The sequence below is a fragment of the Anopheles coustani genome, chromosome 3 (assembly GCF_943734705.1).
Source record: "Anopheles coustani chromosome 3, idAnoCousDA_361_x.2, whole genome shotgun sequence".
Taxonomy (NCBI): Eukaryota; Metazoa; Arthropoda; class Insecta; order Diptera; family Culicidae; genus Anopheles; species Anopheles coustani.
Window position 1 is genome coordinate 51,523,880 of NC_071288.1, and position 69,904 is coordinate 51,593,783.

The window sequence follows — 69,904 nt, forward strand, 5'->3', positions numbered from 1 at the left end:
TAGAGATTTTTTTTATTTATGTGATTGTTTTCCCATAAATTCGCCATTAAAGCTCGATTCAAATGATTTATTATGCTAAGGAAAAGAAAAAGTTAGCACAAGGTATGGTTGCACAATCAATTTTTTTTTTTGGTTCATTATTTGATCCCATTAAAAGATAATCCTTGTATGTCTATCGACTGCATCTCAATAGAGTCGAAATAAAGCATATAATTCAACAGAAATTGCACAATCTAAAAATAATTTTGATGTTCTATAAATTATTGGCTTACTCCCATAAAATCAAGAACGAGCGGCCGCTCAGTTGTTACTGTTAGTATCCCATCTTAAGCAATCGATCGTTAGCACAGATCGTACAAAATCGGTACGATCAAAATTACTTAATTCCCACGCATGCTGGCCTAACGTTATCTGTCGGCGATGGCGTCGATTTAGTGCAGCAAGTACGTGATGGGTGAGTACAAATAAAAACGTTTCGAGACCGCCCAAACCCCGAAGACCCATGGGATTTTTGCATGCGACCGCCGATCGGAGCAAAATACGGTGCAAGTGGTGGAACGTCGGACGAAAATGTTCCCGTTAAAATTCCCGGCACAACACCCAAGGGGGTGTCCGGGTTTTCGGAGCGGCACGACCGACGCCCTAATCAATCTTCAGCCTTGAGCCAACACTAAGCAAATGGGCCGACGAACGCCATTGTCGTTGGCAAAGTAAGTTTTCAGTTTGCTGTGAACTGTTCGTGAGAGAAAAGGCAAGAAAGCTTCATTGAAGAAGTTAGCACCGCGGTGGCAAAAAGGTACTTACAAAATGCAAATTCTGCCATCCCTTCAATGCCCCCTTCCCCCGACCGGTGTTGTAGCGCCAACACTTGGCCACCCTTTTGGCTTGGTTTCGCGAACCAGTTGACGACATTTCGCAGCAACACGACGCGATGTCAGCGCAATGTCGCACGCGTACCGCAACCGTGCGCCCATGACGTTATGAAACGGTGGAAAAGGGAAACAAAACACTTCTGCGACGGAGAGGGCGGCAGTGATAGAAAGAGCAAGAGAAGGCAATAAATGATGGGAAACGAGGCAAAAAAGTTCCGATTACCTGACAATCCAACGGCGTAAGAGTGTCATTGTAGAATCTTGTACGACTTCACCGGGCCCAAACCCAGGAAGCACGATGCAGAGATGGTTGTTGGGCTTTTTCTCTCCCCAAGCGCCGTGGAGCTCACGATCGTCAGCTCGGCTGCGCTTTACCGTCGGCTGAAGACGGTTCGGGCCACATTTCCTGTTTCTTCTTCGGTGGCACTGGGAGATTGCGACGGTACTGGGCCGCATGGATGCCGTTGGATAACTACTTTATGGCCAGCTATAGAGGTTCAATGGTGTAGAGTGCCATTAGTCGTATTATCGCATCGCATGTCCGGTTAATCCGTTCGTACGGGGTAAAGCATTGCGAGCGAAAGTCACGTGGGCTTGCACAAAATTATCTGGACCTCTTAGTTTAATAGCACATTTTCCATATTCAAGAAAGAAACTTCTTCTTCCGTTTCTAAAATGAATTTCGATTACATGCTATCGATGATATGTCTAATAAATTTTAAAAAGATTTAATATGTTTTCTAATAATAATCTAAAAATTACTAAGCAGTATTTTATATCACTTGCCAACAAGTGAAGTTCCTGTATGATAGTTGATTCTCTGCACATCGTCAAAAACACCGCTCCCAAGTATTACCATCTTCGCAAGCGTATCGAAAGATTTGCGCACAACGGCAAGCGATGAACCTCGGCGCTCGCCAAAAGATTAGTTCATCACGCTCCGAACCGTGTGTTTGTCGTGCACGGGTTCGTGCATCGTGTGGTCGGTCGTGCAGCGAGTTTTCGGCAATTTATGCCCGGGGGAGGTAGCCGTGTTGATGTAAATGTTAGTGCTCTCACCGAACCACGCTTTCCACCTACGAAACATGTTGATTTATTGTATGAATGTTTTGGGAAATGGTAAAAAAAACTATGCGAAGGTGAGCTGAGATCTTTTTTCTCACATTTATTATATCCAAAACCGATCCATCCGCTAGAGTTTTCCTTGCGACGACATGTGCACGAGTTCGTCACGAGTGAAAATCCCTTTCACGAACGGTGGGTTGGGCTTGGAAAAAGGTTAATTTGTCGCAAATGGTAATTTTGACTTTGATCGATTCGTGATGCTTCGGGCTGCTGCAGCCCATTGGGGATCCGGTTGTCGGCTGGGGAATCTAATTGTTTTTGACAGCCATGCTCCGTGACCTTACGGCCCATCGATCAATCGAAAATTATTGTACCACCACCATTCCACCACCTAGAGATCAAGATCGTACGAAACCGAGTACGAAGATGTGCACACAGTGAACTTCCAACAAGACAACACGGAGCTCGCACGGAGCATTGAAAACGATCGAGCCTATTACCGAGCTGGTACTTATTTCGCGACCCCAGCCGAACGCACAATGTATGCGAGGGCTCAACATAAACGACATCAAAGTGGATAGCGATTTACATAGATCGCTTCCTTCCTTTCTTCCTTCCTTCCTTCCTTCCTTCCTTCCTTCAACCTGTATCATTTCCGGAACGGACACGAAGACGAACCAACGGAGATTGTCTAGAGACGCACAAAGGCAAACAAAAAACTAAATAGATTATTCATTAAGCCGTTGGGCTTAATTGCTTGCATTTCGCCTTGATTTTAAATGGGTGCCTCTGTTTTTTTGGTATTTGTTAGCGACTCAGACGGATCTGTTTTTTTGCTGCAGCATGAGGTAAGGAAAAAAAAAATGTTTCACGGTGATCATGCGAGAGCTGCTGCACGTTCCGCCGAGCGCGAAAAGCTCTTCAATTTTGTCTGCCGTCTTTGACGTGATTAGGAGTCTCCAGGGAAGAGCCTTTCAAAGCGCTGAGCAAAGTAGATCATGATATGAAGGAAGAGCAGTGGCGTAACTAGACAGTGGCGTTGTAGCGCGGTGCCGGTCGCTTTTGAACGATCAAAGCGGTACCAAAATAATGTCTTTGAAAGCACTAATTGTAAAGTCGGTGGAAGACGCAAAGACTCGAAATGAAAATAATTATTTTTGTGATTGAATAGATGTGTATATGGACTTGCTACAACTTGGGGACGTGTAAGTAATGTACTTCTTTAGTTGTAAACTGTAAAAAGCAGCCAAGCTTGTAGTGCAAATTAACGAGAGAAACGATTATTCATTTTCCATTTCATTAGCAAGAGTAAACTTCGGCACCGTTGCTCAAATATGTACGCGACCCATTAACACCGTAAAAAAACATGACTTCACCAACAATGTGTTAATGTCAACAAAGTGCATCGAAAGGGTCACACTTACTCGGTAAACATTCATTTGGATCTGACGAAAGTGCTCTCCACCCCGTCGCGACACGGACAGTTCCACTGCTTCCGCCCGAGGTGGTAAACGGTTGGCGTCCGGGATGAATGATGCTCGGGTTTTGCTTGTTGGTTTCGCTACCCGACCGCCGCTGGTGGCACGTGCCTCGTGCCCGCTAACCCGTTTGCTAAATGATCAGATAAACAAACATCCGAAAACGGAAAAGCATGCGGTAGTGGCCTATGGAAGCGTTGCTACCGGAACCGGAACAGGGTAATTTGGGGCATCCATCCAACGCGCGTTTTTGGGGAGGGGGGGCACACAAAAATGCATTCAGCGTATCTTTGGTAAAATTTCGCGCCATTAACCGTTTGTCAATGCCAGTGCTTTTAATTTAATTAATTTTGGGTCATGTTTAACACTTTTGATTTTGTTTCTTTCGATGAAAGTGTTTACCTTTCATGTATATCTAGGTTTTGTTTTTATTTTTATTTTTATCATTTTAATTACAAAATACAACCTTTCTTGCGTCTTTTTTTGTTGATGAATATAGTGAATGTTTATTATTGATAGCGACCAGGAGTCATTCCGAATGAACAGGATGTTTGTCCAACTGACTAAACCAGCACTTTCTATCCGATGGATCTTCCAGATGAGATAACCACTAATTGGATGGACCCGCTGATGATCCTTGGAGCCGAAGAGGTTAACTGGGAAAATGATATGAAGGTGTCAGATTGGAGAAGGATGAATAAAAATACGAATTTGAACGCACATAATTGCAAACGTCACTGCACATGACCATCCATTACTGCGTCTTAAGACCTCTGACCTCGGTGAAGGTCAAGCTAATAGGCTTCGATGGTCACTTCAATGGTAGAAGCACTCCAACGGCGGACCCCCCCTCGATATCTTTCGGAGGCCACGAAGTGCGCGAACAGTGCATCAGCACCGGCAGGGTGTATTGCGGCCCGAAAACGCAACGATCTGTGCCAAACCGAGTCGCACAAGTGATGACGCTTGACACACTGCGGCGTTTGAAAAAGTAGGAGAATAGGTTGACCGGCGATCATCGTCGTCGGTTAGGCGGTTCATAGCCGTAAATCATCGTAGCCGTTTCCCTCCACCGTCCACAGAACAATACGTTCATCGCGTATCTGGCAAGGGAAAGGGAAAACCCAGACACACATTTCGGCACATTCGGACGCCAACGGTGCCAATTTGTGCATTACCCGGTGTGCCTATCGAAAAATCCAACGTCCTCACCGAGGCCTTTGCTAATTCGATAGTTTTGATGGCGGTTTCCAGCGTCGAAAAGGAGAAAAACAATCGCGCAATGGCGATGCTGGGGAAGGGGGAAAAAAAGCGTCCCTGCGGTGAATCGACCTATGGCTTAGCACAAGGCTCGCCGGTGGCCGCCATCTGGACGTGGGGCATCATCTGGCCGGTTCGGTTTTACGGTAGCCGAAACCTTCACCTGTCTTCTTCCTGCCGGCGATGCTCCTAGTCCCCGTCTTGTGCGCAACACATCGGATTTTCGATCCGCCGGTGCAGGGGGGGTAGGAGAGGCAGGCAACATGGAAAAACAATCGCACGAACTGAACGGTATGGTTGAAATTAATTCGTCTGCCGCGGCACTACCGGGCCATGTATGGCATCGGCGATCGCCGACATCTTCGCAATTCGGAAGAGGATCTCGTCTCTTTCCCGCCCGCGTGGTCACGGCGCTGGTGACGCGCCTCCGAAGCCGGAGCTCCCCGGCGCAGGTTCTTGGTAGCACACAACAATTAGCCGCTCGCTCTCGTAGATTTAACGGCCGCTCGTTTGCAGCTAAGTAGCAATACGTGCCATCCGAGGCGCACACGTATCTAGCGGCTAGATCGATCGCCGTGCGCCGGTTGGGATCCGATGGGCACACACATTATTTCTCAAGGATACACCGGATCCGCCGGTTGGCAACATTGTGGTATAAATCGGCAGGAACCACCGACCGTCCAGCACATTCTGCCGAGTGGCGTTCGGTTGTGAGGAAGAGGTTCCCTAGTTTCTAGTTTCTAGCAGCAGCAGCAGCAGTAGCACTGAAACGATGCGAGGTTTTGGAGTAGCGATAGTGGTAAGTTGGCCAAGCGTTCCCGCAAGCTGGAATTCCCATTCGTGGTGCAGTGAAACGGTTGTCCACAACAACCCCTTAGTGTGATTAAATCAGTGTGCAAAACAGAGTGTAGCTTTGAATAAGTGCTTTCCGTGTTCTAATGAAGTATTCTCTCCATTCTGGGATGCTTTCTGTAGTGCGTAGCGCTCGTGGCTACGGCTCTGGCCGAAGCACCCCTGCCGGGCGGTGGCTACCCCGGTGGAAATGGATACAGTAATGGAAACGGTAACGGAAATGGCGGCCACAGCTTCGGCGGTGGTAACGGTGGTGGTGGATTTGGGGGCAACGGAGGTGGTGGCGCTGGACCGCTGCTACAGAAACCGACCGGGCCGCAGACCACCGAGGGACTGATGATCGATCCGCAGCTGCTGGAGCAGGTGAAGATGGTGCTGCTGCAGCACGAAAGTGAATCGGCCGCGGCCAACGGTGGTGGCTCGAGTGGCCCCAGCACATCGTACGGTCCGCCGCGAGGAAACATGGAACGCATCGTCGGACTGATGCTGGAGCAGCCCGTCCAGAGCATCCAGCTGGCCGAATACTGGCAAGGTGATCAGCAGCAACCGAGCGGCTCGTACGGACCGCCGAGTAGCTCGTACGGTGCTCCTCAATAGATTGAAAGAGAATCCGTGTGCGAGTAGAGCAAATCGAAAGGAGAGAAAAAAAACAAGAAAAATTGCAAGAAAAAAAAACGAAAAATAAATAGAAAATTTGTCACCGTTAAAATGGCACCCTGAATGATTACTCAACGAACATATTTGGTGCATTAGCCAATCAGCAAGAGATACTCCATTACCATAGCCAATATGTACCTCGAAGGTTATTGCTTTTTAATTTTATTTTTGAATACTTTTGCCCAAAACTTAAGCCAATTTAAAAAACCTGAATTTTGTTCCTGTTTCTGGACACGTGATATTTTTATTTTAAATGTACATCTGCTTGCAAAATCATTAGTTTAAACCACAATTGCTAAAGTTCCAAGTAGCTACAGCTACCTGGAAAAGTTTATAGGAAAAAGGGATTGAAGTTCGTGAAGCGAGTGCATATTTAGACCAAAGCTAATCGTTTCCTTTGCGCCTTCATATTAAGAAGAGCTGATACAAGGAGACTGGACAACTGGGAAGTTGATTTCGGCTCATAGGGTTCATCGTAATTTATTCAGCCTTTTCTATTCACATCCGGCAATTACTGTTCTATTACTTTTCATCAGTAGGTAAGTAAGGCAGTGTTATCAGAACGAACATCTCTTGCTTGGCATCCATAGATCTACCTCAACTGTTGAGAAACAACATTGTATATAAGGCGGCCACTAATTTGTAGATCCACTACAGCAGGAACACAGTAGTAAAGTAGTTTTGTTAGAACCTATGGTATTATTTGTGTCATGCCATATGGTAGCGTCCTATCCCGACATCCATGTGCTTATTGCATCCTTTAAATCCTAAACCAATCGCGGACTCGTGACACCCATTAGTCAAAATTTTGCTACACGGTGGGTCAATTGGCGTCATGCGAACATAAAAATAACGCATTTTTCACATAAATCGAATGTCACTTCGTTTTCGTTTGAGCATCTTTTTTTAACACTCTGTTTGCAGAGATCATAAATATCGTAATGCATATTGATCAGTTTGGTGTCTACCTTGACGCCTGAATCCAAAAAGGAAGCCATTCCTCCGTTTTTGATCATAATTTTATAGTCTTGCAAGATGCTCGAAGCTTCGTGCATAGTTTACCTTTTTTTCAACCAATAATGAAACAGTTTATGATACTGCTGACCGTCTTATACGCATGGGCAGCCTATTGGGCATCTTAATTAATGCACTTTAGTATTTTCACTTCAGAATGCATCGGACGACGAAGATGCCACTTCCACAAACGCACCGGATGGTGCGGGTAATGATAAGTTTGTCCTTTTTTTTCGCCAGCATTGCGTGCCGTGGACTGTCCCCATCCTAGCCGATGGGTATCGATCTTCTTCGGCGCCGATCATCACATTGCCTCCCCGGGCTCGAACACCATGCACCATCCCATCCACGACAGCAGTGAAGGGCCATTCGGTGGTGGCCAATCAAGGTGTCCGTGGTGCCATCGTGGGCAATAAATTCGAAACCGGTCAGAAGAGATCCACCACCGGTGGCCGATTGTCGGTTGGGGGCGGGTGGAAAAGTCACCAGATAAAGTCCGCATTCCCGCGCTGGCATGGTAGAAGAACGGGGAAAATGAAAAGAAATTAAAGATAAAACTGCAAAATGTGAAAACGAAACGCAACTGCCGGTGACGGCTGAAGATGGCACTAGGCACCGCAGAGGAGCTTACTTGGGTAATAAAAAAAAACCCCTGCAAGTCTCCACTTCAGCCCAGGGAAATGCTGCCAAAAGTTGGCGATTTTCGATGGGCCTCAGAAAATAAAAGAAAGGCATCTTAACAAGCAAGCCAAGCGGCAGCGGCCTGATGCACACGGTGAGTGATGAAAGTGAAAAACAAAGAAGACTTACCTACCGAAGATAAACCATCTTCCCGGTGCGCAGGGCACGACGTGCGGCGTATCGTTTTCTTGCTGCAGGCGCTACGACTGCTCACGGTTTGCCGGGGACGTCTGTGGGACGGCGAAAAAGAACATCGAAAAGCCCACTGGAAGCACCCCGGCAAGCCTCTCCTGTGTGCGCGCGGGTCGGTTGTTTCGCGCGTGAAGTGGTTTTCGTGAAAATGGCGGGGCATGCGGCTCGACTAGAGAGGGCTGCTTGGACCCGCCAGATATTGGAACGAGCTGGCTGTTTTGTTGTTGTTGTTGTTGTGGCTGTTGTGCTGTTTTTATCTCGCACAACCCACCGGCGCGTCTCCGCCGGATGGAGATGGTACGGGCGGTCGTGAACGCAACCCGCGGTAACGACGACGGTAGTCATGAGAGCGTTGGGCTGAAATTAGAGAAAAATAAAATCAAATAAACCTACCGTAAGCAAATCTCGTCTAGCATTCCGAAATGGTAGGCGCGAATCCGCGCGCAACCCAAGCAACCCCTTTCCAGCGCGCGCGGGAAAGAGAAAGGCTCCAAAAGGCGAACGATTGGCGAACCCGCCCGGCCATGGGAACGATGAAAGTGCCCTATAGTGCGACGGGGCCCAACAGAGACAGCGTTAAAAAATAGTTTTAAAAAAACACAGCCACACACACACGCAAACAAACAGAAGACACTCGCCACTCCAAAAACGTCGTCGGCCGGCGGGAACCGGGTTTTTCGGGAGCTCGCGGGGGGGAACTCCGGATCGGGTATAAAGACTGCTATTTGGCCAACGGAAGGCACACTCGGTCACAACACTCGCTTCAGTTAACATCTAAATTTTAGTCCCCGTGTTTTTTCTATTACCTTAAGCACCATGAACAGCTTTGCCGTGGTAAGTAGTCGTAGTAGGCGATATCCTTGCACTGAAAGTGTACCGTATCCTGTGGTGTGTACGTGTGTATTTGTGCATGTGCTGGTGGTGTTATTCAAATTTTGTGTTCTGATCTGTGTTCCTCGGGACAAAAGTATTTCGCAAAGGGTTCGCTCGAACCAGCCATTGTGTAATTTTTCTCGACTCTTCGATACTTGTTCAACATCCGATGGCGGGAAGTCTCGCTCATTGAGGAGAGCCGTTTTTGGTTCCCGGGCTGCTCTGTTTTTCAAGTACCACCGTGCGATTTGCCGGGGTGGTATGTGGCCGAAAGTAAAAGTGTGTTCACTTGTAAAACCGCAGAGGTAGCCGACGGAACAAATAACAATAAACAAAACAAACAGAAACGCCATCAAGTACAGCCATAAAGTTGGCTATTTATGGCACGAAGCACCGTCGCCACTTCACACCGGAAGTGTCCAGCTGATCCGTGGCACTTAACACCGTCCTCTTGTTGTTACAGTTTTTGGCGTTCGCTTCGCTGGCCGCCGTTGCCGTTGCCGAGCCGCCGTCCCCGTACAGTTACAACCGGCCGTCCGGTGGACACGGAGGCGGCAGCGGTGGTGGCTACAGCCACGGAGGTGGCAGCGGTGGCGGCTACAGCCACGGAGGCGGCAGCGGTGGTGGCTACTCGAGCGGCGGTGGCGGATACGCCAGCAGCTTCTCCAGCGGATCGGCGTTCTCGAGCGGCGGTGGTGGCTACCAGGCCGTCCCGGCCGGTGTGCAGACCTCCGAGGGCCTGAACGTGGACCCGCAGCTGCTGAACGAAATCCGTCAGATTCTGCTCCGCGAGGAAAGCCAGTCATCGTCCTCTTCGTCTTCGGGTGGCGGCTTCGGTGGATACCCGTCGGCGCCTTCTAGCAGCTACGGTGCACCATCCGGCTCGTACGGACCTCCGTCGTCGACCTACGGTGTCCCCAGCGGTGGCTACACGAGCCGCGTCGTTGGCATTGACCTCGAGGGTGTGAAGCAGGCCATCCAGGTGGCTCAGTTCCTGCAGACCTCGTCCGCTTCGGTCCCGTCCGGCTCGTACGGTGCTCCGTCGGTTCCGTCCGGCTCGTACGGCGCTCCGTCGGCCCCGTCCGGCTCGTACGGTGCTCCGTCGCGCCCGTCGGGCTCCTACGGTGCTCCGTTCTAAGGGTCGCACCGCTCATCGGCCATCATCGGAATGCAACAATCGTCATTCCGTAGGCCAAACCGACCCGGACCCTTTCGCCGGACACCACCGTGGACACCGGACAATGTAGGACAACGCGAACAGCCATCCCGAAGCAGCAGAAAAAATGCAACCAACACGCCAATGCACGTAAAGCAGAAACACATGGAAAAAACACGCAAAACACAATCCGCCAAACAACATCCTGCGGCGAGCTAGAACACCTGTCCCACAAAAGCACTGCGGCCACGGGACGGGCCGAGATCCGTGCGGGTGCTCCTTGCCAGCGTCCGCACGGGTCGGGACAGGTGGTGTAGATCCGTGCCGTGGCTTGCCAGCTCCAGATCGCCCTCCTCGTTGCCGCTAGCAAGCTCCATCGCCCCGAGGGCCACCTGAGAACCCCCGAAACACCATCTTCATCAACACTGACCGTGCGCTACCGCACATTCGGCTTCCAAAGGGGGTGGTCTTCTACGGCATCACGAGGGGGAGGGGCGGTTTATCGGGCCGCAACCGTATGGCACGGATCGCACGTGATCTGAGACTGTGACAGCCTTCTTACGTCACCGTTTTTCCATGTAAATATCTCTCTTTATCCTAGCTTCCTTCGTTGTAGTTTAAAGTTTTTGTGTAACTCAAGCAGAAACCGTAACCGAGAAAAAAACTATAAAAAAATAAAAAAATCGAAAAATTTGTCACCGTTAAAAAAACCACTCCGTTTACTTTATTTAGTTACCTTGAATCCACCGCTCGTAGTCGATAAATATCAGCATCAACTTTACGTAAGGTATGGCAGGGTTAAACTACAAAAAGTCTTTCCGAAAGGTAAATCGTTCCGAAGGCAACGAGGTCACAAATCCAATCAAAATTGGTATAAAAAGGGAAAATGTCATTACAAAGTCCAAGAAGAGGGAACAACACTTGGAGATGGAGAATCTATTGTGGATGATCTAATCGGATCATCAACTTATTGTTATAGTAGACATAGGAATAAGTAATTCACGATTACTATGGCAACGATAATACTATATATAAGCAGTGCATCTGCTAATAAAGATCATTCGGTTAAGGAACCATTCTGCAATAGGTTATGGGCCCAGAAGAGTAAAAGCAAAAGTCGAAAATGAGTACTGGAAGTTCCGTTGAACAAAACGCTACGGAGGGAAGAGGAGCAGGATTGCCGACGGCTGGCGTAGGACGGCTCAACGGAATCAATCTTCCCATGGTAGAAAGGTTACGTGGACGTGAAAATTACTCAACATGGGCGTTTGCAATGCGGATGATCTTGATCCGCGAAGGAACTTGGAGTGCCGTGGAACCTGATGAAGGCGAAGTAGTGGACAAAGAGACAAAATTGCGTGCATTGGCAACAATCTGTCTGAGTCTGGAGAGTTACAACTACAGTCTGGTTCAGGACGCAACGGATGCAGCTTCAGCATGGAAGAAATTGGCCGCAGCATTTCAAGACACCGGATTGACCAGGAAGATCGGCTTGCTTCGGAAGTTGACGAACATAAGGTTAACCTCTAGCATGAGCGTAGAAGAGTATGTTAACGAGCTGATGTCGACTAGCCACAAGCTTGCTGCGATCGGATTTCAAGTAGACGATTCCTGGATGGTAGCATTGCTTTTAATGGGATTACCGGATCATTACGAACCAATGATCATGGGGCTGGAAGCATCAGGAGCGAAACTTACGTCGGATGCGGTAAAGGCAAAAATTCTGCAGGACGTGAAGTGTGATAGGAATCTTGATGGCAGCATGAATAACGAAGCATTGTACATAAGAAGAGAGTATAAACCAAAGGCGCAGTATAAGAAAAGGAGCGAAAAGACGTGCTATAATTGTAAAAAGCCTGGACATTTTGCAGCCAAGTGTCCAATGTCTGGAGAAAAAGGAAAATCAAGTTCACTATGGAGTTCGTTTGCTAGTGGCGATGCAAACAGTGAATCTTGGTATTTTGATTCCGGAGCAACTTGTCACATGGCAAAACCGAATCAACATTTTAGTGATGAGACAACGTTGCAGCAAGCGATATGGACAGCGAATAATGGCAGCATGATGGCTATAGCACGAGGTACAGTAAAATTAGAAGAGAATAACGCTAACGTATATGAAGTTCTGAAGGTACCTAATTTGGCTACGAATCTATTGTCTGTGAGTGCAATATGTAAAAAAGGGCACACTGTGATTTTTACAGCAGACAAATGTAAGGTTATAGATACAAATGGAAAAGTTATTGTATCTGGGAAAGAAGAAAAAGGCCTTTATAGATTGCTACAACCGAAACAGACCGGAACACCGCATGCTACAGGACAAAGCAAAGAAACTCAGCCAGTTTTGAGACGAAGTAGTCGCCAGCGTAATTGTCCAAATAGATACAATGAGTTTGTAAGTTACAACACCATTTCAAACCATCCACCGGAAGAAGATATTCCGCAGAGTTACGATGAAGCTATGAGGAGACCTGATCGTGAAAAATGGATCGAGGCAATGAAGCAGGAGATGGTATCCCTGAATGAGAACCAGACGTGGATGATCACCGATTTACCAAAGGGTCGAAAAACCATTCGAAACAAGTGGGTTTTCTCCATCAAGCGAGGATCTGATGGAAATGTGGACCGGTACAAGGCGAGACTAGTTGTTAAAGGATGTTCGCAGAAACCGGGAATCGACTATGAAGAAGTGTATGCTCCTGTAGTGCGATATTCAACTGTCCGATACCTGATGGCACTTGCTACGAAGTTTGATATGGATGTGGACCAGATGGATGTGGTTACCGCATTTTTGCATGGAGAACTAGGTGATGAGCAAATTTTCATGGAGCAACCCGAGGGGTTTGCAATTCCAAATGGAAAAGTATGTAAACTGAAGAAAGCGTTATACGGTTTGAAGCAATCGAGCCGGGTATGGAATGCAAAGTTGAATGAAGTACTGCTAGAATTTGGCCTACAACGATCGAAAGTTGATACTTGTTTATATTGGAAGATGAATGAAGATAAAATGCTGTTCGTAACAATATATGTTGACGATCTGTTAATTTTCACGAATGATAATCCTTTGAAGAAAAGACTAAAACAATTTCTAATGCAGAAATTCAAAATGAAGGATTTAGGCACAGCATCACATTGTCTTGGCATTCGAATCAAGAGAGATCGAAGTGCAGGAATATTATCACTAGATCAACAGTTATATATCGAAGAGATTGTTAGGCGATTTAGAATGGTCGACGCAAAACCTGCAACAACTCCCATGAATCCTGATCTTAAATTGGAAAAGTCAATGTCACCAAAGAATGACGCTGAAGTTGAGGAAATGAGAAGTGTACCGTTTAAAGAAGCAATTGGATGTTTATCCTTTGTAGCGCAAATAACTCGACCTGATATTGCCTTTGCTGTGAATACTGTTAGCCAATTTTCTTCAAATCCCGGAAGACAACATTGGGAGGCTGTGAAGAATATAATAAGATATCTGAAAGGTACAGCGAGCAGGAAATTGCAGTACAGAAAGGATGAAAGCGGAGAATTGGCAGGATATACCGATGCTGATTGGGGAGGAGATCCTGACAGTCGCAGATCAATGAGTGGATACGTGTTTATGTTGCAAGGTGCAGCAATAGCATGGGGCGTAAAGAAGCAACCAACAGTAGCTCTTTCATCTTGCGAAGCAGAATACATGGCTCTCTCTCGAAGCATTCAAGAGGCAATATGGTGGAAAAACCTTTGTTCGGAATTCAGCGATGTAGGAACAGTTCTGATTTATTGCGACAATCAGTCTGCAATCATCATCGCTAAAAACGGATCGTATAACCCTCGGACGAAGCATATAAGCATACGCTACCATTTTGTGAATGAAAGCTTAGAAAATCAAGTGGTGAAACTCGAATATGTATCGAGTAAATTACAACTGGCCGATGGATTCACTAAGCCTTTGCAACGGATGAACCAGGCTAGGTTTTGTAATAGTATAGGAATCGTGAATTAGGGAGGAGTGTTATAGTAGACATAGGAATAAGTAATTCACGATTACTATGGCAACGATAATACTATATATAAGCAGTGCATCTGCTAATAAAGATCATTCGGTTAAGGAACCATTCTGCAATACTTATAACCCTTTCAAATCAATTTTGGAAGGTTGCACCGTCGATCCAGGAGAGTTTGGTTTGATTGCAATAAGCGATTGCTAGCCTAAAAAAAGACTAGCGACGAGTAAATGCGTGTCAAGAGATTCGAAAGGAAATTGGACAGTTTAGATTAATTGAAGATCAAGCTTTTCAAGCTTTATGATACCATCCCCATCCATTGGGCCATCGTGAAACGGCATGTTAAACGGTTTTCTAAGCCATCAGCATGTTTGGAATTAAATTGTAAATGTTCCTTCCAGATTTGTGACGCCAGCTGCAATAAGCGATGCATTAATGCTATGAATGGAAAATTTGATGAAAAAGGCCACGGCGTTTCTCAACGGTATGCCACGGGAATGGTGATTACGTGGACCAGAAAGGAACACCATCGGTCGCGGAGACTCGCTCTTGGGCAAAAACTTACGCTCAATTGTTGCTGTACACGATGGCCCGTTTTGCGTAACATTGCCATTGCCTCATAATTCCTCCGCTGCTTCGCTGGGATTCCCGCTAGGGTTAATGTCTACCCAAGGGAACCGGCCGACCGACAGGGCCGCTGAGCGCTGTCCAATGGAACGCCAGTGTTATGTGTGAGATGTTTTCCCACCCCGAACTGCACCGCTTGATTGGGGATGGATACGGTGGCTTATAATTTCTTAATCTCGTGTAAACTACTACCTAAAGGTTCGTATAAACGAAAGTGAAAAAATAACTAAAACACGTGCTAACGGTGTGCTAAAACTTGAGAAACATATTCCATCGTGGATCAATTCCCCTTCTGTGTTCACCAGATTTTCACCCAGTTTGTTCTGCTCTTGATTATGACTCAAGTCCCCGGGCAAGCCCTTGTGGGGAAAGCATTTTTCATTGACCGGATTAAAGATGAAACGGAGGCGCGTCGAGGTCGACTTCTTCGGTGGCGGCCAAGCGGTATTGCGCAACGGATGCCATTTATAATTGTAACCACCGTGTCTATCGCGAGCCTGGAGATAACGTGACCTGGACTTCCGCAATTCGTTTTTTAATGCACCTAAACGGTCCACTGCAGTATCGTGAGATTACGTTGCGAGTGACGCTTGACATAATTATATTCATAGGTTACTTTCTTTGCCCACTCCCATTGACTATCAATGACCAAAAAAGTAATTAGTATTTAAAAAAACATGTGCGAGCGTAAGAAAAGACGTGTGCCAAGATGATGAGCTGACTGAAAACTGGACTCTTTATTTCATCTATGGTACCAAGATTGGATCGCATCTATGCAAAGCGATCCACCACAAACTCATTTCAACTTTGACCTTCGAAAATCAAATCCTCCAACTCGAATACATCTTTTTTCGGCTTCCGTTGCGAATAATGGGGAAAGGACATATTGTTGATTGGAAACATAGCTTCGATCAACACTTGTTGCGATAAACGTTGATTATTTAGAATACGTCCTTTCTAGCGTTCAAGCCATCCTATCACTTTGTTGCAAAAACATTTCTTCTGACGTTCCACGCGAAGGTCAAAAACCGCTTTTGCACTTTCTCATCCGCATCGCGTAGACAAATAATCGCTGCTGCCCTTATGCAGTGAATGTAAAATAATGCACAAGAAGACACGACAGCCTCTGGCACACTGCAGCAAATAGCAAAGTTTAATCCATCCTTCCCCCCTGAGCGCCCAAACTCGACCCGACGGCTGCCATGTGTCTGGAGTGCATCCACTTTCTCCCGCGTGGGATGCAGCAACGGCGGAAAGAATAGGTTCGGGCCAGGGCCAGGTTAGGTAGGTCACCTCCTTCATTGCATTTTACTTATTCTTCTTCTTCTTTGTGGGGCTGTGAGAAGACGTTCTTCCGGGCCGGCGTATCATGATCATATCATGGTTCGTGGAACGAAATGAAAGCGCAAGGTAAACCAATCATCCCACACTCTAGTTTGGAAGATCCGTTGATATTTCACTTTTTGTTTTTACTTTTTTGTGTGTCGTGCCGATGCAATGTAGCCACGACTGCGTCAATTTGGCGCATCCCCAGTGGAACGCAAACGAGCTACAATCAAATGGCATCACTACTCCGATGGAGAGTAAAAAAGGCAGTAGTTTGAGGCCGAAACCGAAAGCAGAAGCAGTCACGACGGTGACGATGGATCGTCATGCTGTGAAAATTTAATTTCATTAATTTTGCGTTCCAAGAGACTTACGGGCAACCAAACGGAACAGCACACAAAAAAATAAGAAGAAAACTATTATTTATAATTAAATAAAAAAAAATTAAAAGATAACTTATTTTATAATTAAAATTAAAATGTTTCTTAACACTCTGCTACATTTAAAAATGCTGAATACAATTATTATGAAGAATATTATAACTATCAGCAGCACTTTTGCACTTGTTTTTATTTATTAAAGTTCATAGATATTTTTGAACTGTAACTGAACATACATAAATTTTATTAAAGTATAGTAATCGTAAAATTAGTTTATTTTACTGTTACTAAATAACCAATGGAGTGGAATTTTCGTTTAATAGATGCCACTTCACAAACTGACTTGAACCGGGAAGTTTTGGCTGGTTCCTGTGGACGTGTAAATTTTAATTCAAACCGCACTGTTGAGTGAACATTTTATTTTATCACAAAAAATATGTTTCTCTCACAAACAACGGACCCGTCCATCCGTTTCAGACACATTTCATCATCGTTTTGGAACTGCTCGTTAACATCAACTTTCTACAAATTTGCTTCATCTCGATGCTAGCGATAATTTGCATATCAATGCACTGCAGTTTTTGTTTTGCTTTCCTTTGCGCTCAATCTGATGAAGCTGATTTTGCGGAACTAACATTTATGAAATGGACATGCGGGGTAGACGAAAGCTTTTAATAAAACCATAGTTAAATGAAATGCGAAAGGCCATTCGTTATAACGGAACCAACGAAAAGTTCGAAGGATGTTTTTGGATGTCCTCTATGGGGCACGTGGTGAAATGTCCTCGTAGAGACTAGAGAGAATGTATTTTTTTTTTCAACTGTCAAACCTCCAATAAAACCCACAGCTGGGGATTGTCCACCCCTAGGGCATCAGCGACTAATGCACTCGTCTGCATTGTCTAGGTTATTTTTTTTTTTTTGCAACACTATCTAAAGACACCCATAAACGACCAGAGAGGAAGACTCTGGCAGCACATTAATTTATGGGGTTCGAAATGACCCACACCGATTAGCGGGAGCTCGCATAATTTGTGATCCTTCTCCTCCTCTGGCCACCTGCCTCTGTGAGTCCACAACGTGTCGGGTTGTTTGTTAGATAGATATTCAAATGACGCTGACGATCTCTCATTTTTGTCTCCCGAAATCATCGATTTAATCATCACTTTACGTCGCCCGGCGCGGCTTTCCTCCCAGTCCTCACACAAGCTACGAGAGCCTCCTCATAACCAAAGCAGCTACCGTTTGCGTTTGGGTGTGTTTGAACAGCTCGGTTAAGGTAGATTCCGACGGCGTCTAGACAATCCGAAACCATCCACACTTTCCTCGCGGACATCGGTATTCCAATTCATTAGCATAAATGTTTTACGGACGGGTGCAAACATGAACAAATATTAATAGGCGAATGGCTCTCGTACACTTATACTGCACACCTTTCAAGATGCCCCCGGGAGCATCTTCATTAGTGTTTAATCACATTCCATTTCGAGCATTTTTGGAAAGCCCAAAAATACGACGCTGAGCGTCAACAGCCTTGTGACGCAACCGTGGTTATCAATGACGACACGTCGTTCGATTCATTAATTTACATCGGGTACCATTAATCTGTGTTCCGGTCGGGTTTTCTTTGATAACCACCGCCTCTGCTGAAACCGGGCCAAATTAGATTCAATGATATTGAATACCAGCAAACGGTCGCAAAAATAGTTGCTTACTGATAAAAATACCAGAATTATAAAATGAATCAAAATACCAGATGACCATTCACCACCGCTGGGATGCCGTGCCGGATATAATGGATTCCGGTGAGACCACAATTGCTAATATGGCAAATCCCGGTCAGCTGTTGAATGGCTGTCATCGTTCTATCAGCTTCCGAAGGTTGTGTTAAATGGCCTGACTCTGCCATGCATTGCCGAGAAAAATACCCCTGATAAGAATGGCTTGCTGATTGGGCCGACTTGGTGGGGCTACTAAAGCACTACACCACTGACTGGGGAAATCGGAATCAGCGGCCACAAATTGGGCAACAGCGGAACACAAACTTTCGCTTAATTGTACATTCCTCTCGACCTATGCCAACGAATTTACGACAAGGAAGCTGCAAACTTGTTTTAATGAACGTGGATGCAGTTAATGAGTTCAATGTTAGACTTTGATTGTACCTACAACGACATTCGCGGGCATGATTAGAACGGTACGGTGTTCTTGTTCTGTTCTAATCATGCCCGCGCATGTCGTTGTTGCTACAATCAAAGTCTAACAGTGAGAGGGAACCAACGGGTGGGATACAGCATAGACAGACGTTGCTTTTGTTGTTGATCGATAACATTAAAGAATGTTTAAATAAAACCTAGAAGTGAAAAAATCTGAAGTGAAGAAGAAGTGAATTTGACCATCGTTTTACAAATTAAAAATATATATTTATTTTCAAATTATTTCCCACAGCGTAAAATCGAATAGAAATGTTGTCTCTGAGTTTTGAAAGTGCTTTGTTTGGGGAAGCCTTTACAGTAGGCGTTCGAATGATTGAAACAACAAATTTTTCAACCATCTAATCTAGTTGTAATGGTCCAATTTAAACCAATAAATCATATCAGAAACCAAGCGTCACTATCAGAGGCAGAGGCTACCGTGCCGAAAGATGCATGGAACTGCATCCAGCTCACCTTCCATGGCCTTTGTGAACATTTGAACTGATACAACGGCTTATTTGGGTGAAATGGTCATCAGTTATTGGTTCCGTTTTTAGCACTGTTTTTCCCTACCGGATCGAGATTGGGACTTCAGGAAGATACAAAGTACGTTGTTCATCTGCGGGCAGAGTGAAGCATTTCAAACACGTGCCTCAAGCGGAAAAAATGATTGACGAGTCGTGAATTACGATAAGGCTTTGTTCATTACTGGACGCGGATTTAATGTACGAGACCGCTACGCAGAATAATAAAATCAATCAACAATTGTATTGGTTTCGTTCGAAGGCATTATGGAAATGTTATTGACGTCGCGAATTTAATCATAAAAATAAACGATGGTGTTCGTTATAAAAAAAGGATTCATTAATCTTTTGATGCACTGAAATCTCCAGTAAACTACTTAAACGGTTTCGTTCGCAGTGTCGACGAGTTTCGAGTGTTACCCAAATGAGTTTACTTTAAACACTAAATATTGATAAATACTCGTGACAAAATTGAAGCATGGGAACCGACACAAGGGTGCATTGAACGTACCGAAACCGGCCGGTTTAAAGTCGGCATTCTTTTTCGAAGCCATAGTAGGCGGGTGCAAATGAGGTAGATGGACTCGAACCCGATCCCGACCAGTGCGCTGGCCTTTTATTTGTTAGGCCTACACGAGCTGCTGGTGTTTTCTTCATTCCTAAAATGGGCATTGCTCTTGTTCCAACAAAAAATCACTGTTTCAATAAATAAAGATATTGTTAGATTTAGTTGTCACCTTTCTCAGCACAATACGTTATGCAACAAGATTAATTATCGTTCATATTTTCTCCCAACAGCAAACATTATAATTGTGTGTAATTTGCTATTAACTGTGTACGTAGAATACGCTTTAAACGGCAACTTTAATAGGCGTAATTTTTGCTCCATAATTCTTCAAATCAACTCCAATCTACGAAGCCCCGAAGGGCTGTTTAAGGATCATTTACACTTCAACATGCGACAGTTCACTACAATGGGATCGGTAGCGCCTTTTATCGGTAGCGCCTAGGGAAGACCCATGTTCTACTGTCGTGCTAGTAGTTGCTGGGTCGTCGGCACGTGCTGTTTCGTGCTGTGTGTAGTCTCTAACCGGCCAGATGTACTGAAATTATGGATAGCCCGGCTAGTTCGTATCATTCTTTAAAACGACAACAGATAAACTGGTGATCATCCTGCGCGTCTGTTCCAGGCAATGTCCTGGCCGTGCCAACACCTAGATCGCGAGACACCAAGCACTAAACCATAAGCATCGCAAAACCGCAGTCCGATTGCTACTTACTCGGGTGTGAAATAGTTTCTACTACCCAAACAGTGTCTGTTGACCCAGTTTGGCTGGTGCCATCGTTTTAAGTTTCAGCGTGTTCCTTACTGCACGCCAAGCGGCAAATCGATAGAGAAATTGCAATGAACCAGTAAACCCCACAAAAGCGCCCCGTATCCGAAGCCCTTCCACAGTGTGCGGATTTAATCGAGATCAATTGTCGATCATAGCTGCAGTTGTGGCTAGATTTGCGAAGTGATCAGTTAAAGTTTCATGCAAAGCTGGTTCGGTGGGAAGAAGAAACAATCTGCCCCAAAAGATCGATGACGGTGACGAGCTGCAAACCGGATTGCTCCTGATAGTCGTATCTCACCCATGTGGCAGCCATTAAGTTCTCGACGTGCTGACGAACCGCTGTAGGTCGGGGCAGCAGCCGAACGGATCGTGGCGAAATTTTCAGTCACTGCCAGTTTCGGGTACCGACGGGTACACAAGTGCCATTTGGACGAGCTGGCCACTCCGGGGTTGAAGAAGCGAACAAGATTATACAGGATTATTCCGCTGTTCGGGTCGTAAATGACAAAAGCCCACTAGATCAAGTGTGTCCATTATCAACCTGCATTCAAGAAAGGCTCGGCGGAACTGCGGGTACAGACGGGTAGAAGAGGAACTAAAAAAAACAGGTGATAGTGTCATTATATGACGATTGCATCCGACGCATGTGACGGGTAGTATTAGGCGGAAATCCAGTACCCCCCGTGAGAGGAGAAAAAAATCCGGGGCGGAAAAAATACAATCGCCGTAACGCTTCGGCAAATCAATTCTTATCGGTGCTTCAGGCGTAAACCGATCGGTGGTCCGGGAGAGTTCTAGACCGTCCAGAGTTAGTCTTCAGACATCCACCGGATCAGTCGGACGGTGCGGAAGGCAGTAAGCAAGCGAGCGTGGGAGAAGTGAGTGTTGGGACCAGGATACAAAAGGATACTTCCGGCATATCGAACCACAACCAACGTCATCGCAAGATGGTTAAATCGATCTCGGACAACGCGCAGGGCCAGTTTTCGGCGGAGGACTACACGGTGTTTACGATCATGCTCGGGATCTCCACTGCGATCGGTGTGTACTTTGGATTTTTCCAAAAGAAGAAAAACCAAACTACGGAGGAGTACCTGTTAGGTGGCCGGAAGATGAAAACGTTTCCGATTGCGATTTCACTCATTGCCAGGTAAGCCGAATGGACGTACAATGACGGCACAGTGACAAAAATGTTTGAAATGAATGAAACGAACGGTGTGGCTTATGGTGTTCGCGCGTTTTAGTATGAAGTCAATTAGTGATACTTGAGTTAAACATTTGAATTGCGGCCACGAATGATTGCTCCGGAATTGTTCTTTAAAGGCCACTTTAAAAGAAATGTTTTAATTTCAATAATATCTACGTTACGGTAACAATTTTATATAAGATCCATAGCCATAATTGTTCCTTACTATCTGACCTAGATGATGTTGCTGAGTGTGCATTGCAAACGATTATAATCAAAACCGTTCAAGGTTTTGATAAAACTAAACACAAATTTGGATAATCGTGTCTTGTTTGTGGTCAACTTTTTTTTGTGATAAGCAAATGCTAATGTTAAAAGATAAATCATCTGTTGCGGAAGGGAGTTTGTTCAGAGCAAGATCGGCGGGGTGTTTAAGATCGCATAAACAGGGAAGTGAATCATCTTTTTGTTGACTGCTCAGGAAAGAAAGTGATTTACGCGGCTCCCACTTCGCAAGGGTCGCAGAAATTGTCATAGCAAAATCCAATAAAAGTAGCATTTAATTTCTAAATTTGATATAACATTACACCCATTGTGTTATCCTCAACAGTTCCTGCACTAACGGTTTAAAACAATACATATTTTCAAACGAAATTATCTGATTCTTCCGATGATGTTGACAACCACTACTTTTTTTGCGAGAATACCACAGACGGTCTTTGTACGGGAAAAGGACGCTAGAAATTATTGAACAGTGCACCCGTCGTTAACAGGTTTGTTGGCTTTTGTGTTCTTGGAGTAATAAGATAGTCAGGCATCAAATTACAAAAACGGTCTTATTAATCTTCAAAACGGGTGAATCATAATGCAAAAAAAAAAACAATTAAATTTCAATAAGTAATATTTCATCACAGACCACATCTTATTTGAAACAATTGCTCAATTTACGTCGGGACTAGGGCATCTTTAAAACAAACAAGCTCGTTTTTGCTGCACAGGAAATTGAATTTTGCGAGGAAACGATCATGTTTTGTGATCTTTTTGTGTTGTCACACTGCCATAGACAATAAATTGTGTGGTGAAATTGATACGTAGTATGAATTTTTAATTAAGAGGACGCGTGGCATGATTTGCCATGTTTTCTCCTTTTTTAGGTCTCACATCAGAAACCAGCGGACGATTAGTGTGATAAGCCAAAACATCCTTTTTTTGTTGATTCCTTCAACCATTGCGCATTTTGAGTTTTTTTCCTTGTTTTTCTTTTGTTCGATTTTTTTATGTTGAAATAAAAAAGGCTAAACCAAACCAAAAAACAATGTTAGGCACGCGCGTAGTTCGAACTCGTCGCGTTTTTTCCCCGGGACCGTATGGTGAAATCACATCTTAAGCTTCCGTTCAGCAGGGATGTTCCTGTTTTACTCACTAGCTGTTTAGACTATAAATCAGTCCAAATTTGTAAAAAAATATTAACATGCCCATCAACATTTTACGAGTTGTACCCCTTAATTTCCTGTGCTAACTAATCGTACTACCATGGTCATCCCAAATTTGGGTTGTCGGTCGCTTATCGGGCGGTACTTCTATCAACAATAATTCAATCCTACCACTGCACACTACAATTTGTCATTTAATTGCTTTCTTTTCTTACCCTCCCCATTTCCGTTTCAGTCAATTGTCCGGCGTGTCGATAATGTCAGTTCCGGCGGAAATGTATTCGTACGGGGCCCAATATTGGATCATTGCGCCAACGATGATCATCATAACGCTGATCATCAACTACATCTTCGTGCCAGTATTCTATAATAATCAGATCACCAACTGCTACCAGTACCTGGAAGATCGGTTCAGCCCGGCGGTGAAAAAGTTCGTCACGTTTACGTACGTCCTGAACATCTACCTGATACTGCCGATCTTCATTTTCATCCCGGCGCTGGCCTTTTCGCAAGTGAGCGGCGTCAACATCCACCTGATCAACGGGATCGTTTGTGGCGTGTGCATCTTCTACACGATGCTCGGCGGCATCAAGGCCGTCGTGTGGACGGATGTGGTGCAGGGTCTGATCATGTTCGTGTCCTGTTTTCTGGTGGTGTTTATCGGCGTAGCGAAGATTGGGGGTCTGTCGGAGGTATACGAGCGGGCAAGCGCAGCCGATCGTTTGGAAATATTCGAGTAAGTTCGTGGGAGGTTGCAAATAGGTAGATGATTTTTTTTCAACATGCTTTCCTTTCGCTCGCTACAGCATGACCCTCGATGCGACGACTCGCCAGACGTTCTGGACGGCCAGCGTGGGAAACATTTTTCTTTGGACCGGCTACCTTGGGCTTAGCCAGAGCTGCGTTCAGAGGATCGTAGCCGTTCCGAGCATGCGTCATGCTAGGACGGCTCTGTGGATCTTCTGTGCCGGGTTCATCGTTATCATGACATTGAATTGCTTCACGGGCATCGTGATCTTTGCAAAGTACTTTGATTGCGACCCGATCAAGGTCGGTTTAGTACAGAAAGCAGACAAGTTGTTACCATTCTTTGTACAGGACGTTGTTGGCAATCTGAAGGGAATGCCAGGTGTTTTCATATCGTGTGTGTTTAGTGCAGGGTTAAGGTAAGAAATTTGGTAGGATAAAAAATTGTAAGATTGTAAACACTTACCCTTTCAAAAAATGTCTACCTTCCAGCACAATGTCTGCCAATCTAAACTCTCTTGCTGGACTGATCTACGAGGACTACATTCGACCGTTCAAGCTATTCAAGCACACCGATGCCTCGGCCAATTCGACCATGAAGTTGATCATTCTCATCAGTGGTGTGTATTGCATTGCGATGGGTTTGATTGTGGAGCAGTTTGGGCACATCCTGCAGATGGTGGTAACGATTGCGAGCGTCACCCAGGGAGCCGTTATGGGTATATTCTGCCTCGGTATGCTGTGGCCGTGGGCCAACAAACACGGAGCTCTGTGGGGTACGGCTTCCAGTGTGATCGGGATGTCATGGATCATTGCTGGAGCACAGATGGCAATCAGTAACAAGGAGCTAACCTACCCGCCCAGACCGACCAGCGTGGACGGATGCTACGATTACGGTTACAACGTAACGGCCAATGACTTCCCAACGCTGATAGCGCCACAGGATGAAGCTGGGTTTTCAATTTACAACATTTCCTTCGTGTGGTACTCTACGATAGGGACGTTGATTGTGTTTCTGGTAGGCATCCCCGTAAGCTATTTCACGGGGTCACAGGATATGCACAACTTCCGAGCGAAACTTATCTGTCCGCTCGTGCAGTGGATGCTTCCCGATGAGGTGCGACAAAACGAGTTTTCGCTGAAGGCTGAAAATCAGTAAGTAGTACAGTTATTGAATATTTCCTTAAAATAAATTGGCTACAACTTGTTTTTTTCTCTGTTAGGAAATTGACCGCAGATCCGATCAAGGAGTGGACATTTACCGCCAACGAAACCGAAAAGTATAAAGAACGAGTGATTGAGCAGACACTATGATCGCCATACAGCAATGAGATTTAATATGGTACATTATTTCTAAAGCAACCATTCTAGGGTAATTTCAACTTACGTTCCATATAAGACTACATATATCAGTCGGATTGATCACTTTTCTCGTTTTTCATCTACGTTCGTTGCTCATCTCATCGGTCAGTTGTATTTATGTTGTCAATTTTAAATAACGTCAACAAATGTTTGTTTTGATTAATCTACTAGCGTTTATTGTATTGTGTAAATTGTGGTAATAAAACTGTAAGCCATATTCCCGGCTATGTGCAAAAACATTTGTCTCTAATAATAGGAACTATTTTTATCACAGATTAATTTTAGATAACAGTATAGTGTGCGTTGCAAGTTCTGCTGAAAAAGCATAACCGTAACGGCGTTTTTAAAAAGAGTTTTTCGCACGGAACACGGGGTCCACACTACAGCGCGACGTCGCCTGACAGGCGCTGAACTCCATATAAAAAAAATCTTGCGCGATGTCGTGCGAATCGCGCTAGGTTGTTTTTTGCATGGAGTTCAGCGCCTGTCAGGCGACGTCGCGTTTCGCGACGGTGCAGTCTAGAAAGCGTGGAAAATGATATGAGCTCTAGACTGCAGCGCGAGGTCCCGTCGCGAAGCGCGACTACGCCTGACAGGCGGCTGAACTACACTTTAAAAAAAATGTCGAAACGCGACGGGTCGTTGCGCTGGGGTCACATATTTATGGGGTCACACGTACAAGTCGATTGAAAGAATAAAAAATATTAACAAATTTGTTTTTTCATTGGAAACTACCAACCAAGGTTTCTGTATCCAAGACCCATTCAAACATTGGGTAAAAGAGTAAATGAGGCCCCGGGCTAGATTCTCCTCTTCCTACTTGTTCACATTAAGCGCCTGAAGCTATGCAAAGCGCGACGCATGCATACTTTTCAAATATTTGATCGCTAACGGTTCGCTTAAAAGAACATAACGGTTTAAACTAATCACGCAGTGGAGGTTGAATGCGGGTTAATATACTTTTACATGTTAAGTTACTGTAATTTACTAGTAACTAAACTATACCACACATGATGGACAGTATGAAACAATGAGTTTAGCCGAAGAAATGATTTGGAAACGGCGGCGCGCCCGCAGCGAGCGCAGCGAGCGGACTGCGCTAGGTCTACCGAAAAAGAGAGTTTGTTATAGTTTTGAGAAATAAGGGGGGCCCGTGGGCCCCCCTCATACCGCACCCCTAGGTTGATTGCGTAGCCGAAATTAACGGTACACACTACGATTCAAATACTCGTAGGTTGAATTTAAAGAATTAATGTATCACCAATTGCATACATTCAGTTTAAACGTCCACAAGAGGTGTAGCCACGATCGAAAACATGGCGGCCGGGGCCTCATTTACTCTTTTACCAAACATTGTTTTCAAAAACTATTAATTTTGGAAAAATATTTGTTTTGTATATTTCAAAAACTATGAATTTAGGAAAAATATACAGTTTTTAACAAAAGGGCTATTTCAATCAGTATTTCAAGTTGTTACCAAGGTTTTTGAAGCTTGTTGGCGCGCTGCAACTTGGTTCTAGTGGTGGGTAAATCGAATCCCCAAATCTGAATCTCAATCACTCAAACAGTCGCGAGACGATGTAAATCAATCAATACCGGTTTGGAAACCGTGTACAGTCGATATCCGACATACGCGGATAATGGGGACCAATTTACATATTTATTGTTGTGGTTGTACATCTCAAGAATTTACATCGATGTTATAAACCCAATCTACTGTCAAATTTTGAAAACCGCGTTTTCTCCGAATCCGCGTATGTCGAGTACCGCGTATGTCGGATATCTACTGTATCTTCCTAATCTGAATCCCCATCAAATCACAACTGATAACTCGCTTTTTCCGTAATAAAAACATGCTACACATTTCCGATGTGAGGCTGCATGTAGTTCTGTTGATCTTGAAAATCAAAAACCGTATGGAAAAGATGTGCTTCGCAGGTATTGAGATAATCGGACACAGTTATTTTTGTTTGTAATACTGTCTAAAGATGATTCTCGATGGAGAGTAATGTTTTAATAAAAATCCGGTAAAAATTTAAATTTAAGTTAAATTGTTCAAAATCCTTAAACTATGTCCAATCCATTCTAACCAACGTCCGAGTCGAGTCAACTGAAATCAATCACATTGTCTCTAGATTGGCTTGACTAATTGAACTCACTTCGTGTCTGGAGCGGGTTACACCGCGTGTCTACATTAAGCGTACCAGTGACGATGGTGCGCTAGAAAGAGAGAAAAATCGGATTTTACCACCTGGGCCGCACCAGTTTTGTGGTATGGTACGCTTAATGTCAAAGTCAATCAACAGATAGGTTGCAGCATACCATGTAACGAGCCGAAAACCGCCCGCTAGGCAGCTCGAAATATCGTCCTAAAAACGTCCTACGTGCGAACAAACGACCTCTGTTAATGTTAAAGGACCGGCTGCTGGTTGGGTTGGGTGATAAACCCTGCTACCAGAATGAAAAAGCTGGTAAGCTCAACAACCAACAGAAAAGGTAATCGACCCTACAGACAGATATTTAGTATAAACAGAAACACAAACCTTCATATATAACACTGGAAATTCAGACGAGAAGAATGTACACATCCAACGTTTGTTTTGTGTCAGTCAAGTCTTGAGTAGGTATTATAAACGTAAAAACTGTAGTCCACTAGCTTCGGTTTTCGTCGGTGTCAAAGTCCCTTTTAGTGACGAAAACCGGGGCCAGCCTGTACCTATTTAGCGAAGATTTTGGCGGAGATCTCCCACAAGTATCCTAGAAATTTTTGTAAACATTTTTTCAACAAACTGTCACAACAATGGCGGAGCAAAAAACAGCTTTGTCCCGATCTGTCTGTTGATTGTCTTTGCTTAAATGTAGTCATGCGGACATAAAATTAAAATAGATTTGGATCAACTAAGAACCAAATCAATTCGAATCCCAAACGAATCAAACTGATTCGAATCTCAATTGAATCAAATTTTTGGAATCCGTCAAATGGGATTTGAATCTTTAGAATCCGTCCAGGGATCGAATCTTCGAATCTTCCGAATCCCGATTCTGCAAACACTAGGTGTACTACATGGTGCTACAACATGGACGCTTCGTAAAGCGTCGACGGATTATTCGCCGCCGCGAGCAGTTTTTACGGAAGAATTTGCTGGTTTGTGGCAGTGAAAGAAGCCTAAGACTGCTTGGAGTGTGAAATAATAAACGTAAGCACTGTTAGCGTTATCTACGAATGTGCCGAGCGGTGGATTCGTCGTGTGTCTGCGAAAGTTATGTGACGTGAGAAATCAACGAAATCCGTGCGCTGGATTTGTCAAACGGATTACAATCAGTTCTTGTTCACGTTCGCCAAGGCCGGAAAGAAACCGCCGAAGGATGCAGCTGTAAGTGGGTTTACGAAATGGCGTTCGGTGATATCGCTTCGAAATTGCATTCTTGACGAGTGAAAGAAGATCCCGTGCAGGAGGCAACGTTGGAAATTATTTTCCTTCACAGATCTGCAGCATTTATTTTCCTCCAACAAACGAAACGCACCGAAAGCAGGGGCAATGGAGACAGTGTGAACTGTAGTGGTCCTGTTTCCTCGTAAGTGACGGCAGAGCGTGTGCGAGAAAGGGACCACAATATGCGTGGTGTGCTACGCTTTCTGTTTTTGGAGGTACCAGAACACACGGCAAAATGTTAGGTTAGCTTTTGACATCTTCGGAAAGGTCCATCGCAGCAGCTTGGTTGGATTTAAAAGTGAGGCACAAGCAGTGTTTATTCCGCCGTCTGGTATCGTTTGTTCTATGTTCACAGTTTTCCCTCATTCGAAGAGTTCAATCGAGCGAACGCATCAAGACGAGGGCAACGTTTATCGCGGTCGTAAAGATTTTCAAGGATCTTCTCGCTTCCTAGTGTGTATCAGGAAGTCATGCGCTTCCTCCATGGCGAATGAATGTCACACGTAGTTTGACAGTGCTGCGTTTCGTTGTTGTTTACTTATTTGTTTCTTTTGTTTTGCCAATGTCGCCGTTTCTCGCAAAATGCTGCTCACGATAATCGTTTCCACTACTCGTCGGTTCTGAACTAGCAGCAAACCGCAGCAGACCGCAAAAAGGAAAACGTAACATGCACTACGAGCAGCTGTTCACCGGAAAGGTTGTGAACATCTTCGATTTGCATCATTTTCTGAGCAAGCGGACGTATACGTCGGCAACACGGCGATTGAAATCTACCGATGCCTCGCCGGCATCCCAGTTGGTTTGTTGTGCTATTGGGATGATAACGTCGCTGGCTGCTGATAGGCCTTCCTGAGTCATTTGTCGGTTATTTTAGCAGTGTGTTTGCGGATGGGGCACATTTACGATCATTACACCATACACCATAGGCGCCCCCTCGGGAATGAAAAGCCAAAGTCAAGAACATGTTTCCCGTAATCGCCCGGGGTTGTACAGAAAATGTACGCTCGGTTTAGCAATGAATTAATATACGTTCTTTTCACTTTCATTTTAGATTATGTAGCACCGTCCATCGAAACGTTCAGGCACAGCTAAACGCAGCCTTTGCGCTGGAAAAATGTACGATGATCGAATCGTGCGAAATTGGACCAGATTGATAAATGGTGTGGCGTATTCTGCACTAGGAATACCGAATGCCAGTCCCTCGGCAAACACTGATTTAGCGGGGCAAACGATCGTGCTGTGTGCGCGGAGTGACGGTTATCAAGTGTGGGAAACCACAGAAAGCATAAACCATGAGCAATATTAAAGATTAGAACCAACAAGAAACCGACAATTGTATGGCGAAAATTGTATTATTAGGTGTAAAAAGAAGCGTTCACTAGCAGAGCCCTTCTGTCGTGTCTGTGTGCTGTTTCGTGTGAAGGTTGCAGGCTTTTCGTACCTTTTTGTAAATCGTGTAGAGTGAGATACGTGTGTACAAAACTATTGTAAAATTGTGTACTGGTTATATTGTAAAGACTGCAAGTGAGTGTGTGTGTGCGTGTGTGTACGATGGAGTGTATGATAAACAATTTCACGTTTTAGTGGTTAACCGACTCTCCTTAAATACGACCTCCGCGAAAACGCGAGAAAAGTCAGTGGACGAGAGAAGGGGAAAAGTGTACAGAACCGTATTCTGAAAGGAAAGACGGAGCCTACTGCTATTGTAACACAAGCGTTATAGTATGACACACAATCTGGGAATGGCGTCGTATCGGCTACCCGGACCCGGACTATGTCCACCAGATTTCAAATCGCCATCGGAGTCCCCCCAGCTGCCCATCTCCGCGCCGAGCAATCCGAAGAAGCGGAGAAAAACGTCCAACGTCGCGAATGCTAATGCGGTCACCGCGCAACCCACGCCGACACCTTCCCCGCAGGATCTGTTGCCACCTCCGCCAACCGGGTATGGTGATACGATAGTGGCTTCGAACCCTTTCGACGACACGCCCCCTCCGACACCCGCCTCGCACATGGGTCACATGGGCCACCCGCACGGAGGAGGTGGGCACGGACCGGGCCCGGGAATGATGGGGCATATGGGAGGTGGCGGAGGAATGGGACACGGTGGGCCCATGGGCATGAACCATATGGGACCGATGCATGGCGGACATCACATGGGAGGACCGATGGGTGGCCATCCGCACGGGCCACCACACGGTGGACCAATGGGTGGACCGGGAGGGCCGCATGGAGGAGGAATGCCGCACGGGATGCCTCACGGAATGGGACCGCACGGGCCTGGCCACGGATCGCCCCATCCCGGCATGGGTCCCGGGGGGCCACCGCATGGCCCGCCGGGAATGGTGGGAGGACCGGGAGGTCCGGGTGGACCACAGGGCCCCCCGATGCGGGGCATGAGCCCGATGGGTATGGGCAGCCCGATGGGACATCATCATCCGGGAATGCACATGAACGCCGGGATGGGCCAGATGGGTGGAATGCCGCACGGAATGCAGCGGGGTGGCATGAGCCCGATGGGACCGACGATGCCGGGTGCCCAGATGGGTGGTCTGAGTCCCATGGGCGGTGCCATGAACCAGAGCATGTCCCCGATGGGCCCGATGGGCGGTATGTCGCCGATGAGCCAGCAGCAGCAGCAGCAGCAACAGCAGCAGCAGATGAACAACAAATCTGTCGGTAGCCCGATGAGCGGCGGCAACATTGGAAGTCCAATGAATTCGATGCCAGGAATGGGCTCCCCGCACGCGGCCGGCCAGGGCGGTATGCTGGGAAGCCCGATGAACACTAGCGGAGGGCACATGAACAATGGACCGATGGGACCACCGATGAACAGCCCGCTCGGTAATGGGCCACCGAATCACGTGCCACTGGGGCCGAACTCGGCCGGTCACAGTCAAACGCCACAGCCAGTGTCGGCGGCGAATGTAACCGTCGGCGGGCAGACGTCGCCGAATGTGGTGGTAAGCGGCGGAGGACCCGGCCCCGGAGGTGGCAATCCGGGCATGAACAGTAGTAATAGTAGAATGAACCTACCGAACGGTGCAATGGCGACAAATCAGCAATCAGGAAGTATAAATCAATTACCTCATCAACTCGGACCCATGGGTGCGAATCAGCAGCAGCAACAGCAGCAACAAGGTGGTCAGCAGCAAGGTGGCCCGCAGCAGAACAACAGTAGTCAGGGACCGAACAGTCAGGTGCTAGCCGGCAACCAGGGACCCACGCCACCCGGCAATCAGTCATCACAACAGCAGCAGCAGCAACAGCAACAGTCACAACCGCTACAGCCTCATCCGCCACCGCACGGAGGTGGTGGCCAGCATCAGCAGCTTCCCCTGCCTCAACAGTCACCTCACGCTCAACACAACCCCGGTGGCCCCGGTAGTGGGGGTGGTGGCGGTGGCGGTGGCGGCTCTGGTCAGCAGCAACACCAGATGAACCAGATGGTTGGCCCTGGCGGTGGTCCACCGATGGGCAACAACAGCATGGGCGGACCGATGGGCGGTGGCATGATGGGCCCGGGAGGTCCAGTGAATTCGATGGGTGGAGCCGGAATGAACCACCACCCGCATCATCATCACCATCACCATCCGGGAAATCATCAGCAGGGCAATCCACACATGGGCGGCGGAATGGGCGGCGGTGGACCTAACAACATGCACCATCACATGGGCGGTGGTGGAGGCGGAGGAGGTGCGGGCGGTATCATGCCCCCGCACGGGAACATGCCTCCCGGCGGCCTAAGGCCACCGATGCACGGTGGAGGTGGTATGGGAGGCGGAGGAGGAGGCGGTGGCGGCGGTGGAATGGGCCCAGGAGGAATGATGGGAGGCCCGCCGATGGGTGGCCCGATGGGTGGTCACATGGGTGGCATGGGCGGTGGAATGGTTGGAGGAAGTCCGATGCAGTCGCCGCACATGATGGGACCAGGTGGACCGATGGGCGGTCCTATGGGTGGTCCGGGTGGTATGGGAGGCCCAATGGGACCCGGTGGCGGCGGTGGAGGTTTGGGACCTCCGGGCAATGGACCGAACGGACCGAACCATCATCACCATATGGGCATGTTTGGCCCGAAACCGATGCCCGTGACGTCGGGCAAAATGTACCCGCCCGACCAGTCGAAGGTGTTCAACCCGCAGAACCCGAACGCCCCGCCAATCTATCCCTGTGGCGGATGCCACAAGGAGGTGCACGACAACGACCAGGGAATTCTTTGCGAGTCGGGCTGCAACTTTTGGTTTCATCGGTAAGTGTTCATATGTTTATGTTTAATAACAAAACTCTGTCGCTCGCATGAATAGATATTTTAATGAACAAATGCCTATTTATATGGGTTTTTGTTACTGAACATTGGGCTTTCTCAATTTGAGATAAGCGTTTTTGTTACTATTTTGTAATGAAGTCTTTTGTAATAAATCCTTTTTTATACAACTATCTTAAAAATTGAGGAACCCGTAATGTACGTGTCCCTAACAACTGATAAAAATATAACAACTCTGTTAAAGACAACTACGTTTGGAAACTTACATTTTTCTTTCTCTTTTTTAATAATTTTGATATTATGCCAGCAAAATTTTAATGGACGTGCCATACTATCCCCATCCAACGAGAAATAAGTATTTCCTTAAGCGATCAAGTATTTCTAATATTCATGTGTATATACTTGTTGGGGAAAGTGTGGCAAGATGCTCCGTGGGGTAAAAAATGTACCGGTATATTTTTAGCTGAATTAAAAAGATATTAGGTAGTAGAATATGTGCATTGGCGTGTCTATATTTTATGTGAATTTTACGGCTCTCAATTAAGGTTCATCAGAGTAAACAGGATAAAACGCTAGCAATCATGTAAGATTTCCTCACAATAGTGTAATTTGTAACAAGTGTTCAAATAAAATATTGCAATCAACCAGACAACCAAGACATGTTGGACGTCTTATCATTAACTAATTGGAATTATTTAACGAACAGAACAGAACTTGGTTCATAACTCCTTTTATTTTGGTCAAAGGGGCAGGGGCAATATACATCAGCTTACTTAGAGTAGAGTGCACTCCATTTACAGCAAAACACTCAACATTTCCAGAATTTATTCAATATGGCATTGTTGCAGCAGTAATAACTCTATGTTTCACGTATTCTGCAGCAATAGTGCATGCATGAATAAGTAAGATGTTTCGTATTGAAATATATGATTTAAAGTGCATTCCAGCAAAACAATTTGGAGTTGGAGGCAACTCAAAGGTCAACTGAATTTTCTGACGTAGTCTACCTTGTTTTCAAATTGTACATGTACTCAAAAAATCTCAAGTCTTGTCAAATAGCTCTAGTTAAATAATTTTTAGCGGTGTGGGATCTCCCCACTCTCTGAGCCATTCTCCTCCACAGTTCCAAATTACGCGTAGTAAAAAGAGCTCTCAAAACTCTTCGTTTCGTGTAATTATTACAGTCTGAGAGTTTTAATGTCGTTTGATAATTTGTTGGTAGTAGTAGAGAGGGTGGAGAATCGATCTGTGAATTTGGTTTATTTATCTTGGATGGATTGCGAGAAATAAAAATGTTTCGCTTAAGGGAGGTATATTGCCTCACATTACCTTACATTGTTATAAGTTCCAGTGCTGTGGATTCAATAAATGGTCTGATGCATTCAATAAACGCTTAAAAGGAATTGGCACAGCGGGAGTGAGTTGACACATGGATATAAAAGAAAATCTTAACCGCACTACCAAAACTATCGGTTGAGACCGCCTCTATAAACAAAACAAACAAAAAATCGGTTGAGACCGCACCGTGCTGATCGATTTCTTTTTAATTCTTCCCTCTACAGGACCTGCAGTGGACTGACGGAGGCGGCCTTTAATCTGATACACGCGGAGGTGTACGCCGAGTGGTGCTGCGACAAGTGTTTAAACTCTAAAAACATACCGCTGGTCAAGTTTAAACCGTAGTAGAAGCAACCCCGTAGCTCGACCGGCCGGAGCACCGCGGTGCAGCAGCGGCGGGCCTGAGCCACGATCCAACGCAACACAAGCCCGATCGAGCGGCAACACGGTGGTGACGACGACGACGACGACGACGATCATGATCATCGAACGTTCCACGCGCACTTCTTGCGTTGTCGCATTTTTCCTCGGAAATTCCCACCGAATGAGAACGAATGGTTTCGGTGGTGGAATGTCCATTATCGACCAGCAACAAGATGGAGCGGTCACGGCACGTTAATATGAGACCAGGAAATTCATGAGGTTAAGCGGTGTAACGAAGAGATCATTTGGGCATAAGTAGATTGGAGGTTTGCTTGGAGGATGTGTGTGCAATTTTTAAAAGACTGGACTAGACTGCCACAGATAACACAGAGAAAGAGAGAGGAAGGAGGAGGAGGTGAGGAAGAGAGAGGGAGAGTGGAAGCGGTAAACGAAAGTGTTATCTTTCTATTTTCCAGTACAACGCTGATGTTGGTGGCTTGAAGGGTTTTGTTTGTGACTTATTCATCCCGTAACGCACCGACACATCATCTTGCCACGTCAAGATGTACGAAATTATGTGTATATATTTTTTTTTATACTTTTAGAACCCGGTACCTATAATGACGACGTCTATTTATTACCATTGCGTGTGGTCGTTTTTAGCGAAAACAAAGTCTATCCTCATAGAATAAGGACACCGGGCGATAATCTGTACAACGCAACAGCAACAAAATAAAAACAAAAAATGCCTGCCCGTACCTGGTCGCTAGTTGTTCCACACCTAAATACCGGGTGTCACAGCCATCCATCGATGATTATGACCGATGGCTGCGCCGGCCACGTTCTCCTCCTTCCTGGCTAGTCATACTTCTGTTCCTCTTGCCAGTAATGACGACCGGCCGGGAGTTCGCTGTGCAAATGACGGAAGAGGTAGGATGCTTTCCTTTCCGGAGCACCCACACAAACACAAGTGTGCGGGACCGGGTTCCTAACTTCCTTTCTCCCCTTTTGCCGACGCCCACAGCCTCCCGTATGTTAATTTTACACGCGATCGTTTTCTGCGACACATACCTTAAAACACACACACACACACACACATCCTCCCGTAATGCCATGTTAGTCGCTGGAGAATGGGGGAAAATACACCATTTGTTCCCTCTATCTCCTTCCAGCCGGATGAGTGACGGAGCGGCAGTAGTATACACAGAGATTCGGGGATGATAGACATAAAGTGGCGATAAAAATATTAAACCTCAAGCTGTTTTTTTTTATCGAATCCACCGATCGAGGAGGAACCGCCCGTTACTTACCTTTCCAACCGGAAGCGTCGGGCTGGCAAGCATAGGGAGTAGTAGTGTACAAAGCAAAATTGCGTTTGAACAGAGGGGTGTGCCAGTGTTGTGGCGCAGTGTGTCGGGGTGGTCGCACGTTGGAGGTGGTGTTTTGATGCCTTGCTCCACGAGATTGAAAGGAACCGATCGGCGGGTAGCAGTACGAGGTCCTAAGGTTAGAAGAGAATCATGCTCCTTGATGCGAGTGTGTGTATAAGTTAGAAATGAAATCAAAAATGGCCTTCTCAAATATAATGCATATATATACATATAAATATATATATATATATACATATAAATATTAAGTATAAAAATAATTTAATTTAGAACTATAAGAGACAGGACAACAGAGCGAGAAAGCGAATAACAGAGAGATCAAGAGGAATTTGAACATCGCAAATCATTAAAACCTGAAACGGTCCGGAAATGTAAAGGACAAACTCCGATTCGCCGATTGGACACTCCGTACACCACTGGCTAGAAACGGAAGCGTGCTTGTAATGAGAAAGAGTTACGCCACAAAACTTTCGAGGGCGGAGTTGATATAAAATTTAGTGAAAAGTTTTAACGGATAAGCTGTAAGTGAAAATATTTAAATTATTTAATGCAAAACGCGCGAACGAAACCGGTATGTGTGTGTGTGTGTGTGTGTGTGTGCTTTTGTGCGTGTGTGAATGAATGTGGTTAAATAATTGCGAATGAATGCGAAACACGCGTTTTGATGTACACTCATCGTTCGGGGATGGTTGAATGAGGCAAATACAGTGTCCGCACAGTTGTATGATAAACCAACAAACAAACAACAGCTCTAAATCTCTCCAAATCGAGTGGAGGGAATTTTGGGGGAAAACAAGAAACGTTGGAAGAGAAATTGTACATTAAAGCAGGCTGGTATGGAAGAACACAACCTGATATAAGAGGGAAGGAAACTGCTGTCCGCAAGAGAGCGGGTCACACAAGTAATACTTTCTCATAACTCATAAGCAAGACAGTGGAAATGGCACGCTTTATAGCTAAACGGAAAACTCGCGAGCTGGACACGATGGGAAAAAGGGATGGATGGAAGATGCACACACAATCACAGTTTGGAATCTAGATGTCGACGGAAATGGCTCTTGCAGGGTTGAACGAAATGTCATATAGATGCGTACAGTTTAGAAGCCTTTGGAAAGGAAAATGAAAAGCAAAAAAAACCTGAATGTGATAGTCGAAGTGTGCGGCGAAGTTGGTTGGTTGGTTGCCACGTGCTGGTTGTGAGTTGCGCTGGTAGAGAAGATGGCAAACAAAATGGAAGCTCATTTGTGTACCCGGTATGCTCTGAATCCTTTTTACCGTGGTCGTTAATTTCCTAACGGTCCCATTGCAAGTTAATAAATTTGTAAAGTCAAAACACGCTTACCGTTTTCTTTTTCTTTTACTTTTCTTCCAAAACCCATCAGAGCATTGTAAATTAATTCATGAATCATGGTTTACCAAATAACCACCATGACTTCTTGTATTGCACCCATCTCGCACCATTCGTGTCCATCTCGCACCAACAGCAATAATTAGACTCAACGAAAACAAACAAATGCTATTTCGAGTGCCATGTTTCCAGCGTGTCTCCCACATGATCCGTTGCCGTATGCATTATGTTTTGCCCGGGGGGTTTCCCTGGGCTGGCGACACTTGGCCATCGGGTACAACCTCCTCGCCAGACCGTCATTATTGCCGAGATTCGTGGCCCCGGGTGTGTCGGTTTATTATACATTGAGATTGTTCTGCTGCTCTAGTACTGATTTACAACGCTGTAAAAGTCACTGCACGGCACACGCGTGGCAGCAAAGAAGAAAACAAAACAAAAAAACAGAAACCTACTTCTTGTATTGTAACGTGTTTAGTTAAATTTTTATGTTTAACGATGAAGGGGAGGGGTGGTGAAACCGGACAAAATCACAACGGCAGATCACAGACGTGTCAGAAGCGATAGAGAATGAGGTAAGGTGAAAGTAGCGCAACGAGCGAAACAGACACAAAACAGAAAGAGAAACAAAAGATTGTTCAATTTACCGTGTACATATAGATTCTAATGATTATTATTTGTTATTCCTTTATTATTAATAAACATTAAATTTTTAATCAAATGATGCGTGTCTGGGTGAGTTGTCCCGGGATTTTTTTTTTAGGCGAGGATATGCCAACTATTCGCGGGGGCTGGTGATTGATCCTCGTACATAGCCCACCCTGGCGGCAGCAGAGTCCCTCACAATGCGAGGAATGAAGACATACGGTTTGATTTCGGAACTGAACGCTCGATATGGATTGCTAGAGCAAGGCCCTCTAGGACCGGCCAATAAAGTAAAGAACACACATGTGTTTGCAGTCCGATAGAACATCTGGAACATCTTGGAATGCAACCGTCACCATCCAGATTTTGCCCCCCGGTCGTGGTTCTGGTCCTTGCCGAAGGCTGCTGATGGTGAGGGTTGTATCGCACGGCCTGGTCGCACCGTGCCGAAGTCAATACTAGATAATCTTGTCCGAGGTGTAGTACTGGCGTGATTCCATACTGTGCCGTTTGACCACGTTCGTCACCTGGCGCGCCATCGTTGATTTGGTGCTGCGGTAGTTGGTCGGTTGCGTGGCGAGAAGATACGGCAGTGGGGGTCGGCTCTGCACCGGTACTTCCGAGCACTGCATCCACGAGGTGACGTCATTGATCGCGACCAGACTTTTGATTTGCAGTTTCTGGAGCTGCTGGCTTTGCTGCTGCTGCTGCTGCTGCTGCTGATTCGCATGGTGATGGTTGTAATGATGAAGATGATGCGCGCTCGGATTCGGCAGACTGGGCAGACAGGTGGTGGTGCCGTTGGCGGTGGAGCTCAACGTGCCACCACCGTGATTGCCAGGGTAGGGAGCGACCGATCCCGCAACGGTGCTGGTGCTGTGGATGGTCGAGAACGTGTGGTTCGATTGCGGTGACGACTCCGACTGGGTGAGGTGATCGTTGGCGATCAGCTTCGCGTACGTGTCCTTGTACTTGCGCCGATCGGAGTCTGTAAGCAGTTTGTTCCGGTGGAAGTTGATGTACAACTGGGGCGATGGAGGAATTAAGAAGCAGCGACATTAGAGTGAGTATAATTATTCCAGATTAGTGGCCTAGTTCGCATGAAATACTATCTACAAAATTCGGTACACTTACACTCTGCACCAGTCCACACGTGCGGATAAGAAAATCCCGCTGGCCCAGCAACGCCATCCGCTCCCGTTCCTCGTAATCCGCAATTGGGTCCGGCGTGAAGTCGTCGTGTTTTTTCGTCACCTTCGAGACCTTCCGCTTGCGGATCTTCTTCTTCGCCGCTAGCGATCCGGCACCGGTACCGCCGCCGCCGCCACCCGCTCCGTCCTCTCCTCCGCACAGGCCGCCCTTCTGCAGCTTCGGATTGTGCTTGTGCAGGATGGCCTGGTTCAGCCGGAAGCGTTCCTCCAGCTCGATGCGCTGCTGTTTGGCACACTCCTCGCGTCGCTTACTTGCCGCCGTCTCGTTGTACACCGAGGCGTGGCTTTGGGCGATGAAGAACTGCAGGTACCGGTTCGGATCGCCCGGTGCGGGCAGAATGCGCCGGTACCCGCCGAGATGTGTCTCCTCCCAGTTGATCTGTTCGGCCCACGGGCCCATCCCTTCCTCGCCGGACAGATCGTCATCGTTCTCGTTCGTACCGTCGCGGCTCCCGGACGCACCCGTCTGTCCCGGCTGCTGCTGCTGCTGTCCCTGCTCCTTGGGACCAGTCTGCTTCGAGTAGTCCCGGAGCCGCTGCAGCAGCCGATTCTGGATGCGCCGTTTGTCCTCCTCCAGCACACGCTTCTTCACTTCACCGTTGAGATTGAGCATAACGAAGGTGTCCGCGATGAGGGCCTCCTTGATCTCCTTGTCGATCGCCTCGTCCGTATGGAACGAGGGCGAGTGGTTCACCTCCAGCACGTACGGTTTCAGCTTGTGGTCGATCAGGATGTCGAAGCCAAGCACCTCGAAGCACGCCTGTATAATGTCGTGCGTCGGGAAGCTTGCCGTATAGGTGTGCTTCAGCATCGGCCATGCGCTCATCACCGTCTTCACGATCACGTCGTCGATGTTGCTCCACAGCTCGGCTATGTCGTAGCCTTCGGCCGTCAGGATACGGTTCAGCGTCGAGAAGCGACGCTTCGAGCCGGCCTCGTCGTCATTCGAAAACGTCCGGCTGTACTTGTTGACGGAGTAGTTTGTCAGATGCATGAAGTTGTTGGACGCATTTGTTACACACGGTTCTTTGTACTTGTTGGTAGCGAATCTGAAAATAACATTTTAATCCAGTGAGTGAACAGTTTTGATTCAGAGGTTTGCATACCATGATAGGCCTTAAAAGTTTTACCACCTATTGGGCGACCTTTCTCAGGTTGCAAATCAATTTTAATTAGATAATAAATGTATGTTTCACAAATTCCAAACTTTTCGTCCAGATACTACTCAAGGCAGCTGATAGTCTAGGTTTATTCTTTCCCAATTTTGAATAAACCATTTTTATACCACCCACCACCCAGTTCTAAGGATAGTAACGTAACGGTCAGTTCAGAACTATGTATTGTGATGTATAACTTACCTTGCTAATCCCTCATTGTACACGAAAATTCGCAGTGGATCGGTCGACGTGACCAGCGTGTAGACGCGCAGATCGAACTTGTAACCATCGATGAGCAGCGGTTTCGTGATGTACACCTGGCAGATCATCCGGTCCTTCGGGTTGATTTCTTTAAGATTTTTCGTCAGAAAAATGCCCTTTCCCTGCGAACCTTGGTCCGGCTTCAGGATGAACGTTTTGCTGCGATGTGTCCGGCTGTAGGCGATCGCATCACCTAGGCTAAAGAATTGGAATGCAGTACTCGTGAGTGTCGGGTTACCGGTTAACCGTACCATGGCGTACTTACTCTGCCGGGAAGCACCAAGTTTTCGGGAAAATCTGATAATCCAACGGGAATAGCTTCAGCATGCGATTCAGGTTCCTCGCCAGCAAATCCTTGCGACAGATTTCGAACATGCCCGGAAAGTGGTTCACCTTCTGGAAGCGGCGCATGTCGCGGCAAAAGTCCACCCCGACGAACGAGTCCGTCCAGCAGACGTTCCATAGGTCGGATTCACCGACGAGCCGGTAGCCAAGTCGCTTGCAGACCCGCGGAATGATGTCGTAGCGGCAGTTGAGAATGCAAATACTGATCGGTAACCTGCACCGGAAGCGGCAGATCGGAAATGAGAATTATGTTACTATGCTGTGGTACATCGGAAGGATAATGGACGATGATGATGGTTTTTGAAAATAACCCGAAACGAATACAACAGGACGATGAAGAATGGAACATCCCAAGAGGCGCACCGTATGACAAAGTTATAGCTTAACAATATGATTCCATTATAGTGGTGATTAGTGCAGCGCAAGATGAATAAGCCTTCCGGTCCGGTACCGTTCCAAGTCTCATGTTGGCGGTATATGCAGCACAGAATGGCCATTTGTTCCAGGTTTTTCTGCGGCGTTTAAAGTTTCTGTTAAAATTCGCGATGATCAACACTTCAAATGATAAGTCCGCTAAGCGCACGATGATGGTCATGATCGGAAAACATAGTAATGGATGGATTTGGCGGATTTTATTAGCGCTTACGTTTTCTTCGATTTCTTGATTCTATGTACATGGCGCGCATTTTGGTCGAGAGCACTTCTACAACAACTGCGGCAGCCAGCGAGCCAACAACGGAAGGAAGGAATTGGAAAATAAGAGAAAAGAAGACACAGATGTACACACACACTCACGCACGCAAGATTATTGTTGGAAAACCTACGGAACACGGCTTTGTGGTCCGGTTAACACTCTACTTCGAATAACACTTTGTTGATACACTATATTGTGCCGACAAAGCATCGGTGTTCTTCATTATCCACCCAACACGCTCATGTGTGCTCATCCTAATCAAACTACTAAAGCGAATACATGTACTAGTAAAATAAAATATTTATATTGCTCAAAGGAACTTGTTACACAAAATTTATAATTTGGTGTTTTATGATTTTTTTAGAGCGTGTTTTTTAGTGCTGACAATTACACATCCTAAATAGCTTTTCGTATAAAGTATAATTCCACAACTTGTATATGGATAGTTCCTTTTCAGATATTCGCTTTGTTTCAAAGATAACTTTGCGAACTATACTAATTAAACTTTTTATATTTACTGTAAATTACACATACTGCATATTAGATAATCGATCTCTTTTCAGACTCTACTGCACTGCCCATACTCGCATATCAGTCCCATTTGACTTTTCATCACTTTTGAGTTAGACCCATGACTAATGTTCATTTTCAATATATTTTCCAAAAAAAATCTCATAGTGGCCATTTAGTGCATGCTAATGTGAAAAAAATACCCAATTGACTGCGTCCCATATTGAAAGTACCCGCATAACAGTCCCATATATGACTTCTTTGCTTAAAATACAGAAAAGTTATAGTTATTGAAAGTTCAACAATTTTGTAATGTAAAGTAATTAAAATAATCAACAAATAGTAGTAAATCAAGTGTTTTTAACGAATTATACACTGTTAAAATGCAAATATCCGTATGGAATGAAAACCCTAACAACGATGTTTTGACAAGCAAGGTAAACAAAGTATGCTATAAGATGGGACTGATATGCGAGTACTTTTGCTTTCGCCTTCGAAAGTACTCGCATATCGTGTCCCATCTAGTTTATTTTCACCATTTTAATATCAAAAGCGTTTATTTTATACAAAACGTCATTCTCAGTGAAATGTTTATGTTACAATACAATAGTTGTGATCAACCAATCATGTATTTTGTATCACTAATAACAGCAAAACAATTTCTAAAGTAAAAATGTTCAATCGTTATTTTCTCAAAATGGTGATTTTGCAAATGGGACTCATATGCGAGTATGGGCAGTGCATTGCAGCTCTAAAATCTCTCCCATATTAAAGGATATAGAAAACCACAAAGGCGTCTACGATTCGGATAGAATGGCATGTTTAGCGGACTTTGATCCTGAAGCTTATTTATGTGAGACACACAAATTAACTAATCACATTACCAGCGAAAAGCCTAAAAGCTACGGGTGGGGGGTAACAAACTTGATACATTAAATTACTTCATGAAAAAAAGTATACTATCAAAACCGCACGGTGCTAAATTTAACCTCCCCGAAGCATCCTGCCAACGTTCCAAATCGGGAAGTTGGTGGTTCCAAAAATAACCACCTAATAAATAGTGTAGTATTTTCTACAACGAATTTTGGGTTACCGGGCGGGTGCGATCGACCAGAAGGTAAAGGAGCCAGTTCCATTCTTTCGAAAAATCACCCGCGGCACGCAAGGGCGGGTACAAAGGGTTTAGCTATGAAAAGTGAGCTTCGAAGTTTTTCCCCAATTTTCTCTTTCGGCCCTCGCGGACAGCAGAAGCTGAAGCAACAAATAATCAACAAAACTTCGTTCGCAACCATTCACCACGAGACGGAAGCGAACCGGGTACGACCACGGCCACCCCGGGTTGCCTAGGCGCACGGATTGGGGACTGTTTAGGCGAAGGAGGACTTTCCTAATGGTCGTGGTTCTCTGCCATAGCGCGACACAGCAAACGGCAACAGTATGCCTATCGATTTAAGCAATCTAGCTGTCGGTTGGTGCTACTCCAGGACTCACGCTTACGTTTCAGGACTCCAGCTCGCAAGGGGGCCGCAGTGCAACGCCATTTTTATTGCCATTTTACCGCAACCGCGTGGTTCTGGACGAGCCCCCGTTCGGTCTAGGGTGGCTAGACAGCTGGATCACCAGTTAGAGACACAGCTTGAGTGAGGCAAATAGCCGGAACACCAAGGCGAGCATGGAAAACTGTCGGACCAGAAATTATCCATTTCCTTTCGCATTCTCTTGCGGCATTCGGTGGCTTAGACTAAGGGCGAACATCATGCTCGTGAAAACGCTGCAAAACTGGAGCAAACTTCATTCAACTCCTCAAAACGTACACACCCACACCAACCGGAACTCGATGGACTGATGGCCTCCTTTTAACGAGTGGAGACCTCTTTCTTCCTTCAATTCGCAACCATCGAAATAGGGTTTATAGAGGTGAAAGCAAAAAAAAAAGATAAGATTCTCGTATTATGTTCTAAGTATGATAAGGCGAATTGTACTTCAATCTGTAAGCACGTGACTTTTCAAAGTAGTTCAAAGCTACCACAGCTTAGGCAACAAAACAATCCTACCATATCAGAATCAGAGTGATGGCTTTGTTAGACGCTTGCAACAAAACATACTAAATCCTTGTTCATAGTAGATAGAAGCATGGACGTTTCGCTACGGAATACTCACTTCACCTCCTTTTTACTCTCATCATCACCGTCGCGGTGATGATGGTGATGATGGTGGTGATGATGATGATGGTTGCAGAGATGTTTCGCAGATTTCGGACCCGACTCGCCGCAGTAGACCGCATAGTTGCGATTGTTCATCCGCAGCAGGCCCTGCTGGCCCTGGAGTTGCTTGCACGGTTGGCCGGAGTTAGCGCCGCACTCGGTGGCACTTTTCGACGAAAACGACGTCTCGGTGGTATCCATTTCGGACTCCGTGTCGGAGCTTGTCCCCGACTCGGCCGTGCCAGATGACGTCTCATCGTTGGAGTCGGCATCATCGCTCGAGCTTTTCGGTGCACTCTGTTTCAATTTGTTGTAGCTACGGTTGATCATTTCGGGCGGTCGGTATACTTCCGGGACAAGGGGAGTACTTTGCTGCGGGAAAGTACTGTGACAATTTTCACACCTGCAAAATTTGTCCAAGAACACAACTTGAATGCTTCAACGACCGTAGACCAACAAGCGTTTGCAAATTCGAGACTTAGATTTTCATAGAAGCGATACTAACCAATCGACACATTCGCTAGTTAGACACCACCGAACACTTGAACACTTTGGCGCTGATATTATGACACTTCTGTAATATTTAGAACGTGCCGTATTACCCCCACACTGTTAGGGGCTAGATGCTTTTTCCAATTTTTCTCCAAAATTATTTGTCCCCAGCAATATCGCCTGGCATTTAGCAGTACCACACTCAATACACCGTCAAAAGCTCGAAATACCAATCATCCACGTAGACTGGTATGAATACACTTGGTGCTTACACTTTTGTGCGAAAACTCCTTGAGTACTAGATGCAGACGGAATCGCTTCCCTAAAATCCACATAGGCGCGTACCTCTAGGGAGTGACTGAACGAAATGAAAGCCGATGCCGAACTAAAAATAGTGGTTCGCCTGAGTTAAACTCGGAGCTAGAGAACCGACAAAGGACGAGCGAACCCTAGAATTAGCTCCTGGTAAGTCTTCTTGTCAGTTGGCTGTAGGCATACGTAGGTTATAGATACACCCCCGACTACCTAGGGGTGCAGCGCCAGTCTGTTTTAAGTTTTGCCGGAAAAATGGTGAAAGAGAGTTCTGCCAGTGACGAAAGGGAAGTGCCTTACCTCGAGGCACTAGTGGACCACATCACTGCAGGGGGGCTCATAGTAGTCGTCATCGCCGTCGTCATCGTCCCCATGTCCGCGGTTCCATACACCCCAACAAGCGCTGTACGATTGCGCGGGAAAACTTTTTCGCGTAGTAGAGTTCGGAGGGACCCTGGTGAACCATAGAGCCGGAGAAGTGACGTGCCAGTCTGCCGAGGTACCGCACTGTCTGATATTGCAATCAGTCTACGAACGATGTCATGGCGAATGGTGCCTGGTTTCTGGGATTGAGGCCCCACAAAGCGGGGGTGGGGGGGCACAGGATTGCCGGCTTTAGTCACGAACTTGTGCGCTGTTGGGCCGTAGTCGCTACCGCGATGGTTTTAGTTCCGGTAAACAGTGTGCCGTTGCGAAGGAAAGGTTGAACTTCATGGGAAAATTGAAGGAATACAGGCACCGACACTAGTTGGTTGTGACATGCGACATAGGGATTCCTCGCTTTTGAGAGTGAGAGCTCGTCCTTTGAAACGATGTATGAGACGGTGAACACTGATCGGGAGTTTTACCCACAAAACTAGTTCGAAACAAATCGAACCAGAAGTAAACCTTGGTAACAGTGAACCCATATAAAAAGTTGCCTTTTATAATGTTATTAAAAAGTTACACAATGAAGTTTTAAGTAGAAATACTCCGTATTCCTAACCGTTTTCCATTCAATCGAACCACCAATTGGAGGAGGAGTTGGGTAATGGTATACAACAAAGATGATTCAAAACCTAATCCAGATTGGGCTTGCAGAACCTCTTCGTTAATCTGTTTATAGTTTAATAAGCTGATCCTTATCGTCATAACCACTTGGTCATAAAACTATCTGAAACGTTCCAAGAAAATTCCATTCCCCTTCATTCCAGAGTCCCATCATAGCTCTGGAGGCGAAAGCAAAGGTCTAGAATTGTTTATGAATCATCGCTGGTCACGAAATTGTCAAAGGAGAACATCCTAATTCGCCCATATATTACCGGTGTGTACTGACCTGCTTTACTGGGAAACTTTTTCTGATTTTACGGACGATGGGAGGAAAAATATAATGACACACATAAACGGTTTGTGGGGTTGGAAATCAGATAATTTGATGATTGATTTTTGAAGGACACGCATTATTCAGCACCGATGGTGGGGTGAAATGATTTGCAAAGAAAGGAAACATGCCGATTCTGTCCATGCCATCAGCGACTCGTTCACAGTTAAGACTTCGTTTGTTCGTTACGTAGAGCTGTGTGTTTTTTGTAAAGGAAAACGTGTTGCATGTTACAATGAGAAAACAAGTGGAGGGTAGGGCCTCACATTAATTAAGCCAGCATGATTCCCGAACAGATACTTTGTTGTTGATACAGTTGACCTTTAATGAGACCGGTGGCCTTTACATGCAATTTTCTCTAAGATGTTTCGAAGGAAGAGTTGAGTTGGAAGTTGTGCTGGGTTAACCAAAGGACTTAATTAGATCATAAAGATTACAGATTACAGAACGCAAAAAACTCTCCGACGGCCACTGCTCCACAATTCCACTTATCTGAGCGTTTGTGGGGAACCTAGAAAATTATATTGATATTTGAGTTTTTGTTTATGTTTTATGCCATAGTTTATAAACGGGTCAATAAAGTCTCGACCGTGACCATAGCCTAACAAGCGTTAACGAATGGGAACAATGTTTCATCTACTGGCAAAATATAATTACCATCGGAAACACGTTTTTGTCGCCTTGCTTCAAACAACGGTTGCGATTGTTATAGCAACATCGAAATAATACAACCAACAGTCAGCCGCGACCGGTAGGTATGTTTTTGGGCTAGCCAGCCATTTCTCCAGATACGCCGTCGCACGCCGGTTTAGTTTCCAGTACGTGCTTGTCGGGGCAAGGTAACCGCCGAGACGAAGATGGTGAAAAAAAAACGAGCGTCCAGGAAATGTTAACTGCAACTAAAAAGTTAAACATAATTCAGGTACATGGCATTGACGTGAACATAATTGGAAACACTTTTGTCCCTGGCAAATTTGCGTAGTGCTTCGCATTGTTGGAGAGCTACGCCGAAAGGAGGGAAGGCGAAAGAAATTCAACACCGCTGACAGGTAGGGGTTTCGGTTTTAAATGTTTTGAGCAAACTTTGGCAAAGGGGTGCCTGGTGGCAACATATCACAATGGAACACTGAATTTTATGAAAAATGTGTTTTTTTGTACCTTCTAAGCACGATGGAAATCTAAGATAAAGCTTCTTTGGATCATTGCCAGTGATGTCCAAATAGCTTCCAAATAATGTATTTTTCAAGAAGTAACATATACTAGGTTTTTTCCAATTTTTAACATGGCCCATTTCCATTTTTAACATGGCATCGACATTGAAACATTACGATTATTTTTTAATTCTCGAGGAATACTGGTCGATTTGAATTTGCCTTCAAAACGGCAACTGTCAAACTACACTAGACGACCTGGTTTCATCTTGTGCCTTGGGTAGTCAGATGTTTATGTTGTTGATTACTCACGAACGTGTTATTTCAAGGTCTTGTGCAGTGGTGGGAATGCGGGGAAGGCTTACAGAAAAACAAAATCGACTCGTTCGCTTGTTTGCGGTTCTGCTTCAAGCCTCGTCACCTGTGCAAATCTATGGTGCGTCTACGTGAAAGCAAAATTAAACTTCCAGTACAAAGTCTTACCATCACTTGAAAGGTACGTTGAATTCAGGGTGGTACAAAGCGCGCGTTAATGTGCTTTAAAGTGTGTCGACAGTGGAATTGTATTTCGTGCTATAAAGGAATCTAGTCGGACCATTTTTAGTTGCAAAATCCTACTTCATTTTGGTTCGATTATACCTTGAGAAGAACGTGCTTTGTTCTGCCCAAACAAAACGTAAACAACGAGCATATGATTTGTGGTAGAATCGATCATGCGTCGTATGAGTACAGGGTGACTCATTTTTAGTTTGATTATTTTGAAACCAAACATAACGGTGTTGGTGATTTTATTTGTTCCCATGGTTCTTGTCTCCTTTCAGCGATTAACTTCTTTCTGTATCAAACCTCAGTTCGCTTTTTATGTGCTGAAAATTAATCTAACCAGACAACAAGCTTTCGAGCTGTACGTGTTTGGTCAAGTGTGCTAGGAACAGAAATAAACAGCCTACGTTGTTTTTACCTGTTAGCACCCGAGCGATGGAGGTTGTTTTCAGCGATACTCGATCGCCATTGAAAGATTTTCAGTTATTATTCGATCGCTCTCAGTATCGGTTCGTTTTAACAGGTACAAAATGGTATCAAAAACACACTCTAAAGACGATTTCTTTTACCTCTAAATTATTGCTTTGCTTATCTTCCATGTTGTTTCTCTTATCGTCCACCCATCGTGCTAATCTCTGCTCTCGGTGAACATTCTATTCCATTACTTTATGTAATCTTTGCAAACATTGACCTCGTTAGAACCGAAGCGTGTATCTGAGCCGGCACAACGCACGGAGATAACGGAGATAAATGAGTCGACTAAAACTATCTCATAATTATTGCAGGATACACCACCGTACGGAATGTGACGCGCTGACAAGACAGTAGGACCGGACCTCGTGGGCGGTAGATTTGCTATTGCATTTAATACGAACATTTTGAGATCATCGGTGGTGAGTTTTGATCACGCTCCGTTATTTTGCAACAACCCCTCCTTGCACCATGGACGAAGCGGAAGCACATGTGGCGACGAACAGCTCGGGAGACAGTACTGGTAGTATGGGTTCCAACGAGGCGAAACTGTTGGCGATCGTAGTACTTGGTGCAGGTAGCTTTATGTGCGGTGTGTTACCTCTATACTGCTCGCAGCGTAATCGGCAACGACACCCGGGGATGCTTTCGTTCCTGCTCTGCTTTGGAGCGGGTGTACTGCTGGCCACATCGATCGTTCACATGTTGCCCGAGATCCGCGAAGCGCTAAACCAGTACGCCGAGATTGTGTTCTGTACGGGATTCTTTCTCATGTACGCCATGGATGAGCTGATGCTGTTCTGTGGTATCGGTGCCCACGATCACGGGGAACAAGAACAGATACCTGCCGTACGCCGGCGTAGTGTCGATGCAGAATCGGATACCAATAGCGTTGGAAGCGCTAGCCGCTGTTACGGTTCCAACGAGGAGACAAAATCACTGTTAGAACAGCAACGGTAAGCAAGGAAATTCCGCGTCACACAAAAATTCACTTCATTTGTCTTCCGTCCATTTCCAGAAGTGACTCCGAAACTCACCTCACTCATCGATTGGCGGAAAATATCCTCGACGTCACGAACGTTCGTACGAGATCGACCCCGATCCCGACCAACCGTCCCGTACTGCAATCAACTGCTGTCGAGGCGCATTTGACGGGTGTATTCGGTTTGCTGCTTGCCCTAAGCATGCACTCCCTGTTGGAGGGACTAGCGATCGGTGTGCAGAATTCAGGCCCCAAAGTACTGCTGCTCCTGGGGGCCGTTAGTGCGCACAAGTTTGTCGTCGGCTTCGCACTTGGCGTTCAGTTATGTGCGTACGGCACCAGGCACCGTTGCTCGCACATCCTACAGGTGCTAACGTTTTCCCTCGGCTCGGTAGCTGGCATAGGGATCGGGATGGGCTTGGACGGTTTGAATCAAACACTGACCGATCTCATCATGCCCGCCCTGCAGGGCCTTGCCGGGGGAACGCTCCTGTACGTAACGGTGAGCGAAGTGCTGCCGAAGGAACGAAGCAAACGGCAGCACATCTCGCGAAGGTTTGGTCCGGTGCAGCTTGTAGCGGTTATACTAGGGTTTTCTCTGATGTCCGTCCTGAGTCTCGTGCTTAGCGATGAGTAGTTTGGGGTGGCCGTGAGGGCGAAATTGTGATCTGGTTTAAAACATTAAAATAGCCAAATAGTAAGATAACCAAATGGTAAAACGTTCCAAGGAGAAGCAATCACCCTGAACCTACGTCACCAACAGTGCCAACATACTTCATTGATGGACATTCATCTGGAGAGAAGCCCTGAGAAGCAGCTGATGGTGGGCAGCAGACTGTAGCTTTTAGTGTACTTTTACAACACTCGAAATAGTTTTTTTTAATACGGTACCGTTAGGAAGTTTTACATATTAATAAAAAAAAATTAGCTTATAGTACCACACCAAGTTTTTTTTGTAATCAATGCGTGTCCATATTCAACTGGAATTGTGAGTGAAAAATGGAATCGTCGCGAGGTGAATGCGCCATGTTTTTTTTTAGTTTAACACAGAAACAATATTCTCTTCCATCAACTGGCTCAATAATATCGTTGGGCCTTACCGGTGACCTACTTCTGCAACCGGATCATCCACACATCCAGGCCCGGTGTGGTAAAATGTAAATTTATCACTTCCAGCGAAGCAGTGCCAGAAAAAAAAAACAATCGGGGCAATTCCAGCCTACTCTCAAAGGAACGGAACAGCCGTTGTCCTTGCCAAGCTTATCTTTGGGTAGGGGGTTTGTTAACAAAAACAAAAAAAGGCCCACCATCACTCAAACCGGCTCCGCGGAAAAGATGTGTCGAAACAGCGTGCAGCGTGAAGGCACTAGGTTGGCTGAACAACAACCGCCCGTACATCGCACAAAGAGAAATGCAAATATGATTTGAATGAGCATCATCGTGGGGATGGAGAGGGGAAAAAAACTCATTGGCGTCAACCGGCGGTAACCTTCAAGACACGGCGGCGGCGATAACGTGGTGCGCGGTGGAGGCAAAAGTGATAGCAGCGTGTGTTTTGGGTAGCGCCGGACACGATCGCACCGATTCGCGATCATCGATGCAAATTTGTATCGCCTTTCCTTGTCCCGTCCGGATCTTGCTGGATGGGCCGTCCTCTTCATGCGCGATCATTTCACTGGGGACTTTCGAAAAAACGGGAAATCACACGGGGCGCCAGTGAACGATGGGAGTTGCTAGCGGGGGTGGGTGGACATGTTTACTGTCTACTAATACAAATACGTGAAATTATGATGTAGTACGGTAACATTAAGTACAAAAGAAAATCTATCTTAGGCATTTTAGTTAGTATTGATTTGCTGGAAAATAAATTATCTGAATGCTAAAACTACTAAAGATTTAATAATAATTTATTTTTTCATTATCTTGCTTCTGGATGCAAACATTTTCCATTTTTGATTGCCTTAGGTGGGTTCCTTGTTGTACAGGGAAACTATACTGTTAGCTACTCAAAAAGCTTTGAAATCCAAAACTAATAGATCTAAAATAAACGAAATACACTACGCTACTTTAAAATTTACCTTTGCACGAATTATTTTACGTTACTTTATTATTTTCCTCGGTTCTTGTTTTACTTTACACCAAATATTTTCTCTGAATTATTAATGGACCGACAGAGTTAGATTAGGTTGCTTACTTTGGAATGATTTTTTTTAGTACTTGTTTATGCTCTTGGTTTAGTTTTTTTATGATTATCCCAAAGTCAATTTATATTTTTGGATAATAATAAAACAACTGAACAACTCATTCAGAAATGTGTACCCTGTCATGTTTTTCCTAACCGTGTAAAACTTAGTTTAATTCTACAACATATCGAATAAAATATATCCTTCGCCAGTATCGTTTCGGGTGTTTCGTGTAAGGATTCAATGCATCAATGCAATTTTTGAAGCCTATATATACAAAACCGGAATTCATTTAAAAGAAATTCAATATTTTTTCCCACCAGACACTAATAAAAAAATCCCACTGTCCAGTCTTCTTGATCCAGGTTCGCGAATGTTTTGCGCCGATCTTTCGTATTTACTCTCGACCGTGTATCGGTTGTTGGGGACAGTGAAGACAAAAAACCAAACAACCGAAACATACATATCGGACCATCAAACCGACATGGATGTCACCGACGGCGGTGTCCTTTCCCAGCGTCCTCCTTCCTTGCTTCAGCCTGTGGCGCAAAAGCTCGTGCGGGTAAGTGTGTGTGTGTGCTTCGAAACGGATGTAGAAAGTCACCAACCGATCGTCAACCCCCCGGGTCCGCACAGAGTCACCGGTCCTTCTTGTGCTGCACGAGAGCACCCTTTTTGCTGGGATGGTACGGTCGGACTGGTGTTGGCCTCCGCTCCGGCTGACATTGCGCAAACGACCATACGTGCGTACGGATCGATCGCGGCTCTCGTGCGCGGGTTTGAGTCACTTGAATATCTCTTTTTTCACACGTTTGGCGTGATTCAGCCAAAGCACCAGGCTGTCCAGGCAGGTAATTGGGTAATAGCCCTTCTACGGTAATCCGTCAGCAGTGCGATCAAACAGACGATCCGAGAGTCAGTGGCCAGACGCGGTAAGAGTGAACAAAGGTTGAACGAAGAAAGCACTCGCCATTCCGGGGAGACACGCACGCACGCACGCAGACCGTTTTTTTTCTGCCCCACATATTATTCTACGCCAGTCCGGTTCCGGCTACCGGTGTTTGCTGCGGGCGCGATCGCGATCGTTAGATAATGTCATTCATGTGTCGCCCACTTGTCTGACCGTTGGGGCGGAACAGGGCGGAAGCGACGACACGTGTGACACGTTGAAAGTGAAAATAAACGCAAAACGTGACGCAACGGGCGAGTGTGATCGATCGCGCTGAACCATTAGGTGAAATTGTTTGTGGTGTTTTTCCCAGTGGAAGCAAACGACTAACCACCATTGCAACCACCGAAGCCAATGTCAGTGAACCCCCGATAACGCGTCCGATAGTATTTCAAACAAATAGAGTGCCAAATTGAACAACAGTGGAAAATAAAATGATGCCATTGAAATATTGCCACGTGGCTTTGCTGCTGTTCGTTGCAGCCGGTGTTGGTGTTGGCGCGATCTACGTGGTGGAAAGTGGTGGCCGGAAGTCGTTTGTGCGGCTCGGGGCGCACCACTGGACAGATGGCAGCGACGGTGGGCTGTGGTCGAGCCTGCTGGAGGAGTACACCGTGGGGTAAGCAATTTAGATTCGGGTTCGGTTCTAGAGAGTGTAGAGTATGCTGCATAGAAAATGGATACATACGAGGGGGGACACAAAAGTAACGGGAAGTAGGTAGTAAGGATGGGTGGCGGAATAGGGGGTCAGGTTCAACATTTTATGTTTGAAGCTTAGCCTTTCCTTGATCAGCATGCAAAGTTTTGTAGCGTCTTTGAGATTTTTTTCACTGTAACGATTTTTTTCGAAATCATATTTTCAGCCCATGCACAGCATAAATCAGATTGTAATGAAAATCTGCCAACAAATGAAGATTGGTGAAATCATAAACTTTATATATAATCAGGCAGGAAGTAGTATACTGGCCAAAAAGAAACCACTATCGCATTATATTGCGCGAAGTAACGGATTTGAATTGAATTTTATCTTCAACAAAATCTACTTTTGCGTCCTTTTACAAAGCTACTCTGTATTTTAAAACCATTTAATATACTTTGGAGGCTCTATCATCAAAGCGAAAATCATATTAAAGTTAGGAAGATTTTTTTAAACTCAACATACCGCTTACTGAAATTTAACAGCTTTCGGCGTTCCTTATAATGAATTTGTTAGTAATCATGTTTGTTTCATGTATCTTTTTCGAAATCATGTTTGTAGTTAATTTTTCGAAGAATCAATATGAAGTTCTATTTGAAAGAAGAGAGCAAGAAGTCGGTCTATCTTACAGTAGATTAGATTGAACAAGGATATAATTGCCCATTGTATGTGTATGTATGTATGTACACGAAATTTTATATAAAATATTTGGCATTCTCTCTCAAATTCAGTGATTGTTTGTAAATTGTATATGGCTTGGAATGGCTGGAATCCGATGAATAGTGCGGCCCGTTGTAGAATTCTAGAAAGACATTTTTAATTGTTTTTGCAATGGTTTGCAAAGTGAAAAAATAATAAGGACATCGAATCCGTTACTGGGGTGTGCATCGTAAATACCATACCTCGATTCTCGATAAAAAGGAAGGCTTTATAATTTGCGAAAGACGCTGTTCAATGGTACATTATTTTTAACCATATATTTTCCGGGGAACTGCTGGAGAAAACTTGTTCCGGTGTAAGGGGCGTAGCAGAAGGGTGTGCTTGATCACGCCCTGAGGTTACTCCAGGAAAAATAAAATCGAGTCTTGACGTAGGTATGTTTGCATGCAGCCTCGATCCGATCGACCGGACGCCATCGAAATGATTGTGCGTCACCCGGCAATTTGTAAATGCGCGCGTTATGCACGCGAAATCGAATTGGAAAGGAAGGCGTTACGCCGATGGGGTCGATAGAAAGCCGGCACGCGCGCCCCTACCCACACCCAGTGTGTGTGTTTGTGTGTACATTTTGTGTGTTTTGATCTCTGTGAGGTGTTTGTGTTTGCTTATTTCGTAGGTTGAACGGCAGCACCGGGTTTTCCAGCGCACCGAGGGAAAGTCGGGTAATGCAGGCGACCGTCGTCGCCGGGCCGAAGTACATTCCCACCTCCAGTTTCTACATCAACAAGCGGATCGGCGAGGCGCTGGAGCTCGATGGTGCAGCGCAGCATCGCCCGCATCGGGTCGCACCGCCGGTGGGGAAAGTGATCGCCAGCACCGGCGCCGGGGGCAATCTGTTCGGCGACGCGAGCCAGGGGCACGCGGGGGCGACCTTCACACCGATGCGCCAAACGTTCGGTGGCGCCAGCCCGACCGAGCTGCTCGCCTCACCGCGGGAAGTTTCCGAGACCGATCTGTATCTGCTGGGCGCGATCGAGAAGCTGGTGTACCGGGTGGACTACATGGAGAACCGCCTGCGCCGGGCAGAGCAGATCATCTACTTTCTGATGGCAGGCAACAGCCAGAAGCAGGGTATGGGACAGACTTCTTCTTCACTCCCCCGGAGAGCATGTGATAATGGCATTTTTCTTATCCTCTTCAGAGCCGTGCCCGCAGAACTTCACGCAAGTACACGATCGCTGCTACCACTTCGACATCGAGCGAGGTCTCAACTGGAAGTCGGCGAGCACGATGTGCAAATCGTACGGCGCTCATCTGGCCGAATTTGAAACGATCGCCGAGTTCCAGGACGTCGTCGCGTACATCCTGAACAACCCGGTCAACCGCGGGAAGGACTTTTGGCTCGGTGGGCTCAACCCGGGGCTCCTCTGGATCTGGGCAAACTCGGCCAAACCGGTCAATCCCAACACCAACCTCAGCACCATCACCGGAGCGACGAAGAAGCAGTCCATCATCACAACCCCGGCCACACCGCTCGATACAACCAACGGTGGCGGGACAGCCAAGCAGGAAGCAACCAAGATCGTTAACAACGCCTCCAAGCATCCGACGCTGGAGATCACTGGGAACGGGCGATGCCTGCGGTTGTCCTACAATTCCGCACTCTACACCTACGGCTACCGCGGGGAGGATTGCTCCGCCCAGTTCAACTACGTGTGCGAGCTGAAGGACAAAACACTCGATAACGAAATTTCCCGGATAGCGAAAGAGTTGAAGCTTAACGACATCCCGTAGGTAAACATCCGTTACTGTTAGAGTCCCTTAAATTGTCCAATTATGGTAAGACGGTTTTGTTACGCGAAACGTAATGAAATATATTTATTGCCCCACTTTTCCAAACCGTCACTTTTCTTTCTTCGGGCTCGGGTGCGAATGTTTCGGACCATTTTCGGATCAACAAGACGCGCAATGAATTGGACGGCGTACTACAACGATTTCTACCATATGTTTTAGCTTGTTCGTATATTTGTTTTAGGCACATCCATCATATGAATATAAGATTTTCATTGTTCGTTTTCCCACTCGTCGTCTCAAATCGTTCGATCGTGACACAATTTCTATCTCCCCTCCGCACCCTACCGCAACAGACATCTATCGCCACGCACCGCGGGATTGGTTTTGGTACGCGATTTAAAATCGCTATGTCCTCTTTGTTTTACACTTTTGCCACCACAACATTGCGCGCTAATCCTAAATATTTCTGTTCTATCCGAAATGTGTTTAAGGATACATATATATATGTATAATAAGTCTAAACGCTTACTTGCGTGTTTTGTTTCGTCGTTACGTGTTGTTGTTGTTGTTGCTGTTCGATCCTTTCGATTGGATTTTTGTTTCTTGTTGGTAAAATAAAATGGAAACACAGAACAAAAATCCAACATTCACAGCGGCGCCCCTGCTTGTACGAGCGGTTACACGGACCCGTGTCTTCGTTCCGATCGCAAACGATAGTATTAAAATTAGTAAACAGGGACGTAGATTGATTAACATTTTAGTTTAGCCTAGCATGTAACGCGTTTGCAGATTGAAAGATAAAAAATAACAAACAAACATTCATAACCAAAATATATAGATATATCTTTGCGATTGTACGCACTTTCGCGCTTCACTTCACGCCCAATTGGGTGTTTTGCTCTTTGCTCCGCGTTGAGGGCGTTCCTTGAAACCCTTCGATTGGGACGTGTGTGTGTGGTGACACTTTTTGTTCTTAAAGAGTGGTATCTTATGGTATAACTTACGCTTGAACGTAACTTTGTTCTGAAAACTATTTTATTCCTTTCCACTCGCCACTCCCCCTCCGTATCCTAGCTTCTCAACAGAAACAAAACAAATAAATGTAACGTTTGATTTTGCAAAAAACATAACTCAACACTTAACAATTAATTTGCACTCTTTGTGTTTATGCGTAATTGGGTTTCGTTTTTGTTCTATCCGCTCTTTCCTTTCCGGTGCGTGTATGTAATCGAAGAAATCTTTCTGCACATCGAAACAGTGAAATTAAAACACGTAAGGATCTGCGCACTCCTCCGCCTTCCATTTATACCCTCCCTGCTAAAATGTGCACCGAGGGGAACCTGTTTTTCCATCGTTTTTTTCTTGCTTTACTTCCCCCGGATTTCGATGTGTGACTTTCACTCTCTCGTATGGATGGGTTTGCTTAAGTTTCATCTACTAATAAAAGTGCGCATACATATATCGCATCCGAGGCCGAACACGACGAACGTGTGCTCTTGCCCGGAAGAGTGACACTTCAGTTCGGTACCGCTGAACCGGCCTCCTGGCCGTTCGAATTGAACAATTTCACAGTTTAGCTACTACTGCCGTTTTGCTTTGTTTTTTTTTTGTTACCAACCGTTTTCCGTTTGATTTTGGTGGGTTTTTATTGTTGATCGGTATCGCGCCAGACGAGAGAAGCTCGTTAGGTCCTTTCCACCGTTGGCGGGGGTTTTTGTACATCCCCCCGTAGAAGCCACCCCACAAAAAGGTGTAGATTATCTGTATGTTTCTGTACTCGATAAATTTAATTTTGTTTTGATTTCCTAAAATTTGTTAATTTGTTTTTAGCACTTGATGTTTTTGTTCTATACTCTTTGCTTAAGTTTGGTTCACAATTAGATTTTCCTATTCAGTGTAAATAATTTTGGTCCGAGATTTAAACCTTCCGTTACGTGATCTAACCCTTGGCTCCCTATCGTTTCGGTGCAAAATACGTTATCCAAATGTTTGTGTATGCGGTTTAAGTTTCTTTTTTTTTTCATAGCCAAAAGTTTGTTGTTTCTGTTTAACATTGACACTAGTTGGTGAAATAACACGGTTAGACATATCTACTTGCTATTTTGCGGTGGTTCCAGATTGGTTTCGCCTACATTCTTCTTCACGTGCCATCATCAGCGTTTGGTGCGAGTGTTTGGTAGTCGTTATAATTGTTTGCAAAGTGACAATAATTTAGAGCAGAAGCAGAAAAAAGCAGTTTGTTTGAACATGGAATTAATGTCCTTTCCAAAGTTAGCGCAAGAAACTATCCTTGAAAGCTGCGAGTAAATATAAATATTTTTCTTTATGCCGAGATTGTACGAGAAAGTTGCTAAAGTGCGAGATCAAGAGAAAATGAGGAAATTGAGTGAAGGAAGTGCCCCAGTGGCCATTGGTGACCACAAAAGTTTTCCACACTCGACCGCGCAAACCTCTGGGGGGAGGGGGCAAGTTTGTATAGTGCGCGCCCGACGCAAACAACTGTTTGATTTACAAGCAATATCTGTTTGTTTGACGTTTGACTTTAAATTCTGTATGAATAAATAACACATTAGAAAACGGGCAGATCGTTGGTTGGGGGAGAAGAAAAAGAAACCCAGCTGCTGACCGTTGCATTGGCACAACCCTTTTGCCCAGATGCTCTTCCCGCATCGCCCGGCCGGTCAATCGGCGAGCCTTCGATAGTGCGGCGGGCTGCTGTTACTAGGCTGCCTAACTAAACATTACCCACACCTCGCGTCGTGTCCTAATCAAGCGCGCTCAGTGTGCTCACCACTAAACAAGTGCATTTACATAACGCCTGACGCACTCCACTCCTGCTCTTGGCCAGCGTTCGTTCCACCGGCTGCATTCAGCCTGCCAACCATTCCCTCCACCCGCCTCCCGGTCCCGGTGGTTCGCGTTTCGGGAGACCGATATAAGCCATAAAATGTGCAGTTTATTATTGACGCCGGTGAGTGGGTGGAAGGTGTGAAGTGGTGCGAAGGTGGTTAGAACGACACGTGGCGTATGTGGGAAAGATCGAGCCGGCTTGATGAGTGAGCAAACGATTAGGGACGCTGATAGGGGCCCGATCCCCGCACCCTCCGGTGACGTCAGCGCCGAACGGGGATCGGAAAAGGGGGTGTTAGGTGGTATGATTTATATACCAACCAACAGGTATACTCGACCCAGTACACAACATTGTGTGTACTATCTCCCCCCCCCCCCCCTTCACCCCACCCACGGGACTTCCTTACCATCCCCCTCCATGGGATGGCCAGAATTGAAACGTAGACATTAAGTGAATTATCAATACTACGTCCGTTGCAAAGAAAGGAAAGTGTTGGGTGAGTAAAGGCAGTGCACAAACAATGACCTAAAGAGGCGCATCTTGTGGGGAGCGTGTGGCATTGGAGCATACATGGACCCCCATTGCATCCCTCGCGCCCCCCCGGGGGGGGTGCAACCGTGTCGCTCGTGCCGTTAGAGTGTGGTTACACAACGACCACGTTTTGGTGAGCGTATGTGTGTGTGTGTGTATATAGTACTAGCAAGTCGATGAACTTGCGATGCCGTTCAAGGGCAAGGTTTCATTTTTTGCTCTGGATGCGCTGGAATAGCGACGCGATGCCATCAATGCATTCGCCGGAGGAAAAAGTGCACCCTGTCTGTGCATCGAATAAGGTTTACTTTCATCACCAACTCTATCGATCTGTGTTTGGTGTAATAATTTGCCACCTATTTTTAACACCCACTGGCGTTCACAGGGTATCCACAAAGCGTGCTCGAGTTACCGTAGAATGGTTAAAATTAGCAACCGATTCCAGGAACACGGGAACAAGATCGTTCGGTCTGTTAACATCGGTTTTTGTCGAGCCATTTGGGACGGTGTAAGTGCAAACTTTCACCCTACACACCCGGGCATGGCGGAGGCCATACGCCGGTGCACGTGAGGGGACGCTTATCGGACCACCCCTACGGTCAGGAATGGGTATAACACATTCCAGGAAAGCCCACCCGGGTAACACACACTTGATCCGCGGTAGCACATGGTTGGCCGGCCAAGAGGGAGGGAGGGGGAGATAAACGTACAACTCATATGGTCATCGTATCGGCAATCATGTTTTTCCCGCAACTCGAGGCAATGGTTTCTCTTAGGTGTCGGGCCACCTCGATGACGTACATCTTGTGAATGAAAGTGGAGTAGATTGCTTCCCCGTGGAAACACGGTGCAACATTGGGAATAACATTCCTTAAAGATAAAGGAAACCCCCAGGAAGATTATAACCCCAGTGTGAAGTCTTTGATTTCCAAAAGTGTGTCCAGAAATAAAAAAGGGGTCCATGAGTCCAGAGAATACAAATACTTTTTCAGAAAATGGGTATGAATTTAGTCCGGTTCTTGCGTTAGTTGGTTAGAGTCCTATACTGGGTGGATAGCACGAACCTTTTGACAGATTCCGGTTGGTTTCACCATTTGTTTACAATGCGTACTTTGATTTATTCTTACCAACTATCAATGAAACTACATCAAAGATTCGTTACGTGTGAACGCTAAAAGGTTCGGCGAACCTTTTTTTGGCATTCGTTTGGAATAGTGTGCGAAAGGTTCGCCATCAAAGGTTCGTCTCGTGTGACCGTACCATATCAGTTTTAAGTTGGATTCGTGTCCTAGCACCATAAGATTAGTAAGCCCAGTAGAGATTGAGATGAGTTAGTTAGATTGATAGCAATTAAACGTCCTGATGAAATCAATAATGAATAAGTGTGAATAATTAAATGAATGCGACGTCGTATTCGATCTTATTTGAAAAAATCAAAATCATTCGCACGCTATTTGCAGATGAAAATTGGATAAGCCATGGACTACTAGAACTGAATTAGTTCTGCGTAAAGAAAAAGTATGGAAAAGTAAGATTTAGTGAACATTGATCATGACCAGAGTGGATGACGGAAAGATAGAAAACGATGCAAATTAATATTGAAGGCAAAGCACATTTAATTAAAATTTAAATATATAGACATGATTCGTGGACAGCATGACAAGCTCTAGGACTTTTGTCTCAGAAAGTCCGAATAAAATGAAAAACTAGACAACAAATTAAAAGGGTTCAAATGTTAATGCTAAAACGGACACAGCATGAGACATATTTTTTTATAAAAAAAACTTCAACATCTTTCATTTATCATTGTGATTTTTATCTCGCATATGTTAATTGCACTAGCCTCTCAGAAAAAAGACCGCTATGTGTCTAGTTCATATGTTTGGGCACCTCACGTAGTCATTGTACACTGTTCAAAAGTACTATTTTTGATTACTCTCGTTATAGTTGTTTTCCCTTTTGAGAAGGATTTTATTATACAATACCTCTTTAACCATTTTTCGTATTACAGTCAGCCGCAATATTGAGCATAAAACTAAACGAGCTGTCTTTTTTTTCTATAACTCGCGCAAATATTGACTTAATTTGATTTTTTAAATTTATTTTGATAGCGAAGTTGTCGGACAACACAAATATACACTTTTTTTACATAACCGGTGTGTATTTTTTATGGTAAAATAATGAGTAAAAAAGGCCTATTTGCCGTGAAGAATCTTGCCGACAGAGGACGAAAACGGATTTTGACTCTAGCTGATAAAGAGAAAATTATCCGCACAATAACTAAAAGATCCTAAAATATCCTCCATTACAAAACTGGCCTAGGAATATTCCAACATCATTGGTAAATCTGTGAGCGTTTATACTATCCGGCGGTTTGCTCACAACAACAATCTTCACGGTTGAGTTTCTCGAAAAAAGCCTCTACTTTCCAAGATGAAAGACTCTTATTTGCAAAAGAGTATGTTGGGAAGCTCAATGAGTTTTAGAAAAACGTTTTATTCACGGACGAAACAAAAATTAATCTATCTGCGTCTGATGGAAGGCAGATGGTGTGGCGGAAACCTGGTTCGGCACTGAAGACCCAACATTTATGCCCAACAGTCAAGTATGGAGGAGTTAGTGTAATGTTTTGAGGTTCAATGGCTGTTGGTGGGTCTGGAACAATGCAGTTTATTGACACCACCATGGACAAAATGGGCTATTTGAACATCTTCCATAACCTAAAACTCACTGTTGAAAAATTGAACCAACCGCGCCACTTCTAGTTCCAGCAGGACAACGATCCAAAGCATACCTCATAAATGATACGCGAGTGGTTACTATAAACGTTCCTAAACAGCTGAAAACTTCTCCTCAGTCACTGGACTTAAACCCAATTGAACATTTATGGTGGTAGGTGAAGCACCGCCTGACTAACACCAGCAGCGGCCGAAAACTATACTAGAGCTCAAAAAGACGATCCAGGATATATGGAATAGTATCCCAGAATCGGTGACCAAAAACCTAGTGGAATCAATGCCAAAATGGTTGCAGGCAGTACTGGATGCAAAAGATGGCCATACAAACCATTTTACTATATGTTTTTTTAATTTGACCCCAATTTGGGCCTCAGATTATGAAGTACTCAAACTCAAAAGTACTCGATCTGTACGCTTAATTTTTCGTTGAAGGAAATAGTCCTTTTTCATTTATTGTTTTACTATAAAAAATACAGACTAATTATGTAAAACAAAGTGTATATTTGTATCGTCTGATAAACTTGCTATCAAACTAAATTTAAAAAAATTAAATTAGGTCAATGTTTGCGCGAGTGATAGGAGAAAAACCACAGGTCGTTTAGTTGTATGCTGAATATTGCGGCTGACTGTATATACTTGGAAATACTATATAAAACGTTTACTCGGTTGATTATGTGTTAACATAATACAAAGCACTAAGTGGATAATAGTCTGTAATAATTTAAGTGCTTTTTCAGGAAAATTATGAGAATGTCGAGATTAGCAGGGCATGCATATGATAACTCGATAACTAAATAAGTAGCAGTAATTCATCGCCAATTCGTTGACTGGTACAAATGCAAGCCATTTTTCCCTGTTTGCATTATCAAAGACCATGCTTCGGTGGTACCTTGCCATATTGAGCGGCACAGACTCCCGTTAACGGAAACGTATCTTTGAGGCATCAATTTGCCCTGCTGCTGATGCATAAATCAATTGCATACCTGTACCTTTCTGGTACACAGCACGGCGCGACCGGCGAGACCAATTTAGATTTTTCAATCGCCTTGCCATGTAATGGCCACCCGGCACGTGTACAATAACCGTGCGTAAACGTGTTTTTTTTCTGTTTGCTTAACGCTGCACGTCGTCTAGTATGAGACGGTTCGACGATCGCGATCGGCAGCGGAGCATGTTGCAAGTGCACCGGCTAATTCGCAAGTAAGTGACACTACGGTAAACAAGTTCCTCGCGGGGCACTTTTCGCTGTGCAAACAAGCACTGACCGCGACGAAGAAATCTTTTCCGGCAGACATTTCATTGCATACCCTGGGGTTTTTCTAGATATTTATGTTTTTTTTTAATATAATTGAAGGACCTAGGTCGCATTGAAATTAAAGTCACTTCAGAAGCAATAAAATAAATTGAAAAAGTTGCCTTATCGAAAACAACAACCATAGGGCAAAAATATGCAACAAACCAGAAATTAATGTATGTCATCGTCGTCTTGGGCGTCTAAGCCAAGATAGAACGAAGAAAATTTTGCGCAAGAATTTGGCAACAGGTGTAAAGTTTGAACCAGGAAAAGGTGAATATAGTTCAATTGCGCAAAGGAAATGTTATAAGCAAAAGAGTTGACAATTTGAGTCCACCGTTGCATGTACACGTGAGCGTTTCAATCGAACATTGAATAAAGTCAGACCTATGATGATTGATGCTTCGATGGCTATATCGATGTGCTATAAATCAGCTGCAAAGGCGGTATATTTAATGAACTGTAGTGCAACAGTAGCTTTACCGGAAAAAACAAAGCTGGCGGAATGTTGGTTCCGAGATATGCCAAATATAGTTGGCGGAGAAAACCCAGAATCATCGAAGCAAGAGGGGGAAGCGTTGCAGTTACAGTTGTCGAACCAAATGAAGATTTGGATGGCGTTGAAGCGGATCAACATGAGATGAAATTACAAGAGATTAACCGGCTAAGGCGCAGTAAAAGGAAGCGCACATTACCTGGTCATATCACAGGTTTTGTAATAAGAAGCGAATTTTTGAAACAGTAGTGAATCGCTTTCGAATGAAGAAATGCAATCCGACACAATTTTAACGTTTGGTGAAGCAAATCTAAATGTCGGATTGAGAGGGGGTGAATCTACTATAAATTATGGGTATCCCGAATTTAACAATATACCCGGATTTGAAGTTTTCGGGTGACGATAGTTTTTGGATGCGGATGGTGTTTTGCGTTCTCCATAAGCCATCCACCCTGATTTTTGCCAATATGAATGTACATTGGTAAACAAAAAGTTCCATCGTTGGTATTGAGATGAGATGTGGTCAAGCATGAGCAACATATTCGCAAGAAAGCCTGCAACTAGTCTAACGCTCCTGGGAAAACAGCTTCGTCGATGCGGTTGATTTGTTATGCTTTGATTAACTAGTATGGCAACTGAAAACAGCCGGTGCTTAAAGAAAGAGATCCTGTGTCGCAGTTAAGTAGCTAAAGCTTGCCGGACTCATGCGATCCTCTAGTTGCGGCACTAGGGCTAGGGTCGTGTTTTGCAGGTTCCTCGGGTTACTTTAATTTCCCACTAAGCCGATGTTATTGAATCGAAGTGATCCAGCGCAAGGTCAGTTTACCAGATTATCATCCTCGTTTTCTGCTATTAGGATTAGAACCATTCGATAAAAGCCACAAAAATGTTCAACGTAACTGGTCTTCTCTGTGGTTACATTGACGCTCCCCAAATGTCCTGACCAATTATAATTTTAAGTTCCACAGCTTACTTTGAGGCAGCGTCTCTTTCTGTCCAAGCCAAATGTCCTGGCGATAGTATAGGCTGGACAGTTTCAGTTTTTCACGTTGATACAATAAATGCGGAACGTGGCAATTTCGAAATAATCATTCACAATCGTTCGATCTATTTTGTCTAATCATGATTCTATAACATCCCACACAGTTTTGCGTTGCCTAAAGAACAACCGAAGCATTTTCCACACACATTTGACATTAAATGATGCGATCATTTGTGTGATAAATTAACATCAACAGATTTAAAAACTTTCTCCATTCCACCAAACAAACAGATGGTATTGGTAAGATAATCATTTAAAGCGAAGGCGCAAAACGACGCAATTATTTTAAAACGAAGGTGTCCCTTCACCAGATCCCTGCTTGTACCTCACCCGCGTCGTGAATGATGAAACATTTCCATTTACCGTTAATGTCCAACCATCATCCCCAACTAGACGCAATAAAATCGTAAACATCGTACATGCGCTCCTCAATGCACGACTAAGACGGTCTGCTTGGCGTAGATTGCAAGCGCGCATGGAGGGTGTGGGAAAGGGTGAACCATTATCGACCACCAATACTGGCCCAATTCTAGCCCTATTTTGCAACCAAACGCCGATCGTGCCAAGTCGAGAGAACTACGAGAGATGATGGCTGGCCGGCCGGCCGGCATAACCTCCGTTGGCGGATGGAACGAAGCAAAGTCAAACGTCGCTGAATGCGGCGTCGCTACTAGCGTTTTCCCTAAACCCTTCCCCTACCCGGTCGTTTTAAAGGCAACGTGGCTTGCTGCATACAGCGAACGGCGAATGGGGAACATGACGTGGACTGGCCGTGACCGTGCGGCGCTCTCATGCGCAAGTGTGAAAAGTGTGTGCACTATTTCAAGGCCAATGTCATGGCTGTAGCGCAACATAGTTGCATTCCGTATCTCCGTGTGTATGTGAGTCTGTTCTAGGGATTGACTTCATCTTCCCACATCCCACATCCTCCCCCGGATGGGTACCAATCCCCAACCGGTGCTGGATTGGGGACGGGAGGTGGGTTTAGTAAATGCAATCTAATGGCACTTGTTGGACGAGTGCCCTAAAGTAGTGTATGCGAACGGATGCAGTCGACACCACCGCAACCTTTCCCCGCCATTGGGTTCCATTTGCCGTCACCGCACATCTTTCTCTTTTTCACTTCCTTTCCCTCTTTCTCTCTCTCTTTCTCTCACTCTTGATCTCACTTCCTCGCTATAAGCTCGATGCACTTGCATGTAGACGACGTTATTCCGAGGGTAATGAACGGCCGGCGCGCACTCGCGCTTATATACAAACGTACAAACAATCTGAACCGCAGTTGATGGCACGTGGTGAATAAATTACCAAACAAATAAAACTACCCGATACACAATGTGGCTACAATGTAGCGCCACGCCGCTTCCACCAGATACGACGACGATGACGCCCGATGATCCCGTCCGGCGGGCATGTTTTGGGGCTCATGACGACTCTACAGGTTCTGCAGGAGCTCGGAATCGATCATCGAATCGGTCACACTGTCCAGATCGTTGGCGAGTCCCTCGATGCCGTCGGTAAGGTTCGGAATTGCGGCTGTCGGTGGTGCGATCGGATCATCGGTGGCCGAATGCAACTCCGCGCCAACACCAACGTGATGATGATGCTGCTCTCCCCCCGTCACGGTTCCGTTCGCATCGGTTCCATCGGTTTGGCCGGGAGCGCCGGAAACGTTCGATCCGCCGGGGCCTCCCGAGTAGAACGAACCCGACGAGGACTTGCTGCGATCGACCGAGTTTCCATTGATCAGAAAGTCGCGCGATGTCTCCGGACTGTACTGGAACAGTTGCTCGTGGCAGCCATCATTCAGAGCGATCGGCGTCGAAGGGACCGACTTGGGCAGCTCGAACATCGACTTTCCCAGCCCTCCGCTCGACGATACAGTACCAATCGAGTTGGTTTCGATGCAGCTGGCCGTGGCAGAAGTGGTGGAAAAGTTCCCACCGAAACCCACACCAATGTGGTGTGGTACTGGGGTGGATGGAACCGATCGGGAAATGATGTTGTAGTTGGCTGCCCGAGGGAAAAACCCACCATCCTGATGTTGCTGCTGCTGCTGCTGTTGTTGCTGTTGCTGCTGTTGCTGCTGGTGCTGTTCGAGCAGCTCCGGAAGGGACAGTTCCGCTTCCTCGATCTTTATCGACGAGTTCAGCTGGGACGATTGGTCGTTCAGCATGTCGAAGATGTGGCCGGTGTCGGTAAAGTCGTCGAATTCCGAGGGGACCGGAGTTTGGGAGACGGAAGTGTAGTTGGAATTGCAGTAACCATCGTAGTTGGGAATCAGCGGGACGCTGCTCGAGCGGGATTCGAGTGAGGATAGCAGCCCATTCGGTCCTCCGCCAACGCCACCACCGGACAATGCTCCAGCGGAATGTTGGTTTCCGTGTGGTGCACAAATCGGCTGGAACGAGCTCGGCGTTGAGGAGAGGAGGGTACAGTTTAGCCCATTAATTCCGGCACCAAAGCGGTACGGCTGAATGATCGAGGGACTCGGTGGGGCAGACGCGGGTAGTTCGTTTTTAATGTACCCTCCACCCATCGAGCCGCGTGTCTGATGCTGCTGTTGATAAGAACCGGCCAGTTGAAGTTGCTGCTGAAAGTGTTGCTGTTGATGTTGCTGAAGATTCAGTGTCAACCCGTTCGATAGTTTATTGGCCTTTCGGTGGATCGGGGTACTGCGCGGGCTCACGAAGGGGCTTGCGGTTGGTGTGTGATTAATGTTGCTATTAGAAGACTGCTGTTGCTGCTGTTGTTGTTGCTTGCCACCCGGTCCCATTCTCGTACTCACCTCCGTTATGGGAACGAAGTTTAAATTTTTGCGCCGAACCGTTGGACTTTGCAACGCTTGGCTAAATGCCATCCCATTCAGCTGTCCCATAGAGTAGTTTCCTCCTCCTGTCCCCTCGATGCTTCCGACAAACTTTGTCTTTTGATGATCGGTTCCGGTGATGCCCAGCGCGTTGGAACCGGTCGCGTTGACGGCTTCTCCCGTCGGCCCGGTTGTGTGAGTGTTGTGGCGCTGGGAGAGCATCGCCAATGAAGCCGCGGCCGAACCGGGCGCCAGGCCTACACCTGCCTGCTGGTTCTGGTTCATGTTGGCCTCGTACGCGCTCGGGCCAGCCATCTGTTGCGCATTCTGGTTTTGGCTATTCTGGTTCTTCTCTAGAATCATCCGTATCTGGAAGAGCTTCTCACTTTCGTCAAACAGTCCGGAAGCACCGTAACCGCCAGTGGACGAGCTGTCGTGTTCCATCGACGCACTTCCCCGTCCATCCATAGACTCCATTTGCTGCTGCTGTTGTTGTTGCTGCTGTTGCTGTTGGTGCTGTTGCTGCTGTTGTTGTTGCAATTGGTGCTGTAGTTGTTGCATTGCCCCACCACCCGGCTGCTGGTGACCGCCGTCATCCTCCGGGAAGTATTTCAGCAACTCCTGGTCCTGATCCTGCGAATTCTCCTCGTCGTTTAGGTACCCGTCGAGCGCATTTTTGTCCATGTTGCAAATACTGATGACCCGTTCGCGCGGTATGATAAACTCGTCCCGGTTCGGATCCTGCGATTCGATCAGTATCAGGTTGCCCTGCTCATCGTACCGTGGCGCACTGTTGTTCTGTGCTTCGAGTGACTGCTGCTGGCGCTGCTGGAGCAGCTTCAGACGCTTTTGTCGCCCGGCGAACGAATTGTTTTGGTTCAGCGGACGTTTCTGTCCACTGGAGGGTCGATTGGGGAAGAACAGCGGTGGTTGATTGTGCATCAGCGCTGGATGCTGCCGCTGATGCTCCAGATGATGACGCTGCTGCTGCTGCTGTTGGACGGCCTTCAGGTGCTGCGCTTGACGCACCTTTTTGCAGTTAAAGTTCGACGGTAGCAGGTCCTGCGGACTGCGCATACCTCCCTCCATGAGCCGTTGGTGCATCAGTTGCTGCTGATGCTGCTGCTGCAGGTGCTGTTGCTGCATTTGCGGTGGGTGATTCGCGTACGCAATGACCGACGGACCGGTCATCGATGGTGACGGTGACTGAAGGAGGGCACTGTTCGCTGACGTAATCAAGAGATCCTTCTTCATCGATTCCAAGACACCGTCACTAGTATCACAGTTCAGATTTGTACTAGGCTGCTGCTGATGCGGCTGACGTCCTCCTTGCTGCAACATCATCAGCTTACCACCAGCGCCACCGGCAGTCGACATCGCGACGGGCGTATTATTGTTGTCCTCGTCGAGATAGTCCTGCTGCTCCCGTTTGATCATGTGCTGCTGCAGCAGCAGCTGCTGACTGTGCAGTCCCGCACTATGCGCACTGTTTGGTGTCGGCGCTACCGTCTGCGGACCGACGCCAGACGCTAGCTTTGTACTTACGGTTCTTTGCTGAGCCTCGATCGCGCCGAATGGCCCTGCGGCACCGTTCGGTTGGCCGTTCGGCTCACCACCGCCGTCGTCAGGGGTGCTCGTTGTACGTGTTGGTGGTGGTTCCGGTGCATCACAAACGCTGCTCGAGAGTGTCTTCCTTCGCTTCTTGCGCCGCTTCTTCATCGCTACCGCCTGCTCGAGTACGGGTGAAGAAAGCGAGCATACCAGCAAAAACGACCATAGTAGATGAGATCGCATCACAAAAGAAGAGAAAAACGCAGACGAAAAATGAATGAAGGAAAACGAAAAAAAGAAACATTAATCCGTTCTCTGGCACCCCCACCCAATGAGTGACTGGTCACGTTTTCGAGCGCGTGTCCTTCACTAAGCTCATATAGCCAAGCATGTTCGAACGCGAAGGATAAGGTTTCGAGCACTTGCTGGCCGATTATTGGTAACAGAAATTCTCAACCATTCAGACCATTTAGATGTAAGCAATATGGTAAATTTTGAATGGCTCCAAGCAGCAATGCAACGACTACAATCCGCAGATGTACCGGTTCGCCGCCATCTTTTTTATTTTAATACAATTTTCTGCAGTAGGTTGTATTCGACAAAATTATATATTCTTCTGTGTAAGTGTTTTTCCATT

The 69,904-nt window shown here is 45.9% G+C and overlaps 8 protein-coding genes across 10 annotated transcripts in view; 6 read left to right on the forward strand and 2 right to left on the reverse strand.

Annotated features, from left to right (window-relative positions):
* Positions 1-5,378: 5,378 nt before the first annotated feature.
* Positions 5,379-6,148, forward strand: LOC131260978 (pro-resilin-like). Its single transcript, XM_058262845.1, has 2 exons — positions 5,379-5,474; positions 5,651-6,148. Exons 1-2 carry the CDS (start codon positions 5,448-5,450, stop codon positions 6,122-6,124), a joined length of 501 nt encoding a protein of 166 aa, XP_058118828.1. The 5' UTR covers positions 5,379-5,447; the 3' UTR covers positions 6,125-6,148.
* A 2,739-nt stretch (positions 6,149-8,887) lies between these two features.
* LOC131260977 (keratin, type II cytoskeletal 1) lies at positions 8,888-10,082 on the forward strand. Its single transcript, XM_058262844.1, has 2 exons — positions 8,888-8,905; positions 9,408-10,082. The coding sequence occupies exons 1-2, from the start codon at positions 8,888-8,890 to the stop codon at positions 10,080-10,082; spliced, it is 693 nt and encodes a 230-aa protein (XP_058118827.1).
* A 10,108-nt stretch (positions 10,083-20,190) lies between these two features.
* On the forward strand, positions 20,191-25,435 carry LOC131260967 (sodium-coupled monocarboxylate transporter 2-like). Its single transcript, XM_058262832.1, has 5 exons — positions 20,191-21,624; positions 23,329-23,829; positions 23,900-24,259; positions 24,333-24,995; positions 25,064-25,435. The coding sequence occupies exons 1-5, from the start codon at positions 21,422-21,424 to the stop codon at positions 25,152-25,154; spliced, it is 1,818 nt and encodes a 605-aa protein (XP_058118815.1). The 5' UTR covers positions 20,191-21,421; the 3' UTR covers positions 25,155-25,435.
* Positions 25,436-28,279: 2,844 nt separating this feature from the next.
* LOC131260965 (protein pygopus) lies at positions 28,280-35,359 on the forward strand. 2 transcript variants are annotated; one of them, XM_058262830.1, is made up of 3 exons: positions 28,280-28,399; positions 29,688-32,885; positions 34,463-35,359. In XM_058262830.1, exons 2-3 carry the CDS (start codon positions 30,361-30,363, stop codon positions 34,581-34,583), a joined length of 2,646 nt encoding a protein of 881 aa, XP_058118813.1. In that variant the 5' UTR covers positions 28,280-28,399; positions 29,688-30,360; the 3' UTR covers positions 34,584-35,359. The 2 variants fall into 2 exon arrangements, with proteins under 2 accessions (XP_058118813.1, XP_058118812.1); XM_058262829.1 differs by having other exon boundaries at positions 28,282-28,576.
* A 3,078-nt stretch (positions 35,360-38,437) lies between these two features.
* LOC131260966 (tubulin polyglutamylase TTLL13-like) lies at positions 38,438-44,691 on the reverse strand. Its single transcript, XM_058262831.1, has 6 exons — positions 44,318-44,691; positions 41,600-41,665; positions 40,874-41,167; positions 40,549-40,806; positions 39,114-40,239; positions 38,438-39,004 (listed from the first exon to the last, which is right to left on the reverse strand). Exons 1-6 carry the CDS (start codon positions 44,689-44,691, stop codon positions 38,438-38,440), a joined length of 2,685 nt encoding a protein of 894 aa, XP_058118814.1.
* Positions 44,692-48,025: 3,334 nt separating this feature from the next.
* LOC131260972 (zinc transporter ZIP3) lies at positions 48,026-50,606 on the forward strand. 2 transcript variants are annotated; one of them, XM_058262836.1, is made up of 3 exons: positions 48,026-48,172; positions 49,005-49,646; positions 49,709-50,606. In XM_058262836.1, the coding sequence occupies exons 2-3, from the start codon at positions 49,162-49,164 to the stop codon at positions 50,307-50,309; spliced, it is 1,086 nt and encodes a 361-aa protein (XP_058118819.1). In that variant the 5' UTR covers positions 48,026-48,172; positions 49,005-49,161; the 3' UTR covers positions 50,310-50,606. The 2 variants fall into 2 exon arrangements, with proteins under 2 accessions (XP_058118819.1, XP_058118820.1); XM_058262837.1 differs by lacking the exon at positions 48,026-48,172 and adding an exon at positions 48,471-48,742.
* Positions 50,607-53,238: 2,632 nt separating this feature from the next.
* LOC131262608 (uncharacterized) lies at positions 53,239-55,957 on the forward strand. The gene is made up of 3 exons (XM_058264654.1): positions 53,239-53,423; positions 54,838-55,292; positions 55,363-55,957. Exons 1-3 carry the CDS (start codon positions 53,239-53,241, stop codon positions 55,953-55,955), a joined length of 1,233 nt encoding a protein of 410 aa, XP_058120637.1. The 3' UTR covers positions 55,956-55,957.
* A 10,189-nt stretch (positions 55,958-66,146) lies between these two features.
* The window catches only part of LOC131260963 (uncharacterized), a 9,025-nt gene continuing 5,267 nt past the window's right edge, over positions 66,147-69,904 (reverse strand). Inside the window, exon 6 of the mRNA XM_058262826.1 lies at positions 66,147-69,444. Coding sequence (XP_058118809.1) covers positions 66,343-69,444 — 3,102 coding nt within the window. The 3' untranslated portion in view covers positions 66,147-66,342. The remainder of the gene's footprint in view (positions 69,445-69,904) is intronic.

Coding starts and splice junctions, on each gene's coding strand:
- LOC131260978 (XM_058262845.1), top strand. CDS start 5,448: ATGCGAGGTTTTGGAGTAGCGATAGTG. Junction 5,475..5,650: donor GTTTTGGAGTAGCGATAGTG/GTAAGTTGGCCA, acceptor TGCTTTCTGTAG/TGCGTAGCGCTCGTGGCTAC.
- LOC131260967 (XM_058262832.1), top strand. CDS start 21,422: ATGGTTAAATCGATCTCGGACAACGCGCAGGGCCAGTTTTCGGCGGAG. Junction 21,625..23,328: donor GCGATTTCACTCATTGCCAG/GTAAGCCGAATG, acceptor TTTCCGTTTCAG/TCAATTGTCCGGCGTGTCGA. Junction 23,830..23,899: donor GATCGTTTGGAAATATTCGA/GTAAGTTCGTGG, acceptor CGCTCGCTACAG/CATGACCCTCGATGCGACGA.
- LOC131260965 (XM_058262830.1), top strand. CDS start 30,361: ATGACACACAATCTGGGAATGGCGTCGTATCGGCTACCCGGACCCGGA. Junction 32,886..34,462: donor TGCAACTTTTGGTTTCATCG/GTAAGTGTTCAT, acceptor TTCCCTCTACAG/GACCTGCAGTGGACTGACGG.
- LOC131260972 (XM_058262836.1), top strand. CDS start 49,162: ATGGACGAAGCGGAAGCACATGTGGCGACGAACAGCTCGGGAGACAGT. Junction 49,647..49,708: donor TCACTGTTAGAACAGCAACG/GTAAGCAAGGAA, acceptor GTCCATTTCCAG/AAGTGACTCCGAAACTCACC.
- LOC131260966 (XM_058262831.1), bottom strand. CDS start 44,691: ATGATCAACCGTAGCTACAACAAATTGAAACAGAGTGCACCGAAAAGC. Junction 40,807..40,873: donor ACTTGGTGCTTCCCGGCAGA/GTAAGTACGCCA, acceptor CCAATTCTTTAG/CCTAGGTGATGCGATCGCCT. Junction 40,240..40,548: donor TACAATGAGGGATTAGCAAG/GTAAGTTATACA, acceptor TGTTATTTTCAG/ATTCGCTACCAACAAGTACA.
- LOC131262608 (XM_058264654.1), top strand. CDS start 53,239: ATGATGCCATTGAAATATTGCCACGTGGCTTTGCTGCTGTTCGTTGCA. Junction 53,424..54,837: donor CTGGAGGAGTACACCGTGGG/GTAAGCAATTTA, acceptor CTTATTTCGTAG/GTTGAACGGCAGCACCGGGT. Junction 55,293..55,362: donor AGGCAACAGCCAGAAGCAGG/GTATGGGACAGA, acceptor TATCCTCTTCAG/AGCCGTGCCCGCAGAACTTC.